The sequence below is a fragment of the Falco punctatus genome, assembly GCF_963210335.1.
Source record: "Falco punctatus genome assembly, chromosome: 3".
Taxonomy (NCBI): domain Eukaryota; kingdom Metazoa; phylum Chordata; class Aves; order Falconiformes; family Falconidae; genus Falco; species Falco punctatus.
Window position 1 is genome coordinate 20989618 of NC_137582.1, and position 72089 is coordinate 21061706.

General features: G+C 41.1%; 1 protein-coding gene across 1 annotated transcript; it reads right to left on the reverse strand.

Moving 5' to 3' along the window:
* Positions 1–14656: 14656 nt before the first annotated feature.
* MED30 (mediator complex subunit 30) lies at positions 14657–32158 on the reverse strand. Its single transcript, XM_080380260.1, has 5 exons — positions 31238–32158; positions 30313–30518; positions 29100–29258; positions 25907–26017; positions 14657–15565 (listed from the first exon to the last, which is right to left on the reverse strand). Exons 2-5 carry the CDS (start codon positions 30484–30486, stop codon positions 15470–15472), a joined length of 540 nt encoding a protein of 179 aa, XP_080236386.1. The 5' UTR covers positions 30487–30518; positions 31238–32158; the 3' UTR covers positions 14657–15469.
* Between the last annotated feature and the right edge of the window lie 39931 nt (positions 32159–72089).

Here is a 72089-nt window from a genome sequence, read left to right on the forward strand (position 1 = left end):
GGATGGAGGCTGGCTGCAAAGACCTTCAGCAAAGCTACTTTTGGGTAAGTAGCCTGAGAGGTTCTTTCTGCTTGTCCCTGCCAGCCCAGAAATCTTCCTCCATGTGTTTTAGCACACTGTCCAGCCACCATGAAATATGATGGTTTCACAACCTCTTTTCCCCGACAGCAACCAGCCATGAAACCAAAATCTTGAGGAGGAAAGGAGACTAGGGAGTCAGGTTGCTGATCAGAGTAGGCATCAGAGGATAATGTTTCAGCTCCCATCACTACCTCATTCAGATCCAGACCTCGCACCCCAGCAACTGCCCGTTTGGAGGCGTGTGCCCTCCCCTTGCAGCTATTCTGCAGTAGATACCGGCCTTTCCTCATCATGTTTTTAACTAGGCTTAGGCTGCACCTACCTGCCTACAGGCATTTGCAACAGGGAACACACAACCTGGCCAGTGGCATGGTGTGGACTACAGCCCAACAGCTCAGGTCTTGTCCTGCAGGCATCTGGCAATCCATAAGTCTAGCATACAGCCTCAGTTTCCCCCAGGCTCCCCGTGGAGTATCTAATGCATAATGGTTTTTGGTGGGTTTCGTCCCAAACATTTTGAACTGATGTGAGACCGTTTTTCACAGTGCTGTTTTGGTATGGTGTGGTCTGTGGCTTGAGGAGAAGGGAAGCTTCAAGGCTTTCTGGGACAGTGGTAATGAATGGATGATGGACAGATCTAAACTTCAGGGAATCTTGTCCATACTGCCTGCAGAAAAGTGTCTCTGAATGAACTATCCTTAGATAGCTATTTAGTAGTGCACATACATCTGTGGGAAGCTGACTGGAAAGGGATCTGCGGGTCACACTTCCAGCAGAATGTGCATCCTGGGTACCTAACCTCTTACTCCATAATTTACACAGGCTCTTGAGGTATCTCATCCTTCCAGGACTGGGGAAGCAGGTCCCAAAGCAGGCTAAAGGTGTCAGTCTCAATTTTTGTGCTTCAGAAATAGCCCTGGCATTAACCTTGTAGTTAGCATAATGGCCCATGATGCTGTATTCACAGTGATATGCTCACAAGACTACCCTTTTCCATGAGCTTTCCAGCTCCCCTAGGGGAAAACAAGTAGAACAAAAGTGAGAAAACTCATGAGTTGAAATAAAGATAGTTTAACAGGTGAGGGAAAGAGAGAAAAAACCAAGTGGGACAAAGGAGATCACTCACACTCTCCCACAGGCAGAGCAGCTGAGCAATGGCCGCCTTGGAAGCTGAAACTCCACTGTCTTCTTCCTCTACCCAGCTGTTATTCCTGAGCATGGCATGCATTATACAGTGAGCAATATCCCTTTCCCCAGAGCTGAGCCTGCTTCACCTAAAGCCAGCCAGCTCTGAGCACTGGAGTTCAGCTCATGGATGCGGGACTTCAGCGATCAACACCCCGTGTGTGAAAGAGAAGGGCAAACCAACTAATGGTCAAACTACCTCTGCCTGGGGGCTGGCTACAGTGTCTTATTCATGGCTTCATATTTCATAGGATAGTTTTTTCTTTTATGTTTGAGCTGTTCAACCTACAACAGTGACTCAGGGCCATGATACTGGGGCCAAAGACCTTCAGGAAGTGTTTGTGTTTACGGTCCAGCTTCTGTGCACATTCTTTCTTTCAGCAGCTGACATCTAAGTGGGAAAGAGAAATGGGTGGCCTGTCGTGAGGCTGGCACTAATTATTGCAATTAGGAAGCTTCATAAGAATACACCCAACATTCAAATAGAGCATCCAGTGTTTTGTAGCTTTACTAAGGAATTTTGAGTGTTAATTTAACTAAAAATGCTTGACCTGTCTTTTATCACAAACATCCAGTTTGTTTAGGACTTTGTGGATTTTCAAGAGCTCATGAACAACAAAAAAAACCAAAAAAAAAAAGTGCATTGGATCTATCATGTTCATTATTTCTTCTAATCCACCGATTTTAAGTTTCTTCAAGAAAACAGAACATCATTTGAGCCCATTGCATGCATCACACCAGTGAGAAAACACAGCTGCATTCTGCCATTGTGCCTCTGCCTGTTTGTGCAAACTGCCTCCCTCTTTATTGACATTCAAAGCATCAACAGGAATCAGCCCACCTTGCCTCAGCTGTGCCCACTAGTTCATAAACTTCATTCTTTAGTATCTCTTCTAGTGCCTGCTGCTTATTTTCCATGCTCCTTGCATCCATGTATAGACATTTCAGTACATTAATATTCTTCATCTTCTCTTGCTGAACTACTCCAGCTTCAGTCTTATTTGTAGGCTGGCAGTACATGTCAGATTATTTGAGTTAGGTGAAAATTTCTCCTCTTTCCTTCACACTGAGTTTTATAGCTATCCAATAAACTTGCCTGGTTCTGAAACTGGGAGTTTGGTACCCTGTTTTGGCAGAGAAACATTAACCACAAATTGCTTGCATCTAAAAATAATCCACGATAATTTTGTTCTCTTTCAGAAACTGGCGCACTGCATTCTCTAAAGGGAGATAATGAATATGTGAAAACATTTCTGGAACAGTTGGTTGTCTATAGCAAGTCAATATGAAATCAAGATAGAATTTATATTTTATCTCTTCATAAAGGTTTATTGAGCTATGTTTCAGACATCATTCAGAGCAAACCCTCTGGAGGCCCAAGAAACAAGGACTTGATCTTTCTAGAGCTTTCTATCCATAGGGAGACAACAGATCTGAATATTCATCACCTGGACAGCAAGCACAGATTACCACTCTTGCAGAATTTCTTTTTGAAATCAGGGAATCGTGATCATCATTCATTTTGCTTTCTATTTCTTGAGAAACTTCTGGGCATAGCAACACTTAGCAATTTCCTACAGGGAGTCCTGCATGTTAATTAAACCTCCTGAGACTCATCTCTCCCAGTCTGACAGAAGAGCCAAAGATTTGCCAAATTACCCCATTTCACCATGTGCAACTTCTCTAAAGGTCACCCTTGTCAGCCATGCAACAAAAATTGTGGTCATGCCCTGATCATTTCTCCTCAAGACTACTAGAGCCTCCTCTTCATTTTCATCTTTTTCCTTTGCAATGTACTTCAAATGCTTCAGTAAATCATCTGCCTCAACAGCAGCACCTCTGAATTCTTCCATCATCTTCCTTTGGCCTCCTGCATTAAATTTCAGCTACTTGTGCTTCCTTTCAAGGCTCCCCAGAACACTGCTCCCACCTACAGCATCAGCTGCAATATTTTCTGCTCCTGTTCCCACTCATCCAGTACATCACACCTTGGTGATGCCTTTTTCATCTCCTCCATGCTCCAGACCACCCTCAACAACTGAAAGCTTCTTTTATGCAATTTAGATAGGAATGCACCTCTGTTTTCATACATCATTTCTCAAGGCACACCTTCCTCTGATGATCAGTGCTCCTACAGCCCTCCCTGCTCCAATACAACATTGCCATTCAGACAAGGCCAATCATTGCCAATGTTATGGAGGTTATCACACTTCGGCCACTGATGAGCTCCAGGCTTGTGTTTATAACCCATTGGTTAAAAGCCCCTGGAGGCAGTAGCATTTGTCATGCCTTGCACAGTGCCAACCTTCTTCTAGACATCAATAACTAAGAAAGCTCAGAGGCCTGCAACTAAGTTTTATTACCCTAGTCATTTTACCGGTAGAGAGGAGTTACATTTTTCAAATTACAGCCCCTTCGCAGGTACAAAAAAAGTCAGAGTGAAGATCCGGGTTTCCTGAGAACTCCTCTATCCTTAACTGGCTGGCTGAGGCTAAGCCCAGGACACTTCTGTTCTCCTGCCATAAAGTGCCTTCTCATATTCAGTCCTAACTATCATCCTCCTTACTTAGAGAAGACCTAGAAGTAGCACTGCAGGCTCACCGTTCCAAAGAGTGGTGTGGGATCTCACCTGGCTACTGGAGTGCTGTCAGGCGAGAAGCTTTTCAGATCTAGTGGCTTAGCCAAGAAATCTTATTGCCATCAGAAAAGGAATTTATTTCCATAAAAATGGGAATAATGGGAGCTTAGGTTTGCAATTTTATGTGTGCAGCTGGTGGTTTACAGGTGTGTTTGTAGTGAGAAGAATTACAGGACTCTTTCTTATGTACCATTTACAAGTGCGTGAAGAGAGCATAAGGAAGAGGGTGTATTATGCATTTTCTCTAATGGAGTATTACCTTGCAATTTTGCAAAGATCTGGTGAGAAGGTATTGCAACCGTGTCTCACATTCAAGCCCATAACTGCAAATACACTGTTATCACAGAAGCAGCATTAGAGGATTAAATGCAATGCTAATGGATTTCCAAAGACTGCAGGAAAAGCCCCTGCTGCTGCTTGAGCTGTAACGTATGTTTAAGGGCCAACACATCTGAACCATTCCTTGAGCAGGGAAGCAGTTTGCTGTAGCTGGAGACATAACCTGATGGCAACAATACCACGTGCACCTTGCTTCAGTGGGCCTCCTTACACAATACTGCCACGCTCTTCATCCTTCGTCCTTTGTTGCTGTAGCTAAGGGGAGTCTGTGCTTGGTTCTCATTGTGTGACTGTGGTGGGCTGACCCCGGCTGGGTGCCAGGCGCCCACCAAGGCCGCTCCGTCCCTGCCCTCCTCAGCTGGGCAGGGGGAGAGAATGTATAACGGGAGGCGCGTGGGTCGGGGTGAGGGCAGGGGGAGATCACTCACCAGCTGCTGCCGTGGGCAGAACAGACTGGCTTGGGGAAAACAGTTTAATTTATTTCCGATCGAATCAGAGTAGGATAATGAGAAATAAAGCTAAATCTTGCAACCCCCTTCCCCCCACCTCTCCCTTCTTCCCGCGCACAACGTCACTCCCCATTTTCTCTCCCCGCTCCCGCCAGTGGCACAGGGGACAGGAACGGGGCTGGGCCAGTCCCTCACGCTGCCTCTGCCGCCCCTGCCCCTCAGGGGGAGGCTCCTCACACCCTGCCCCGCTCCCGCCTGGGGTCCCTCCCGCGGGACACAGTCCCCCGTGGGCTTCTCCAACGGGAGCCCTGCCCAGGGGCTGCAGCTCTTCACCGACTGCCCCGGCGTGGGGCCCTGCCCGGGCTGCAGGTGGGGATCTGCTCCCCCGCCACCCTCCATGGGCTGAGGGGCACAGCCTGCCTCACCGGGGGCTGCACCACGGGCTGGGGGGGAACCTCTGCTCCGGCGCCTGGGGCACCTCCTGCCTCCTGCGCTGGCCCGGGGTCGGCAGGGCTGTTCTCTCACACAGCCTCACTCCTCTCTCCAGCTGCAGTTGTGCGGGGCTTTTCCCCCCTTCTTAAATATGTTACCACAAAGGTGCTACCGCCGTCACTGACGGGCTTGGCCTTGGCCAGTGGTGGGTCTGGCCTGGAGCCGGCTGGCATTGGCTCCGTTGGAATCAGGGAAGCTTCTAGCAGCTTCTCACAGAAACCACCCCTGTACTGCCCACCGATACCAAAATCTTGCCACAAACCCAATACAGTAATATTTTTCACTCATCCCTTTTCTGAACGCAGCTGTTTGATTTGTACTCAGGAGCTCCATCTTCCAACAAATATAAGTTATGTACGTACTCTGTGTCATCTCTGTTTCCATGAAATACGTTTGCTTTCTCTTTCTGCAGTGAGGCTTCTATGTATGCAACAAAAGACTTGCATACGAGAGAGCACCTTGTTGCAACAGAGAGTTGCATACGAGAGAGACATAAAGTTGGCTCCTTTCAGGCCCGACTCATGGTGCTGAGTCTGATGTTCTACCAAAGGTTGAAGACCTGAATTTGGGACTTTCAAGGAAGTGCTTTAATCACCAGTGGGATGGGTGTTGCATCTCCTTGTGTAGTCCCTTGTGTCTCACTTACAAAATGCCTACTAGCCCCAGCCCTCAAGAGTGAGAAGTGATGAAAGGGTCAGTATGGGAGTTTTGCCAACACTTAGATGCTATCTAGGGATCACAGCAGCTGAGATGCATCAAGGCTTAAAAAGCCTGTGATTTCCTGTAAGCAAAACCTAGGCTTCGTTACAGTAATACAGACCTCTACAGGTTGAGATGGGATTTGAACACAAGATTTGCAACAAGTACCAGTGTCACCTTAGTTACGGGACACAGCACTCAGAGCAGCAATAGCTCTTTGAGTACTCAGGGTTCCAAGTACCCAACAGTTTAATAACTAAGTAACTGCACGTGTAAATAGCCAGAATTACCCAGGCTTCATTACTTGCTGTGTTATGTACTGATGCAGCACAACATCACATCACAGTTACTGTATTTAACAAACTGGTCCCTTTACAGTTTCTCCAGTGAGATGCAGATTAATGAAGCAACTTTCTTTCATGGACCCAAGAGGCAGAGACTTCTCTGTAGCTAGTAAAGAAGGCTCTTCCATGAAGGATTAATGTTTATAGAGTAAAATGAAGATCAGAACATGCCCTCTAGTCAAGGAACTCTTCCTATCACAGCTATCCTTTATAAATCATATATATGCTCCCTAAGCTGTGCCCTTCTAGAAATTTTGAGGAAATTTATGGGCCTTAAAAGTCGATGTTCTTAGACATTGTTAGACCCAGGAGGGAGGCAAAATCTGGAACAGAAGACTATTTCAATTAAACACTTAAAATGTTCTAGTAACAAACTCCCCCATATTAAACTAGAAGGCAACTAACCAGGGCATTCCTGATGCTCTCAGGTGCTTTGGTGCCACAAGCAGATCATGTCTAAAATGTACAAGATTCAGCTTACAAAGGCCACTTTGCACAGCCTCTCTGAAACAATTCTTCATAGTAAATATTTGGTAATTAAGTTCTACTGCATTTTCCATCAGCTTCAGTGGAACCAGCCTTTCACCCATTTCCTATCAGCTTTAGGGTTTCTTTTCTGGTTTCCCATTTCTGGCATAATCCAGTCCAGAGAGCAGCTGCAATCTGTCATATGGTAGTAGACACTGAAGGGGGTTGGGTGGGGTGGCGAGGAGCGGGCAGGGAAGACAAAAAACAGCTTGCCAAGTCTTGCAGCCTTAAACCTTTGGTGCAGTACAAGGTTTACAAGATGATTTAAAATCTGCACGTGTAGGAAATAAGGAAGACGGGCTGACTTTACACAGAAAATGGGTTTGGGACAGACTGAATTGATGGCTTTGTGACAATGACAGTAAAGTTAATAGCTGATATAGGCAGACAAGAGACTCCATTTTAAATTTAAAATTGAAGTGTGTGTCACTGACAGCATCATACTGACCATTCATTGCTAGACCTAATTTCTCTCTGGTAATGACTATAAGAAGCTGAACAGATAATTATGTACATTGCAGAACATTTGGGAAATGGGATTTACCGCTTTGCAATTTTTTTTTTTTTTGTTTTAAAAACAACTATTTAATGATTAGTAGAGGTGGCTATCCTTGAACACTCCTGAAGGGTAAAGATTAGTCACTCCTATGGGAACATCTCTGTTGCCTCTATTTCTTTTCCTCTTAGGAGACAGAAGGGGTGTAAATTGTGCTTGCAACAGACTGAGAAGGCTGACACTGTTAAAATATAAGACCTCGACAAAACCTCTGGAGATGATGTATCACCAGTCGCCTGGGCAGTTGCACTCCACATTCACATTTGCACACTGCAGATAATTCCTGCCTTTCAACAGCCTGAACCCAAACTTGAAATGCAAATGGTCTTGGAGCTGGAAATGGAAACCTGCATGCACTGAAAGGAGACAGTTTTTCACATATTCAATAAAAAACTGACAAACAAAAAAAATGTGAAACAAAGGGAAAACAAAGTTTTCAGTCCTTGGGGAAGGAACCCTTTGCTCTCTATTTCTGTCATTACTCCCTCCTGTTTATCTATCCAGCACTTCAGGCACAGAGATACCCATCGGTTTTGTACATCTTCACCCATACAAACAGAGATCTTTATTGGCGTATCCATATAGGGTTGATCACCAGAGACTCGACTTCACTATGTGTCAGTGAAAGGCATTTAAAAGTACACAAGCCGTAACACAAAGGGCTTCAGAAATATTACACACATGGCACACAGAAGTAATCAATTTCAGGAATAAATAAACACTTGTGCCTCAAAGCTGAACGCAGCCAGCGCACGTGGGTGAGGGTGAATGTTGCTGGCCTTATGCCATCAGTTTGGGCACCCCCTTTTTTTGGTAGGTGTCATACTAAAGTATAGCAAAATGGTAGTAGCACATTCCATAATCTGCTCCATAACTGTAATGCAGAATATCAGCGGGCTGAAATTTCCTCCTGTTTTCCTTACTCCTGCCTGTGACAAGGGTTTGCACAACTGAAGGATTTATTGTTTCTCTGCTTGGTTTTGTGTCCAGCAGGAAAACTAGCTGAATTTGTTCAAGTTCAAAAGCTCAAATCTGAAGGCCATATACTCTTTGCATGAATTAATTCCAACTCCACCCTGGCTTTGTAAAGCTAATTTAAATTACAGTGGTCTGCAACTTCACAAAGCTGTAAAATAAATAAATCTAATTGTATTTGGCTTAACTACCGTGAATCTGCTTATTACTTTCAAAGTGGTACAGGGAGGCTCATAGTTTTTATAAAATCTAAGCTACCAAATGATTATGATGAGAAATTGGGACTGTGGCGATAGTAATTAAACACACGTAAAAACCTATTTTCTTCTCTGTGAGAAAATGCAATGTCTATGTTCTATTTCCATTCCTTCCTTCTGTGATTGCTGGAGGGCATTTTAGATGTGGTTGCTCAGACTATTCAAGACCTTTAAAAAAGTTCACATTCCCTAGAAAGTAATTAAAAACTCCCACACTGAACAAAAATATATGTAATATATGCAAATGCAATAAAAGTAGCGTGGAGTTTACATAATAATTTTTAATGCTACTTTATATCTGAGGCAAAATACTACCAAGTTTTCCATACTTAGATCATCCCTCTGTGTCTATGCTGGAACAAACATGCTCCCTCAGTGCAGACTGTGACATGAGCTCATGCTGCAAGGCATGCAAGCACTGCAGTTGGTTTTAGTATCAGCTGGGGAAGGATGGATAAATAGCATCACGTTTCCCATTAGTAAAAGGCTTCCTAAATTCTACTGAGTCAACAGACAGTAATCAGGTATCAGCCAGTAGTTCAGCTTTGCAGCAAGATCACAGAGCAAGATCACAGAGCAGCTCTTCACCAGGAAATGAACCAAAACTAAGGGTAGGAGGCTGGGGACTGTGGAGTGGGGAGGCAGGGAGGGAGAAAAAACAAACTGCTTCATTTCCTTTTCTGCTCCGATTCCTCTGATAGAAATTCCATGAAGGCATATTAACCTGAAAAGGAATTTCAGCAGCAAATAATCAGAAACCATGAAACCTGCTTAATACTTGCAGGTGGCATCTAGTCCAGGTGCTCTCAGGAGCTCATTATCTGACAAATAGTCATCTGATAAACAGATGCTTTACAACCATAAAATCTAAAGGTGGAAAACGGTCAAGGCAGTTTAGTCCACCTCTTGGTCCACTAATGCAAGATAGGATTAATTCTTGCCTTTTCCCAATGCAGTCGCCTAGCCTTTTCATGCTGTTTAGTTTTAAATTTTCCAAGTAACCCAAGAGACATCTAAACCGCTAGGGAAGTTAGCATTTCATATCTTAACATTAAGAGGTTTCCTCTACCCGCACCCCTCTTCATTGCTGTTCTGTGAAATAAGTTCTTGCTTACCTTCTTTCGCGGTCCTGTACTACAGCCACTTCAAATCACTCTAGTTACCTTCCTGGTGCATCTGCCCAAGAATTTCTACATTTAAGACTCATCTTTGCTTTCACAAGTTATCCTAATGATTATTCATATGGTAGCACATCAGTATTCTTCTCTTTCACTGTGTTAGCAACATGCTGCAGCCAAAACTAATGCAGTATTTCATGCAGAATTACTGTATCAGAATTACTGCTCTCGGAGCAAGAGCTCTCACACTTGTACTCCCTACTAGGCAGTATTCGGTTGTGCACCCCAAAACTGCAGTGCCTTTTTTTCCTTCACTGCATCCCAATTATCTCTTTAATGCATGTTTAAAATGTGTTTTCCCAAATCCTCTTTCCTTGCCTCTATCTTATGGCCAGTTCATGCTCAATGAAGTTTTGATTGTTGCTGTTGTATTTCTTTGTATTTTCCCCTTACTGTTTGAAAGTCTTCCCACTTCAACAATGTATTTCAGTAATGGACTGTCTTCGTGACCGTCTTGCTCCCTCTCCAGGACTGTAAATACCACTAAAATATCTACATGGCTATAAAAACAACTGCATTGCTGTCGATTGCTACTCAGACAACTTTAAAATCACATATCTTTCTTCCTATTTAGGCAAATCTGGATTTATTTTTCAAGCAAGACTTCATGAGAAAGCACATGCAGACCTAGGAAAGGATTTTATCACAGATGTGTATTTAGTTAATTCCTTCCAGACACTCATTTTCAATTCTATTCCAGAACATTGCTCCACAGCTTTGTAGCAGGGGCAGTCAGCTAAGAAGGGAAAGTGAGAACACAAGAGGCCAAAGAGGGCATAGCAGCTCAGGCCTTATATAGGACTTGGACAGAAAAATCACAGAGTTTATACCTCAGCAGTGATTATCAGATACCATCAGCTGCTGGGAACATGTGCAGAAGCAGAACTCTAAGTAATTAGGTAGCTTACAAGTTGAACATGAACAAATACGAGCTGAGATGCTTCCAGATTAAGTGCATGCTTGAAAATGTGCCTCTGCTTATTCGCCTCGAATACGCCTATGGTCTTTACTGGGCATAGTCCAGTACTAAGTGCTGTAAACCATGTATTCTGCAGCTGTATATTAAAACATGGTCTGAATATCAGAATCCAGATCGTTATCTCCAGCTTTTCTTCATATCTACTCTTCTGCCTATGGCCATTACTTCAATCATTTGTTTATTCCTATTAAACACCACTTATTTTGAGTCCCTGTAGCAACTTGAAAGATGACTTACCTACATTTTTCATTTAAGTTTATTAGAGTATGTCCAGAGGAGGGCAACCAAGATGGTGAAAGGTCTCCAGGGCAAGACTTACGAGGAGGGGCTGAGGTCACTCAGTTTGTTCAGCCTGGAGAACAGAAGGCTGAGAGGTGCCCTCATCATAGTCCACAGCTTCTTCAAGGGGAGCAGCAGAGCCAGAGGTGCTGATCTCCTCTGCCTGGTGACCAGCAATAGGACACGTAGAAATGGAATGAAGTTGTGTGAGGGGAAGTTCACATTAGACATTAGGAAAAGGTTCTTTGCTGAGAGGGTGGTCAGTCACTGGAACAGGCTCCCCTGGGCAGTAGTCACAGCACCAACCCTGTCAGAGTACAAGGACCGTCTGGACAACGCTCTTAGTCACATAATTTCATTTTAGGCTCTCCTGAGAAGCAGGGAGTTGGAATCAATGGTTCTTATGGGTCCCTTCCAACTTGAAATGACTTGAAAAGAACTCCTATGATTCTATGACTACATTCACATCTACACAAACACTATTCCTGGCTTTTAGTAGTGTTATTTGTTGTGTAGTGTAACAGATGCTAGAATGCATCCCTTGTGCAATGCCAGTAAGAAAAATCCTTAAAATATACACAGAAGTTAGATTTAACAAGCCAAAAGTTTCACTATATTGCATTTATTTACCTCTTATGTTCCAGTTACCCATTTACATTTTCTTACGCAAAACCTGGCATTGGTACATATTTTTTGTCACTTTCATTAGTAACCTGCAATACATATCAGCCAGCTTGTTATTTTATGTATACAGTAACCTTCCATCTCAGCAAAAAATGTCCTCTTTTAAAGCCCTGATGCTCCACCATATCAGTCTTCTTTACTATTAAATAAGGGAAGTGAGCAAACTACTCATCTTCTTCCCCAAATATTTTTTTTCTGCACTGATGTATTTGTAATTCCTTTATAATTCCCCATGTCCTTTGTTAGCAAGAAGTAATTAAACTAATCCATCCTCTCTAAACCTCAGTTGACTCACAGCGTCCTTGGGTGTCATTGCATCTTGTTTTTGATTTCAGACCTTCAGATCTACATCTGCAGTTTACTGTTTTCCACAGCAGTTGTCAGTCATTCTTCAGCTGTGGTCTTTCTGGCTTGTGCAGCCATCTTGCACACCAATGAAATCTTGCTTCCTATGAGACCAGAATCCTTGTCCGACTGCACCTAAATCCATTCTTTACAGTGATTAATTTAAGTAGCACTTGTGCACAAGTTCCAGTTTCTCCAACAGTAAGAAATACTATAATTGGAGCAGGTTTTTTTCTTCAGGACAACAGAAACGGTCACGGTTTATTACAGCACTCATGATGTAGCCTTGCTGCCTCTATGGGTGACAAGAGGAAAGGTAAACTCCTTGCGTCTTTCCTGAACATGGCATAAATCTGCTCCCCGCTCTTGTCAATATAAAAAACCTTGGACCTTTGCATACTGAGTAACAGGCATCTCCAGCGTTGTGACACTGCAGTGAACATTCAGCATCTGTTACATTGTCCACAAAGGTGTTGGATTAATTGTTTCATTTTGAGAACGGGTGTTAACTTAGGGTGCCCCCACAAGCATGCTACAAAGTATTCAGTATCCCAGCTCCACTGCCTCAAGTCCTTTCCAGGCAAAATAGAGCCCTGAGAACCCAAACCCCCTCAAATATTTTTATATTCCAAAAATGGAACCATCCTAGGTTTTGGTATCAGCTGCTGGGAATGTCTGTATTTTTATCCAGCTTCTGCCTATAATAAATACAGAAATAGTCAATGATATATAAACGAAACATTTAAACATCTCTGTTGGTACTGCTTTGCATATTTGTAAATACTTAATTTGGTGCCATTGCACTAACCAGCAGTTAAAGTTCTGTTAGCATTAACTAAAATACTAAATTTCAGCACATGCTGATGCCCAGTAATTCCTCTAAAAGTGTTTCACAGCTGAGGAATTGCCGCTTTTCTTAAAACTGTCATCTTCTCGGCTAAATCCTATACTTATTCATGGATCTCATAGCATATGAATTATGTTCACTACCCCTGCTTTCATCTGTGTAAGTCAAAGTGTATGGTTTTGGTCCAACATCTTGCAAAGTTCCTGTTTTGACAGTATTTACTGTGATAATTTACAATTCTGTCAGTTTCTGCACTTTGCAATTTAGCTACTGCGCCATCTACTCTGGTAGTGGTTTGAAGCGTTTTCTCCTCTCTCCCAGATGAAAAATTGTAGAATAAACCTTGGCTACTGCTAGCAGCTGCACAGAGTAAGCTGAATATTGTATCAGTCAGTTATCTACTTGCAATATTTGCACTCTTATTCACATTTCAGGTTACTTTTGTACTGTTTATATGCAATTAAAAAGTCAAAATACTTTGAAGACATTTAGTAAGATTACATAGATAATATACAGGCAGTATATTATATACTATTACATATTACATAGATAATATACAGTCACACAAAGTCTAGACTAATCTCCATGTTCTATAATTGTTCCAAAAATAAAACAAAATAGTAAGTACCGAGAATTTTACGCTCACAATTAAGATGTTGGTGCCATTTCAAAATCCACTTAAAATACTTCTTGGTTAGATCCATGCTTATACATACACTAAACAGAAAGCTGCCACTACACCTTGCAAATACAAAAATGCACCTGCGTTTCAAACAAACAACAAAAGAAAACCCCTACTTGTAGTCTTCATCTCCTTTTTCAAAAGCTTTGCAAATAAAAGTTATCTCTCTCACAGCTGCAGAAACAGACCATTATTTCTGACTAACAAGTCTGCCATAGTGGTCAATCTAAATGGGAAACAACCAGTTCTGCTGCTGGCTTTACCACTGAGTAAACCAGCCATTTGTAACATGGCAGAAAAGAGTCCAACTTCATTTGTAAGGTGTTTTGACATCTACTCATATTGAGGTATTGTCATAGTTCCATATGACTTTCAACACTGTGTAAACTAATAAAAATTAATGTTTTCTGTTTATTTGCTATTATAAGATTGGGCATCCCTTCATCTGTTAAGGTTTAAAACCTTCAAAAGGAGTAATACAAGACCATTATATTGTACCTAACTCAGGGGAAAGTCATACATTGTTAACCAGGTGTGATCAGATCTATTACATACCAGTGATTTTTGCCTCAAGGAGTAGACAAATGGATTGAAATTATTAAAAACCAAAATAAAACAGACTGACAGAACAACAAAACCAGTGTAACATTTTTTAAACCATGTATCTCAAACCCACAAGCATTGAGTATCAAACCCCTATATTGTAAAAAAGGTATCTTTTAAAAGGATACCATTTAACTGGACTCTTCAGAAGGTTCTGAGCAAATCTTTCACACAGAACTGTTAAGGAATCTGACTGGGCATGGGACGAAAGTTAAAAGTAATACCCAAGAAGCAGATCGTGAGCATGGTCAGTTTTCAACTTGACAAATATTAACAGTAGAGTGCCCTACGGATTTGTACTGAAACAGTGTTATTTTACATATTCTTTCATCTGGAAAAAGGTACACATAGTCAACTGGCAGCATCTGTGGATAACAGAAATTATTAAGACTACTTTCAGAGCTAATAAAAATTGCGAGGAATACCAGAAGTAGAACAAAGAAAGATTAAGGTCGATGATTAACTCAAAATAATGAACTGCTTGCATACTCTGAAGTTTTCTAGGACTGACAGTCATAGGGAAAAAATTAATGAGGCATTTATTCAGTGCATTCTGGCAAACAAAACCAAAGTATTCCAACCACACACAATGCTACAGCAATACTACACCATACAATAGCTGCAGCAGTACTCAAGAAATTATAACGCATAGTTACAGGACAAGGTTATGTTGAGGATAAATGTATGCAGTCTTCACTTAAAAAATACTTAACTATGTCCATAGGGATATAGGAGTAATTTAACGCACATTTTGAATTTTGCTCCAATTTATCTAATATAACACATATCCAGAGGTACAATATGGAATAAGATGAACTTATATGGCACAGTAGCCTGTAGTATATATTCCCACAATGGGCAAACACTGCATTGTAATAAGTGATCACTTATTTCAGTCCTGCAGCTTACTAGAGTGACTTTTCCTTATTGCAACTTTTCCAGCCTGTAGAGGTGTTTTGCACTGCAGAATCAGATAAAAATACTTATTTCTAACATGGTGTTAACTGTATTATAAAAAAATAATAATCCAGAAAGACTTCACTTATAAAAACCCCCATTTGCATAGCAAAGCAAATTATTACTGTAAGATACTTAGCGTGTATTATATTTAGGCTAAGCAAGTCACTCAGGTAAAACCTGTAGGATGAATCTTCTATAAGAACACAGCCAACACCATTTACATTATTACAAAAAACCTAACATTTTAATCTTGAAGAGTTTTAAAACATTATTACAATGGGGTTGTGGGAAAGCATGTTATTTCTTAGAAATTAAGTATATCCAAACAATTTTGTGTCTTTTCCAGCTACAAGGTTTGATTTTCCTTGTTCAGTTCCGCATTGCCAACATGGCATTTATGTCCCAGATAAGATTCCGTAACTGATCCATGATCTGCTTCAGCTGCTGATTCTTCTGTTTCAGTTTCTGTGGGAAGAGTTTATTGTAAGATTTTTTTAAAAAATTGGTTCAAATAGTGCACTCAGAAATTCAACTAAAGTTACAGTGTTATCAAATGCTAGATCAATCTTTTTCTCAGTTATCTGTAAGCAGTATTAGGAGGATAATACATCCTCTTTAAAGCACACTCTAAAAATACAAGAAAGCCTCAAAAATTATGGACCATTGCTCTGTGTGTGTGTTTCTTTTCACAGCAGTCTTTCTATCAAAAAAGTGATCCCCTCAAAAAACAGAGGCTTGTGAGGATTGGTCCTCTCTTTCCCAAGTCCAAAATATAGCACTCTAAGTAGGAAGAAAGAATTCAGGGAACAGGTAAATTTATGTGAATACATGTTGTATAACTTGGAGGCACAGAAAAATGAGGGATTAACAGCAGAAATTTGAACAAAGCACAAGGTACAGGTGAAGCCAATCCAGCCCTTCAGGTCAACCCTGATGTGCTAAGGGGTCCCATCTTGAAACAGATAATCCCAAGCACGCTGTATTCTTTGCAATTATGTATTTGTTTTTGTGAACTGCAGAAGCATTTGAAGGAACAGAATAGCAAGCTCACTTTCATTTGGGTGCATAACCAGAAGAAGACTATGTCTTTAGAGAAGAAAGTTCAGCGTGTTAAGACAGGGGTCCTCAAACTACAGCCCGTGGGCCGGATATGGCACCCCAGGGTCCTCAATCCGGCCCCCAGTATTTACAGACACACACACACCTGGCTGGGGTTGGGGGGGAGAAACCAAGCAGCCGCAGATGACTGCCTGCCACTGCATCCACGCGCTGGCCCCCTGGTTAAAAAGTTTGAGGACCCCTGTGTTAAGACGTTACACAATCTTCCTAATCTTCCATGTTTCAGAATAATACATGTACTTATTGTCTAATTAATTAATTTTCCTGCTCAAATCAAAGCTGTCAAAAACTAAAGTTACTGTGTATTGTTAGCAGCAACCTATGTCCTTCCGATTTGATAAGATGTCCATCTTCTCACATTAAGAGATCAAACTACTTATTCGTTAGGCAAGTCCAGAGTTCTAAGTAAGGTGAAAGCACAGGGAAGACTTACTACCATCAAAAGAGGACAAATTATTCAAAATGTTTCAGGTTTGACATAACTTTGTTATTTGCACTACACAAATGGCAATACATTAAAAAAGTGACTCAGATCAGTAACATGACCGAAGTAACTGGAACAGTGATAAAAGCAAGCAACAAAAGCAGCAACATCCTAAAAATCAGTCTTCTGAGTTTTGATGCCAACAACACACCAACATTTTTGTCTAGCTGGTCAGCGGGGAAAGGAGTCCAGAGGAAAGCCTGTTCACTTCAGACCCGAAAAAATGGTCTGAAGTAATATGGTAATTAGGCTTACATTACATGGGAGCATAGTATTTTGAGTAAGGGAAATACTCCTGAACACAGACTTTGGTGGACACATTCCCCGAAGCAGAGACAACACTCAATTCCAGACTCCTGAGAAGGATGGAAAAACAGATGTAGGACGGTTCACATGCACTAACTCAGAATTTCTAATCAAGCCGTTGACAGACTAAAAAGTATTTTAAAGATAACCGTGTGCATTTAGGTAATGCTTCTTTCTTTTCCATTTGCTAACCCAAGACTTCACAATATACAGCAGAAATTCAGCTCCTCAAGACACAAGAAAAAACTGAAAAGCACGTAGTTACCACAGCATCCAGATGACAGAATTGCAAGTGTCTCCCTAAAAAAGCTCATAATGTAAGATCATGATGGTTGAGACAGCACAAGAGGGATAAGATAAACAAGCATATTCATACCTTTGGCATTTTCAAATACATTTGTTTGCCATCCTCAACATTCAATCTTAGAGAAATCAGTGAATGTTACATCAAAGCTACTAGTTTAATGCAAGCTGCCAGTCACTGGTATTGAGGGCATGCCTTTTCATAATTTTTTTTAAGCCTTCATCAATAGAAATGAAGGCTGAACAGTCAGTGATGGTTATTCAAGTTACAGATAAAAAGAACCATTAACCTCTGATATGCAGATTGTGTTTTCTCTCCACCCATGTCTAATATTACTGTTAAATACTGTTATGTAGGTATGCTCACGTGAACTTTACATAAGTTACGCTCAGAAGTCTCTTTCTGTAAGACCGTTTTCATTTCTTGTGCAAGTGTTACGAAACTGTAAATTGCTTGATTTTTACTTGATGCTAGACAGGGGAACCTTCAAATTGGATTTCATTTGTTTTCAAAGCATCTGTAAAGACAAGTAGTATATGATTGTTACTTTATCTGAAGAAAATTTTAGATCCTTGTCTTCAGTGAAGAGCTATTTTCTTAGCTCTTCTATTCTACTTTTTCTAGAGACAGAAAAAACATCTAAGTACTATCTCTGGATTGCTAGGCTGAAAAAAGAATAAAGAGAGGGGGAAAATACCCACTTCAGAGAGCATGGTCTCCTAATTGAAATGCATATAGTGATCTTTGTTACCAATCTTTGACAGGCAGTGGTCCACACCACAAAGTACTACATAATTAATATGTTCTGCACCACTGGCAGTGCTGGCCTCTCCTTAAGACTTTGCTGAGCCAGTAAGAACATCTCAACTCAGGTCTAACCTTGGAAAGGTAAGTGAAATGGTCTTCTTGGGAAACTGGCAAGTTCTGTAAGCAGCTTCTGCAGCAACAACAAATTTTCATTTGAACAGATTGCTTGCAAGTTGTCTCCCACTCTTTCCTCCTTTTACTGAAATGACTTGGTTGAACTCTGGACTGCTTCTCAGGATTAACAGTTGTATGAAACAAGAAAAGGTACTTCAACCTACATATATGCTACAGTTTCTGACTATCTGTTTTATGACAGCACAGGAAAATTATCTTATATGAGGCAGTTTATAATGAATTTAAGAGACCTAAATTCACCTTAGATGTGACAGGCATGTTTCTGTTAGTCCCTCTTTGTCAGAAAAATGTTCTGACTGAAAACCAATCCTAAGGGGTCTTTGGTGATATTAATTTTCAATGTGATTAACTATCCATTTTGCCTGACACTGCAAGTACTATGACCAACATGACGGAGTCAGCAAAGACTGCACCTTCCAGTAACAGAGACCTTAGCAGGCTTAGGTCAGGTAGGACATTTATAAAAACATGTACAGAAGTACAAAACCTGCATAAATGAAACAGAGTGGGAGAACCATAACGTATATCCAGAAAACAGCTGTGTTCCAAGGAACGTCCCATAAAGAACTTGACATGTTTCATACAGATTTGGGTTCAGTAGGACACAGTAACTTCAACTTTGACTGAAAGCAATTTTTTACCTAAACTCATTTTTGGTTCACTTTCATTTCATTTGAAGTCAGTGCTGTCTAGACCAATCCACAACTTTCTATCAGAAACGTGTAAGAACTTTACTTTGCATGCTGCTCCCATCTCTCTCCTCATCTTAAGCCCATCTATCTTTCACATTTTAAAATCGAAACATGACTATGAGTCATTATCCTGCATTCAATCCATTTGTTAAAAGTCCCTTCTTCAGGCAAAGGTAATAGTGTAAATCCTGTGGAAGAGTAAGATTACATTCCAACCGATGCCTGTAAAACCATCCAGAGTACTTGCCTATGTTGACACTCAAGACATTTCTACAGAAACACAATGCTTGTGATAGGCAAGAAAAATTCAAGCCTGCCCCGGCAATTTATACCGTTCTTTTTTAAAGTAAGTCCTTCATAACGAAATCTCTGAAGTAAGAAGGTAGAAAATCCCTTTTTCCTCCTTCAGTTTTACAGTCAAAGGACTTACAACATTACATGCACACAGCAGGAAAAAAAAATTTAGGAAAAATGCCAGGTGATGTTCTAACTTATGGCTACTCAATTGATACCAATGCACAACTTTTATCATAGTAAATTCACACATCCATCTATTTATAATATATTTACAAATTGATAAAAAGTATTCATCACTAATACATTAACTGCTGTGCAATTGAACTTTAGGTTCAGACTTACTGTTCAGTAACTACAGGTTTTCCTGATGTCCTTCACATGCATAACTGTTGTACCCCTTACTCTGAGATTTTCTGAGTTTTCTGCCTCCCTCCTCACCTGACAGCTGAAAGAAAACCCGCTCCTTCTGCGTACGTAACTGTTTGTTCCTGAAACAAGCAGAGGCACCAGCGACAGCCTGTGCTCCACTGCACGCTCAATACTTTTCACACACTGAACCAGACAGCAATTGCACGTATCCACTGCTCTTTTGTTCAAAGAGAATAAGCACGTTCATTAAAATAGATGGATGTTTGCTTCATACCACTTACATACCATTCAACAATGAAGTCTGAGGTCTTATTTACTGCGCATCCTCTATGCTATGTAGCTTGTAATGGCATTATCCTTTCCTCAAGGTGCTTCTCCACCAGACTCCTCACTGTTACATCCCCATTCTTAACATGAAAATCACACATGTATGATCCTCAGTTACAGATGGCAAACTAAGTCACAGGAACACTAGGGATAAAACCAGAGTGCCTACCAACTTTCTTCAGAGATATCTAAGATTCAAGCCCACCACTAAACTTCGCAAATTAATAGCTGCCCACATATTGAAATGACAGCTATCACAAGCCATAAGGGGAAGAATAAACAACCACCACAGACATTTGGTGGCAAAGACAAGCATAAAAATCCAGTTCTCAAGAGCAGCTTTCAGTTACTTTCTCCCTACTCACATTAAATCCCTCCTTCTCATTCCCAAATTCTGTTCTTATTCAATACCCTCATGCAAGTTACGCAACACATAAACCAGGATTCTTATAATTTTACTTATCGTAATACTGATTCAACCTAAAGAGTGCTTATCTGCAACAAAAGCAGAATAGCTCAAGGACTCTTCCAGAAAAGAAAGGAGGAGGAGATGGGAGGAAGAGGAACCAAATGTGAATGTGATAATGTAATAAAGGTTGTATAATATGCATTTATACAAGGACAAAAGGGGACAATTGGGGTAGCATGGACAGCTTTAAGTCAGTGTTCCCTAACATTTCTCAACTTTGTAACCATGATACTGTTCTGATACAGGAAGCAACATGAAAACTTTGCATGCAACATGTTATATGAAACTGAAAGGAATTATTTCATTATATAGAATAAAATGCATCTGAGTGCTGAGAGAGCTGGCTAATGACATTACAAGACCACTCTACATAATTTTCTATTGAAGACGGGAAGAGGCTCCTGATGAAAAAAGAAACATCTCAACTGATCTTCAAGAAAGGCAAGGAGCAGGATCCAGAAAGATATAGGAATTACAGGCTGGTCAGCCTAACCCCTGACCCCAGAAAGACTATATACCAAATCCTTCTGCAAGTCATGTCCAGACACACGAATGATAAGGTGACTGGGAACAGTCATCTCTGATTTATCAAAGATGTGTTGTGCTTGACCAACATGACAGCCTTCTATCGAGAAATGACTGGCTCTGTGGCCAAGGGGAGAGCAGGGCATTTTCTTTACTTTCATGTTAGTCAGGCTTTTGACACAGGCTTTTGACACAGACATCAGGGTTGATGGAAAGCTGACCAGACTATTGGGTTCTAAATGTTGTGATCATCAGCATCAAGACCAAGTGGCAGCTGGTCACTCTTGATGTTTCTCAGCTCAATATTCTTAATATCCTCATTAATGACTTATCCATACTTAATGACCTATTCACTGTATCGAAGTATCAAATTTGTTGACATTATCAAATGGGGGGAAGTGGTCAATATACTCAGTGATAGGATGTCCAACTCAGAGGGGCCTCAACAGGTGGGAAAGGCAGGCCAAAACCTATCCCAGGAACTTCAATTAAAGCAACATCCTACAACTGAAACCAGAATAAACTCACACAACAGCACAAGCAGAGGGCTGACTGAACAGAAAGCAGATTTGCAGAAAAGGACCTGAGATCCTTTTTGAAACTTTCTGATAAGTTGAATGTGAGTCAGCAGTGGACCTTTTTCCAACAATGAAGACAAACTGCACATTGTGCTATATTAGTAAGAGCATGCCTATCAGGTCAAGTGAAATTATTATTCTCCTCTATTTGGCTCTGGAGAACGATTGTCCAATTTGAGGCTCAATAGAAAACACTAACATACTAGAGAACGTCTAGTGGAAGGCCACCAAGATGATTAAAGCTGTATTTGTTCGGTCTCAGGCAGAGAAGGCTAAGGCAGGATCATGATGCTGTCTTCAGTTACCTGATGAAGATCATAGAAAAGACAAAGCTGGACTTCCCTTGAATGTACACAGCAAAAGGATGAGGGGCAGCTGACGTGAGTTACAACAAAGAAAATTCCAATGTAACATAAGGAAAACTTTCATAATGAAAGCTGACATTTAAGAAGGGCTCAGAAAGGGTGACATTTCCATCCTTACAGTTAATTCAAAAAGCTACTGGATATAGGCCTGAGCAACTGGATCTAACTTTGCTCATTGGCCCTGCTTTGAGCTGGGGGTTGAATCAGATAATCTCCAGACCTGCCACTGAGCCTAAATTCCTCTATGATTCTATCATTGCAGACACCCAGTTTTGGTACCCAAAACAGGATAGAACTGCTCCCAGTGCAGATTAATTTGCTTAGAATGTGTCCAAATCAAAAACTCTTCCCCTCTTGTTAAAGTGTTCCTTGGTGCAAATTCATAGTTTAGGTGAAAAAGGACTCTACAAATAGAAAACAAATTAAAAATACCTGCAAATAGTTTGAAAAACAGTTTAAAAGGAATTTAGGTTTTCAGCATTGTCAAAAGTAGTTTTCAGGTGAATTTCCCTAAAGAGAAAGACTAATTGCAAATTGCTGTCATTTTAAGGACTACTTCACTAAACAACACCAGCTGCAGTGCACAATGCTTTTGCTATCAAAAAAGCCCAGAGCTAAACTCTTAAAACTAAACAGCTTAACTTAAAAGCCTGTCATGTAGATTGCCTTTTCCTCTCTTAGCAAGATGACTGTTAACCAGTTAGCAAAGATTAATTAAGAATATCAAACATGATTTTTTTCTAAAGAGTCACCTGGAACGTCCTAATGCTATTTCACATCGTTTCATTTTCACCCAAATGACTTGAGGTGGCTAATTATGTGATGATTTTCCTAAGTGCCTCATTTGAAATGAGACCTAGAGCAACTGAAAAACCAAAGCTGTACTTGCTCCATTTCTAAAAACAAGTGGTAAAGAAAACTGCTGATATGGCAGCAACACAAGATTAAAGTGTTCTCAGTTTGTGATTTTATATGTTCTGTTGTAAGTTCTGTCACCATGGGCCCAAGGTGAGCCTGACATCTTGAAAATACTACAGATGATGCTATATTTAGAGGGTAAAAAGCCTGTAGACAGAATATTAAAAGACTCAAAAAACATGAAGACAAGCGAGTAAATTTTGGTAATGGCTTCCAAGTGTTGCAAATAGTAATTATGTTCAGTGGAAACTGTATCGGAACTTGTATTAGTAGACTAATGCAAATGCTAAACTGATTCTGGAACAGTAAATTATTTAGCCCAGAGAAAGAGTTACCACCTCAACAATTTACCACCCCAGAAAACAAATAGAGATAAAAGCAATAAGCAACATTTTTTGGAACTGCAGGAGAGGATTGTTTGGTATGGAAGGTAGAAGTAGACAGTGCTCAATAAATGGTTTGTTTGGTTATGTCGTAGTAAGAGTGCACTCTTCTTAGTGCTGGCAAAAATCCCTTTTGTTTTTAAGCTTGATAGGTTTCACTTAAACTTACAATTGCTAAACATTACTGAATTGCTAGAACATAAATTCATTACCTCATGAACTGATCTGTGTTTTAAATTAATGGGTAAGTACTTCTTAACCAAGGTGAGCACATTAAACTTTCTGACCTAGAAGATAAGTGCAATATAGCAGAATAAATAAATAAATAAGACCAGAAGATGTCACTGTAGTGTAAACCGACATCAAAGCCTACTGGTATTTGGGAACTCTGCTACATCAACAGGTTCTCCTGCCCCATGAGTGACATGGTGAGTATCGGAAGTACGTGATGTGACACTCCTCCACTGAGGATGCTCCCTTCCCAGACAACTGTGGTAGCAAAGCAGAGTTGCTATGTATTGAAATCAGCGGCTTCTGGAAGGAGGGATGCTTTTCTGTGAGAATATATGATCCACAAGGTTTATATGATCTACTAGCTTCGGCTGTGCTCCACATGGCAGGGCAGTTAGTGTTTTTCACATACATTCAGAGCCACCGAAGAGGTCAGACTGGCTGGGTATCACAGCAAGAAGGGCAAAATTAAGAGACCCATGAAAGGTCTAAGAATTCAAATGTCTCAACAGCGTCAAAGTATTGGGTTATCGCAATACTGCTTTTTTGGTACCAGTAACATGCAAGACTGAAAAAATACTGCCTATCACAGCGGAAAGGACTAGGTGAGAGAAGCACAATCAGCTGAAGGAAGAAAAGATAGTGGGTCAAGAATCTTAATCTGTCATGTTGGTTTCACTGTCACAGCATTTTTGTCAACATTTTGTATTACTGAAATTTTGCTAAACTAAATTAAGCAAAACCGAGTTGGGAGGCGGACATTACATACTACAGAGGATTGAAAAGCTGTAGAACCATAGAGGGCTATTTGAGCCCAGCAGCCACTGTCAGAAATTAGACCAATTCACCTCTGTTTTTTTTCTTTGCAAAAATAAGGATTTACTTATTTCTAGTCATAAAACCCAAAGCATTTCCTATTCTGCAATGTATTAAAATTTGCACTCTGAAAGTGGTAGTGGGTGTGCTTATACAGCTGGAGGGAAACAAAAGAAAAAAAATTTTTCAGATACAAGAAGTTTATATTTCTTTTGCAGCAGTTACTAAGTATTTGTCCACAGAATACTAGAGAAAGTTCAACTACCTTGTGAAGATTTACTGTGGAAAATCTGGAAATTTGCTCTAGGCATTTAAGTGTAAATACAGGATTTCAGACCAGATTTAAGTGAAGGTTTTAACACATTCTTAATTACCAGTTTGCTACCAATGTTCCTGTAACACCATCAACCTTTTTAAGGTTCAGAACTCATCATAAACATTTATGAAATTCTTCTCACAAGATCACACCAAGGATGTTTAAAAACATATTAGCATACTAGTACAACAACAAGGGCAAAAACATGTCATAGAACTATTAAAAACACAGCAAATATGGACAGTTAAGCTTATTAACACTTAAAGACTGGTAATAAATGTGCATAAATTCACAGTATAGCATTACATATAATATATACAACCGTGCCACATCAGCACTGAACAGAAAGAACATAACAGGAAAGCTGGCAAGTGCTTTTTTCTAAATTCACAGAGTCCTAATTTTCTCCTGTAAAATATGCATGCATTTTTCTAAATAAATGGGTTACGAAAAATTCAGTACACCTGATTGTTGAAGACAAACTAAAATATCGCAAATATTTAAAAGCTGAAAAGCCACCAATTATTCTCTCCATTAAGAAATATTTTACTCATTTATTTCCTTTGTTCAGTTATTTTTGTAGATCGTGCCTCCTTTTTGCTAAGCACTTACAGAAATTACAGCAACAGAAATATTTAATTAATCCTATCTTTGCACTTTACAGATTGAAGAAACAATATTCAAAACTGTGGTCTGGTAAAACTACATATTTTTAATCTCATATTAGCATTTACTACAGCACATTTATTTTAAAATTTGAATCCATCTTTAGTAATTGTACTCAATTGCATACTGCCACTCAAACTGAAAATTTAACAGCACCTTTATCATACATAGTATATTTTTTCTGAATGTGTCAAGATTCGCTAAATGCTACACTTAACAAATGGAACGGTCTTCCTCAAACTGTCAAAATACAGAAGGTAGCTCTGAAAATCCCTTACCAACTCACATTACTGCAATAATATTTACAAATTTGATGTTGAATATCCATTTTTTTAACACCCTGAAGGTAAGTTTTGAAGAGAAGTAAGCTCCAACAGGCACCTTGCCTCAACCTGTGCTGCCAATATCTAGTGGGTTAAGCATAAACATAATACACCATATTCAGAAGAATATGTGTTGGTTTAAAAAGAGGTGCAAGTTTAAATTGTCAGGAAACCTAAACTCTACTGTACCAGAGGTACAGCTAAAAAGACCCTGCTTACTAAAACTCTGAAATAGTTACATGCGAGAAGTATTTATTACCAAGTTTGATGGTAGTCATCACACATACTGCATTTTGTACAGCAATCTAGAAATTTAAGCTTTGTAATGACAAAGTGACATTCTCAGTTTTAGGCAAATAAATTTCAACTTTGTTACCTTATTTACTTCCATGATTTCCCTTCTCTCTTCACTAGCAAAACGGAGCTGACTTGCAGCACCACGATCATCATGCTTGGAGCTGTCCTCTTCAACATATGGAATAAGTTGCTGTGAAGACAAGAAACATTAGCTTGGGGCAGGGAATAAAAGGGGGGAAAAAAAAAAAAAGAAAACAAAACGAGGAGATACGTAAGGTGCTACCATTTTCTCCAAAGGTTCAAACTTCCCAAGAGGAAGTGGAGACAAGATTACTTTGTCACCTCAACCCAAAGACCTTGGAATGATCTCAGTCAGTTCTCCAGGAAAACGGTGTGCTTCAAAAAGACACAACCCCACATATTACCATGCCCAGACCTAAGCAATTTCACAACTGTGGGCAGAACCCGGTCTTTACATTATAAGATGTTTATCATAGATAATCCTTGTATTCTTGAATTCTGCAGATTGTGATTTTAAAATTTACTATTCCACACTGTGAAATACCACAAACATGAAGTTATTATTATAAAGTATTTCAGTGATATGTGAAACACAATTATGACTGGCTTTATATAGCTACTTGGTTAATACCCTAATTATGACCATGGTAGTGAGCCTCTGATTGGCTCTTCTTACGATCAGGCCCACAGTTACCTAATAGGAGTTTTTCTGTAAGAATTTCTGTGTCCCTGAGGAGATCACAGTGGGAATCATAGACTTGTTTTTGTTGGAAAAGATCATAGGGTACTCCTTCCCTGTAAGCTTCTACAAAACCAAAAATCTTTGATAAAGAATTTCTAAATGAATACTAATGCATGTTCCCTTCCTAAAAAAAAAATAATTAAAAAGCTTCAGTAATACTACATACAAAACAAATATATGCTTCTGTGTCAGCATATTCCCAAGCTACTAGCATCTTATTAAAAAATAATTATAAGCTGTAGCATTTTATACATAACGTGTATCCAGAAAGTCTACAATAGTCTGTTGTAGATTTTTCTGTCCGAACTGAGAAAAGCTAAAGCTGACAGCAAAATTACATACTTGTTCACATACACGTTACAGACAAATGAGCATATAGTAATTGATGTAATTGAGCGAGAAGACATTAAAAGTCTTGGAGCAAGTTGTTCATCGAATGCATGTTAACTTGTTACTTAGCTTGGGGTATGATCTTATAAAGCATGCAGCAGCATTCTTCAGCATTTTGATGGAAAACTTACTTCGGTTTAACCCCCTGAAAATTTAATTTCCTTCTATACGAAAACTTCCATAGGTCATTCTTATTAAGCTTATCAAAATGGACAAAACCTACCACACTAAACTCTGCCATGAAAACACAGTAAAGGTTAACAACTTACTACATTTGCATACCATAAAGACGCAGTAGTGTGGCTGCTAAATACTCTTGGAAAGAACTCCTCTCTGATGGAAAAATCAAGTACCACTCAAAGCAGAACATTTCCTTTTAAAACCTCCCATCTTTCAGAAAAGCTAGTAGAAAAAAAAAAAAAAAAAAGCAAAGAACTAAACCTAACACATAAATGAAGTAGGAAATTCAATCAGTTAGAAAACTCTGTAGCCAGATCTGCTTCACAATTATCTCATGCCTTGATACGTTGCTTAACAGAAAATTGGTAAGAATACCTATTACATTGCTAGTACACATTAACGAAAAAATATGAAAACATTTGTATCAATAATGATAGGCTAGGGAATTTTAGTAGATACTGACTTCTCTTGACTGTGTAAAAATAATAATTGATATTCATTAAAGATATGGTTAGAATGTTCAGTCATTAAATGTCTGAGAATATTCCTGAAAAGCTGAAATAAGAATTTAAGATAACTGATCCAAAAGGAATGGTGTGCCACTCTCATTCACTCTAACCAATAAAACATGAGAAGGCAGGCATTCTATTAACTTCAGAGAAGAAAAGACTAAGTAAATGAAAGAAAAATAATTCCAACTATCGATACAAAATTATGCTGTCCTTTAGGTATCAGTGAGACACTGAGTTAAAAAAAAAAAAGATTAAAGTGACTACTCCTTTCTCTATGGAAATTCTTTTTTCATCCTGATAACAGGAAAAAAACTGTGAAAAGAGAAAAAAGAAAAAAAAAAAACTACCAACGCTACCTCATCCCAACCCTATGGGAAAACAAGACACATCAAAAGCTTTTAAAAGGGACACAAGTATTCAACTACTGCATACAACTCAACAAACCATGCAAAAAGTTTTATTTTTTTTAAAGGGAAAGTTCTCTTACTCCCTTGCTTGCTGTAAGGTTTCCAGGTACCTTTCTCTGAAATACACGGCAGTGACTGCTGTCAGAAGTAGATTAGTAGTTTAGAACGGACTATACAGAATGGACTTCTTAATTTCTTTATTTTCAACTACTCAGTGAAGAGACTCAAATACAAAAGATAATGCTTATATTATTAAAACTCAATGGACAATTAGAAGTTCATTAATGGAGTTGCCTCGGAGGCAGTATTTAAAGAACTTCATAGTTCTGGTTAATATAGAACAGTAATAACTCAAATCATAACACAAAACAGGCTTTAAGGGTATTACTAGGAATTAGAAACAGCTTATGTGGGGGCAAAATGAACTTTTGACTTTACTAGGAATAGCATTTTTATTAGGCAAAAACTTTGGACGATCCTCCCTCCTGGAAGTCTTACACCGCTAACTTTTCCATCACCACTGCATGTTCAGGTTTGGTTCATCCTGGCTAAGCAGGTTAAGAGTAGCTGACTGAGGGAACCATGGAGGCACAGACTGGTGGCCAGAGCAACAGAATAATGCTTATTACTCAGGGAGCCAGGCTGGAAGGTGAGAGCTTAAAGCAGACTTTTACCCACTGTAACTGCTTTTAAAAAAAAAAACTTGCCCTGACCCTTTTTTCCCTAGGGGAAACAAATCGGTGAATGTGCCAAGAAGCCTCAGGAAAAAGGCTAAAATTTTAGATGAAGTTTGATTTCAAAACTGGATCCCTCCCAGCTGGTAAGAATTGTTGATATTAGTGCGAAAATTTCAAAATCTTTCAACCAGCTCCACATAATAAACAGAATGAAGTTCACCAAATAATTCTAGTTTCATTTAAAACTTGTTATCAGTCTCTGACAACTCAGGAGAGTGGATGATATGCTAAGGAGAGTTCAGTTATTCTGATTTGTAATTTATATATGAATAAAGATACTTACTTCTATGGGAACAGGATCAAGCCCAGCACAGTTTTCATTGCATTTGTCATAAACTAATCTCAGTTTTCTGAAGAGTATTGATAGCTGACGGAGATGTTCCTGCAGCTTTCCCAGTCTGTCTTGATACGTTCCAGTATGGTAAGTAACACCATTCGGTAACTTAAGAGAACCAAAACCCCAAAACATTAAGAATATTATGTTCAAGTTTCTGTCACACAAAATAAATTAACTAAAATAAATCAGAGGGGGTGTGTGTACATTTAAAAATAAGACAATCACACTATCCCCAGAGAAATCACTGAAACTTCTATCTTTTTTATCAGCAAAATTCTGTATTTTATCTGCTCATCTGATGTGCCAAATCACTTCTGTCAAACAGCTTCATGTATTCTACGCTTTAGTCATTCTCAATCCTTCTGTAACTCTTTTCAGTGAATGTCTTCAAAGTGCTTAAGCATGGTTCTGTTGTTATCTGAGTATTATACTTCCAGACTTTGTGTCTCAACCGCAGGTCACACTTCAGACACAAAGTGAATTCTCTCAGCGTGAAAACACTTAAGAGTTGGCAAACTCTAACTACATATATAAATATATATATGTGTATATATATATGTGTGTGTGTATATATATATATGTATATGTACACACACCTAAGATAACTACAGAAGGAAACTGTCAGAGCCATGAAAACACAGAGGAAATGGAAGTGATGATTTATTTTCTGCTCTCAACAGAGAAACACAACAAAAGTTTGTATGTTTTCCCAGTAAGTAGACACAAATAAGGATTATGTCTGCTTTATTAACAAAAACAAATGTCAAAAAGTCCTAGACTGAAAATATATAAGGAAAAGATCAATGAAAATTTCTCTGAAATTATGACCCAGATGTTATCAAAACCAGAGAAACACAACCAGCATTTAAACAGACCTCACTATTCATAAAGGAAAACACAGATACTAAGTGTATTTAGAGTATATTTATTGTGGGGGCAATAACAAATCAGCATTCTTTAATTTTTCCCATCTTCGCTTAATATACAGGAGTAATCAAACATATTGAGTAGTATTCACTTCTCCAGTCAATCCCTCTTTTCAAAGCCGTTTGATCAAGTTATGTATTTAAATGTCCTAAGCTCCTACATCTCCCGTGCCCATATATATATTGGCAAAAACATGGCAAGTTGAGGACCATAAAAAGAAGTTATTTCTCACCTGCATGTTCCTCAGTAACTGGAAGATTTCCATCGTTCGAAACACAATATCCTGCACAGTCTCTTGGCCAATACGACAGAGTGAAGCTGTATTTACCTCCCGAGCTGCTTGAGCCTGTGCCCCTGAGAAGGCACCAGGCGGCATTCCTGCCCCAGCGAGAGGGGGAGTTGACATCCCTTGACATTAACTGGTCCCACTGAGTCAAGCTGCACAAAGAAGTTAAGATGAATGATTAAGTACTTGTTTGAGTGTATCGTAACAACTTCCATACAGTGGTTATAACATCCCTTTTCCCCCTACGTGGCCCTATCCAAGATAAAACTGTTCGACTGATGAGAAGACTGCTCAGTGCATCACCCTTCGGTTTGGACACCAGTCCCGGGCAGCTGAACAGGGGGTGCTTCTCGCACCCCTCCCCTCACAGCGCCCACCAGGAGGGCCCCTGCCCCGACATGTCGTAAGGGGACACGAGAAGCTCTTTTGCCCGGCTCCAGCACGGAAAATCGCGTCCCCGCTCCCGAGCTCCGGGCCCAGCACCTGCCCAGCGCTCCTCCCTCCGCCGCCGGGCACGGCCCGAGGCGCCGCTCACCCGCCCCGCAGGCCGGGAGGGGACAGGGCACAGGCGGTGTCCCGGGACCCCGCAGGCCGGCCCCCACGGCCCCGCCGGCCCGCTCCGGGGCTGCGGGCCCCCCAGACGAGCAGGCCCCCCGCTCCCTCCCCACTTAGCACGGCCGCCCGAGGAGCCGCGCCGCGCTGCCGGGACGGGTCGCGCCCCGTCCTTCGCCTGCCGGGGGCCGCCCCGCGCTCCGCAGCCCCTCCCCGGGGACGCGCGGTTGGTAACGGGAGCACGGGAGGCAGCGAGACCCCCCGGGGCGGAGGGCGAAGCACCCCCAGGCCTCCCCCGCGGGCGGCAGCCGGTACTCACGGGCACCGGGGCGCCGCGTCGCCCTGGAAACGCGCAGGCGGAAGCACTCGGGCTTCCCGGGCGGAAGGCGGGCGCCCCGGCGGCGGAAGGGACGTCACGGGAGGCGCCGGGAGCGGCGGCGGCGGTGGGGGGTAGCGCCGCGGGCCGCATGTGCATGTGTAGGTTGAGCAGTCAGGTCAGAGTCGCAGCAGGTGTCTGCGAAGTGACACCCCCCCGTAATGAAGGTGGGGATTGAGACATACCATTTTTTTTATTATTTTTTTTTTTTTAGATCATGCTGATAAATTGCTGAGTATCTGTTTTCGGGTGTGCGTGTACACATGCACGCCTATATTAATTTTATAGCTTTATAGGTGTACTACTACTACGGCTACTGATTGCATAGATGCATTTTTGCCAGTATAGACGAGCCTTCCACTTTGGCCTTCCGATATCACTGGACTTGCGTGGGTGTGAAGCGCTTTGGTGTTCCCCACCCCGAGTGCTTGTGCTAACACCATTCAGCTGGTGCTGTTCCGAAGTACAGAGAAGGCCTCCTGTGTGATGGAGAAGGAATATCCTCAGAAAGAAACCACACAGCGTCTGTGAGGGCCGATGGATAACAGACTGTACAGTAGTTTGTGCTTACTGGCTGGCTGTATAAAGAAAAAAATATTCATATGCAAAAACTAAAAAAAATTTTTCCAGTTGGTGTTTTACTGTGAGTGATTTTATCAATTAAGTACCTGAAAATACAGAAGAGGACGTTTATATACTTGCAGCTTCTTACGCATTCTTAGGAAGTATGGTCTTCAGGTAGTTGTGCTGTATTAAAACTCATCTTTTGTACAAAATGCATCGCGTTTGTAATGCTGTAAAAATAAGTCAGAAGTTTGACACATAGTATACAGCCTTTATTAAAGAAGAAAGCAGTCAAGGAACATTCAGGGACAGAACCATACAAACTTGCTGTCAGAGGCATCATGCTGTAGAAAACATTTTTTACTTGAGATTAATGAGGGGAAACACCACCCCTTTCCCTAAACTGAAGCTTTTTGCTAACTGGCTGAATTCTCTCTAGCAGGCTGCTTTTGCCAAGGCGCAGTGTAAATAATTACATTTTAACAAAGACCTTAGAAACCACTTTTGTATCTTTTATACTTAAACAGATAGAAAAAAGTGTTTATGAAAGCAAGAGAGGGATATTTTCAGACTGTAAAAGAACATCCCATGGTGTCTGGCTAGAGAAAGCTTGGGAATAAAAGCTCCCAAAGATTTTCTAAGGGCTTTTTTGAAGGCTTACATCTCGGTTCACTGTTCATTAAGGAAATGATGCAACTGTTCAAGAGTTGAACACAAAGGATAACGTTTTCTTTTTCTGATTGCGTGCCCATGAGCTGTGTTCACATTGCTTGACTCGCTGCCCCAAATCTGATGACTTGAGAGTAATGAGTGATTCAGACCACATACTGTGCAGGGCTGCCAGACACGGACTCCATATACAGTCATATCCTGAAGTATATGACTGCCACATACAGTAGGCAGTTGAAATACAGAGCCAAGTCTGCATGTGAAGGGTGCTGAAGAATGTTGCTAGGAGGCCTGACGTTATTCATTGCCAATCTGTGGAACCATCTAAATCTGATTTTTTGCTCCTAGACAAAGGAATCTCCTCTTTTTAGATAAGGAATGTTTTCTTGGTTGAATGGGAAAACGATGAATATAGGCTTTGCTTTTTAAAAGCAATCCGTTAAGCAGCCATCGTCTGACTTCAGTTTGGGCCAAGTGCTTTCATCTGGAAGGTGTCCAAATCAGAGTTCATCTCTCACATCCATTTCAATTTCTGTGGCATCAGTTCAAGCAGTGTGATAGGATGCTGCAGCCTTTGTTGCTGGGTTGTAGAGAAGCTACCAAAAAACTAACAAAGCCTGTGTCTACACGTAGTATTCTAGTCCAATCAACTGTAACCCAGATTGGAAATCGGGACTGAGTAGCTACTTCAATGATTATAATTTTCACAGTAATAATGATTATTGTGATTTTTATATGATTTATTTTGTATTTCGAGAAGTTCTCACTCATATATGCTGAGCAGCTCCAAAGATGGTATGGCTATCCTCTATCAGGAAAGCAAAAATCCTCAGAAGTGAGGCAAGAGAATAATTGTTACCTTTGTTTAAACAATTTTCTGTAAATCGGTTGATATGCTTGCAAGGCAATATGAATCATTGTATTTAAAAATAAACAACTGGTGGAATTCCTGAATCACCCTCTGTTTTCCTTGAATAGAAGAGCGTACTCCCTCCCAAGCCTCCTCAGGCTATTCCTTAGCAGCGATGCTTTGATACTGCTCGGAGGGTAACAGATGGGCTTAGGGGAAATGCGTTAACCGGGAAAGGACTTTCATTCTCAGTCCTGTCCCATTCAGTGTTTATGTGTGGATTCAAGGAGAAATAGTGGGACTTCGTGGAACCTCTGCCAACAATAAACAGACAAGGCACAATTTTACTGCTACCAAGCTGTGATAGATAACAGCACAGCAGGTAACTTTTTTAGTATGTGGCCAACACAGACAGTTAAGCTGGGTGGAGTTTAATTCAGCAGAGATTACATTTATAGGCCAGAGGAAACAGTTAATGACTGTGTTTAGGTGAGGCAGATTGTGGGTTTGGGTTTTTTTCTGCGGTGTGGTTTTTTTGTGAGTGTTTTCCCCATCCAGACAGGTATTTTCACGAACTATGAAGGCAGCCATATAAAGGCAAGCAGGATCATCCATAGTAATGCTAGATAAAATGTTATAAATTAGATAGGATTGGAGCCCAAAGCATCAGAGCAAAGGGCAGTACTCCATGCCTTTGCTTGGCTAAGGATGGATACAGCTGTTTTCTGGACCAAGAGGAAGCTGGGGTTGAGCAATTATAACCTCTCTGTCATTACATGATTGTGTTGCACAGCCCTTTGGTGCTGCAGGTAGAAGGACAGCAAGAGAGCAAGACAGAAGAGGTTCAGCTTTCCACCTTGCTGCTTTTCTCCTTCATCCTCTGTATACCCATAAGCAAACTTGTCTGTACTTGCTGTGTGTTACTGACGGCTTCTGCTGGGGCACAGAGGAGCAGGCTAAGCAGGTAGTAACCAGCTGCCGTGGTTTACCATAGCCCAGCCTCCGAATGTTCACAGAGTAGTCAGAAAAAATAATCTGTACAACTAATTTCAGAAAGGCCTTATCTGGTGGGGTGGCTGCCAGGTGCCCACCAGGTCACTCCCTCACCCCCCCTCCTCAGCAGGACAGGGGGAGAAAATACGATGGAAAACTCATGGGTTGAGATAAAAGCAGTTTAATGAAAGAAAGCAAAGGCTGCCTGTGGAAGCACAGTCCTGCCATAGACTGATCCAAACGGCACTGGAACAAGTGTCTTCTTACAGTATAGGTACTGTTGGGACCTGCGTTGCCTGCCTAACGTGGAGGCATGTTATTCATGCTGAGTCACATCCATTTCCCATAATATGAAAACAAGCATTAACAGATGATAGGGAGGTAGCTCAGTGTACATTTGGGGGGCTTAAAGCGTGTTGTAGCTTTTCATTTCTTGTTTTGAAGTGGGTTCTATGTACCCATTTCTTGATCTTGACAGCTATGTTACATCATCAGTTCTCTACTTCTCTAAAGTTTGCTTCTTGACCTTCAGCTCAGAAATGTTGTACTTGGCCCATTTTGTGTTCCTTTAAATGCCAAAGAACTAGTTTCACTGCTTTCTGACATAAAGATTGTTTGAAATGTCCTTCCTCGCGTTTTGCATGATGGGCCATTATGCCCAGCAGTTGGTGCTCTCACTGTAACTGTTACAGAAGAAAAAGGAAGAAATAACGAGTCCCCAGACTTCTACTAGGGTGTCCAAATGCAGAAGTCTTATCCTTATAATCTTTCTGCTTTTGCAGTCATTCAGTTTCTTGTCTCCAAAGAGACATCTGGGAGTCCCAACATAATCTCAACACTGTGACATTAGACCCAAGCCCACAAGCAGAGGTATCGTGTTTCCTTTTGGTCTCTCGCTATCCAGTCCCTCTCCTGCAGCGTCCCACTGCACTGTGTTCCAAATGCTGACACTGAAAATTATTCAAACACAACAGCACCAAGATTTTCTTCTTACCCCAAAATAGCTGTGGGCAGTCTGTGACTTGTTGTACTGGACATTCAGATATTTCCCCAGGTCCTGTTTTGCCTGAGCAAATGGTATCTTGTGGGACTAGCTCTTTGGAAGAGGAGGCATTCCACATTGCAGTTTACATGAACTATATGTCTTCATCAGACAGATGTGCGTTAATGATGCCTGTGGATAAATTTTCAGCGTGCTTGTCTGATGGCTTCTCCTGGGGCTTGCACAAAAATGGCTTGGAAATGGAACATTTGCAAGGAAGCGGATGCTGGCAAAAGAAAACATTACAATGAGATGTAAAATATGTGCACTGTAATTTATACAGGCAACTAGCTTCTGGAAAACTTGACCTCTGGCCAGTAGAGGACAGAAGCATATCCAAAGAGACCACCGAAGCAGCGACTGCTACCCGGTGGGACAGAGATGGAGGGACTAATTATATTTTTGCAGCTGTTATACCAGTGCTGGAAGTATGTTGGTGATAAATGACTTTATGGTGGACAGCACAGTAGTTAATACTGGAGAAAAGCTAGTCTGCCCTGTGGTTTGCCTGTTTATGTGCTATTAGCATTATAAGCAAGAGTGCAAGGGTGGGTTTTCCCTTCAGGGGTCAATGCTGGTATGCAGTTTCTCACTGTTGATCCACAGTTGGAGACACAGTTCTCATTAAGGTGTTGACAGATGATATTCCTGTGACTCACTCTATAGTAGGGGAGAGAGAGAGATATCCCGTGCTCTTTTCCAAAACATGTCGTAGTTGTGTGAGGGGATCCATGCTGTGCTCTGTAGTAATGTGGGGTTTTGTCCTAGATCCTGATCCTGAAAGGCACTGGGTTTCTCTCTTCATCTGCCTCTATTAATGTTTTATTTCTCTCTCTAACTATAAATCCCAAGTAGCAGATGAAAACTTTGACTTTAAAGGAAGAATCCCACTGCTCTCATTGGAGGGGCACTGGCCAGCTGTCAGCTGACTGCAAATATCTGTATTCTTGAAGTATTGTAAGCCTCATTGTTGTTTCTTGTATCTGTGGCAAGAGATGTTTTCTTTCACTTTACCTTCATTATTAGGAGCAAAATTAATTGTGATTTATTCAGTGTCAATCAATTTACATTCTCTAGTCTCCTTTCTTATTTACATGTTCCACAACCCTTCCTGCATTTGAATCAGATATTGCATGCAAACATGGATGGCATGTAAAACAGGTATCAGCAAGGTGGTAAGATCAGCCCTTCTGGTGCTACAGATCTGGTCCTGGGAATTTTTTGCATTCTGGTCAGTATCTCCCCTATGCGTGTAGCTATTCATTGACTCATTCTGCCTCCTTCACTCCCTCATTTGGACATTCATTCACATAATCTATTCATCCCAAGGTGCATTTTGCTCGTCTTATTTTCTTGTTGATAGCTTTAGAATGATTTAACAAAACTGGACATACATATTTTAGTAGTGTCAGATACATTATGGTAGCAGCAGAAGACTCCAGGCAAGAGTATAACCTCATTCTGCAGTGTGAATGCAGAGGAAAACAGTCCTTGCCCTGGATGGTTTACAATTCAGAGATTGTATGTTTCACAGCAAAGAAGAAGATAGATTAAAAAGGGACCTAATAGTTTCTGGGTAAGGAGTTTGTAGTGTCCTAATTTACCATGAAAGTCATCAGCAGTATAGATGGTAATGCAGGAAAAGTTATAAGGGCATGAAAGATATATAGTGTAGATCCTGTCCACAAAAGCCATCATCTCTCGACGCGAGTCAAATGCCACTTGTGTCTTCCCAATGATATAAGACTGTGAACTAGGGAATGGAATAATAGACAGGAAAGAAGCATAGCTGGAGGCAGCTGTTTGAACACAAATCATCCCTCTAGGCTGAAGCATTATTGCGGGGTTCCTAGATTGACTCATTGACATTATTTATGCAAAACTTCTGGCCACATTCCCTCTGTGCAATATTATAAGCAATACATTACAGGATAGAGGATGTCCTCTATTTCCCCAGAGTTTTCCATCCTGTTCATATATAACCTTCTAGATGTATATCACAATTACTCAAAGCAGTATAGTTCTCATTATAACCTGGAATCTATATACAACATCTGGTCATTTTTACTGGCCACATTCCCATTAGTGCAGGCTTGGATGATGGCAAAATTCATCATCTTGCCTAATCTGCACTAATTGCACGTTAGATTTTAGGCTTTATTTCTTAAACATCGTGTATCCTGATTTTGTTATGGAGCGTTGGAAAGTGTTTTGTAACTTGTAGGGTACGCTGTGTATGAAACAGATGTTCAGTAGACTTTGTATGGCTGCAACTGTGCTAATAAATTAAATGTTCATCAGGCTGTTTTTCGGGTGCAAGGCCAGTTGGCGTGGAACAGCCCACATGCATACTATTTGACTCTTCTAAACTTTGAAAAAGGGTAGCAACACACATGCTGCCTAGTGGAAATGGTTTCTGCCTCATGTTAACTCCCAGACTGTTGGTGGCAGAGTGCTAGCTGACCAAGGGTAGCCTACTCTACTTTTTGCAATGCAGTCTTACCAGTGAGAACTTCCATAATAACTGCATTTTTTAATTTGTTCTTATGACCAGTGTCTTTGAAATCCCCCCAAATGGGATGGAAAGAAAGAGAGCTACTAAAGGAGAAACCTCATAATCTTGTAAGCCATGTCATTTTTAAGAGGATAATGGAATTCGGTGGAGTAGTTAGGTTTTTTAAATTGTTATAAGGGCTTTTTTAACATGAAATGTGGCATGAGCAAGTGCTGTCTTCATGAGCTGTGTGAAGTGAGTGAGAAGTCTGGTGTTATTTCAGTTTCACAAGTTTGTCAGTATCTGGAACAAGGCTTTTCCTGGAGTGAAGATGATAATTAGTGATCTGAGATCTAAGCATGTTCTGAGGTTACAACTCAAAAAGGCTTATTAGCAGAGTGAGCATACTGTCGGATGTGGTGTGACAGCACAACGGTCTCTGAACATGGTAATGCTTGGAGAAGTCGAAGAATTCCTGATTGAGATGGGAAAAGTATACTTCCAGTCATCTGTGACTAGAGATTTGACCACAGTTAGTAGCAAAAAAACCAATGACAACAAAAGGAAGAAAGGAACGTTAGCCACAAAGAACTCAAATATCAATCTCTGCTGCTGTATCAGGCTGTTACAGATGAGAAGTACAACGATGTTCCTTTGAAAGGGGCTGCCATAGGCTTGCTGTTGGTGGTGCTTTAACAGGGACAGCAGAGGAGCTCTCTCAACCCTAAGAAAACTCTCATGGCTGCCTCTGTCTTTACAGGTATGTGAAGAGCAAGGGTGCAGGCAGACAAATTGTAAGGGTAGAGAGGCAGAATACTTCAAAATTACATTACCGTAATTACTACAAACCGTAGCAAAGGATTCTGAGATAATGCAACTGTTTTAAGCCAATGCAGTGAATTCTCAAAGAAACAGAAAACCAGCAAAGTACAAGTTCTCGTTCATCTAAAGCCTTACTTACCAAGTCCTTCAAGTGGGTCTTCGGCTCCTCTGCAGAACTAGCTGAAATCTTGCTGCATTACTGGGTGGCATGATACTGGTTTTATTTGCACTGGAGGTGCTGACTAATCACCTTGGCTCCATCACTGAATACTGTGACTGTTGCAGCAGTGTGTTACCGTGGTGTACCTCCATTCTCGAGCTCAAAGCAACCATTGTGGGGCTCTTCAGCTGCAATTGCCTGCTTTCTGTAGTGCAGGAAGGTTTGAACTGGATTTTAAAAGACCTCATTAAAAAGTAATTTTAAAAGGCCGTAAGTTTAGGTCTTAAAAACCCAAACTTTATGCTGAAAGTCAATGAGGATGTTTCCACCACATATTTTCAGTATTCAGAGAGAACTGCACATGTGGTGATACCAAACAGAATTGGTTAAAAAACATATTCTCCTCATTCCCACCTCCTTCCACCTCATCTCTAGTGACTCAAAAAAAGTGATGAACAAGATTTTTGTTTGCTTTTCATTGATTTTTTACACCTGAAATGTGCAGGGGGCAGTTTTCTTTTTGAAAGTGCTCGTCTTTTGATATACAATGTGCAGAGTAGCTACAGATGTTTTCATTTAACTGAATAGAAGCTTTTCATTAAATGAAAGGTTTTGATGGAAAATTTCTGGCCAGCGCTATCTGAATGACATGTGACATAGCTTTGTGATAATAATAAGAGGAAAAACCTGAAATGAAACAGACCAGAAAGTGGCAGTGTGAAAAGAAGGTGACTAATCAGTTTGATTGCTCAAGCAAAAAAAAAACCAGCAAAGCAAGATAACTGAGCCCCTTCAAGCTTATTATTTATTGTTCAACTAAACATTTGAAAACTCTTCCATTTTAATGCTAAAAGGGCATTGTTGGCACATGAGACAAGTATTGTAGCTTTGGGGGTAGGAAGTGGGACTTCTAAAAAGTGTTATTTTAACCAGTATTAACCCTTTAAAAGACTCCTTTAAAAAGCATTAGCAAATACCATCCACGTTGTTATCAACAAAAGGAAGACTCGGATATGAAAGCAGGTGTGCTCTCTTGGTATGATGCTGGTAACAACAATAATCCATGCGTCACTGTAAAACAGAGAATATGAAAGAAATGTACACCTAAAAGAGCAGAAGATACTCTGCAAAGAGCAGTACTTTATTGTCAACTTCTTTTTCTGTTTTTAATTTCTGGAGGTATTATCTTTAGCTCTCATTTCTTGAGCTGAGGATCTTCAGGCCCATATGTCTTTATTTCTCACGTGCAGGTGCCAAATTACTGTACAGAAAAAAGGCATATATAAATAATACAGAAAAGGATTATATTTTTTTAATTCAGAAAAATCTGTGAAATCCTTTTTGCAGCCTTTACAGAACAAAAGTCTGGATCTAGAAAGAGTGCTTATAGATAAAATCTGCGCCCTGTTGCTACTTCTGCAGCTGAGGTTAAATAAGTTCTTAGTCTGATTTAGAAAGATTATGATTTACTAGCATGTGTTCCACACACCATAGAAAGGTCCTTCTCTTGGACCAGTAAATACGTGTCTTTCAAATATTCCTTTTTGTTCTGTCAGCCTGTGCACATCTTCCCACCAGAGATGCAACACTGCCATCCCATCTTTCTTCTTAATATTTGATGATGGAAATGTATTTAGTGATGCTCCTTCCATTAGTGCCAAAAGTGATAGAGCAAACACGGTATTAAGAGGGCGTGAGAAGAGCTCCTTCAGCAGCTGATATCTGCTGAGTAATAGCTGCAGGCATGAGGAGAATTAAAAGCTTATCCTCAAGCATGAAAAGAAGAAAACTACAGTGCAAAGGTCAAGTCAGTGTTTCATCATTTGTCATTTAAGTTGAACTGGTTTTTCAAATCCATATCCTCTGATAGCATGAAATACGAAGTTTTCTAAGTGACACCTTTTGACTATATGGCACTATATGACAGCAATGGCAGCATCTAGTGATTCATGTCTTTGGGAAAGTGGGTAACAGGAGGATAAAAACGTGTATGGGGTCGACGGAAGTTGTCATGGTTCCACTGATGTCAAAGATCCAGCTATCAAGTGGCAGGGCAAAATTACGTGAGTTGAGGATCTGTGCCATTCTGTATTTTGTTAATGGACAATCCTGACTGAAAACTAGTGAGGACAAAATGTAAAAAAAAATTATTCATACAAATTAAAAATGTGAACTGCAGAATCTAAGTCTTGATTTGGGAGACTTCAGAATGTGGGATTGATGAACTTGGTCCAGTTCTCAGTAAATAAAGGGCCATTTGCAATACGCATATCTTTTCTGGAATAACTATTTGAAACCTGGACGGAGAGCACATTCTTCCTGTATGATCTAGCTAACACAAGTTTTGTGGGAGAATTGTGGCTTCTGCTGGGACTGGTGAGATCCTAATTAAGTATGATAGAGAAAAGTCTCTAATTTAAATATTTTTGTTTATGGTTAAAATTCTGCAGAATGAATTAACCCTATAGTTCAGCCTTCCATGGCCAATAGGGTTTAAAAGTTGTAATATATTGGCTAAATTAATTAATACCAGCCCAAGTTGTATATTTCAGATGTTATTCCCATCAAATCCGCAGGCTAAATGGGAAAAAATTACATTAGGGACAGGACTACAGCTACTGAAGTAAAGGAAAGGGCTGTATTGAATCATTAATGGCCTAAACATCAGGTCTGAAATAACAGTGCTTCTCAGACTCATAATCCCAGAGGGACCAGCAATCTTTCATCCTTCTAGAGTAAATATATTAGGAGTCTGTAGTTTGCTGTGCCTCAGTCTTGAGCATTAGAATTTAAGTATCAAGAACCTGTGTTGTATATGAACAGCACAGATCTTATGGGAAGAGCACAGTTTAGTTCATCCGTTTTGCCGTTTTCACCGGTTTTTAATCTACATATCCTTCATCCAACTTTGGATTTTTCAGTGGCGCAGTAAATTTACAACAGGAAGGACATGGGAACTCTTAAGCACGAAGCAGGAATTCAGGCTAAGGGCAGTGTTAGCAACTATTGTACTGAAAACACTGAAATACTGCTGCATACAAACAGAGGTTTAAATCTGTTAAACCACCTTAGAGAACATGCTGATATTTTTAAACTGTGCATATACAAAATCCTTTATATTGATTAATAGGTGATACTGTTGCATCACTCCAGCTGCACATCCGCAGCATGTTTTTGTTTTTTGAGGAAACTCCAAACCCTGTTTCCATCAACATGCAAATGTTTTGCAGTCCCTTATTATGGACATAAATGATGGATGCAAACCCATATGCAGTCTCCAATACCCAGGACTGCACCTGAATCTCCTGGCTTGGCACCTTTCCCTGTTGTTTAGGGCCATATTAAGGTCAGTGGAAAGCTGCAGCAGTCTTTTACACATGGTCCAAGGGAACAGAGTCAGGTTCTTCCTGGGATGCTTTTGGCAGATCCTTCTCCTGACTGCAGCTCGCTGCCATGTCCAACAGAGACAGTTATTAGTGTCTCTTCCGTTCTCTTTGTTTGTATCCAGACTCTTTACTTAATCTACTTAAAAAGGTTCAGTGACCGTTCCCATGCTAATGATTTGTAAGTCTACCTTTAATGAATCCCTCATCTCAGTTGGTTTTATTGGCTCTGATCCAGGGAAGTACTTAAGCATGTGCTTAGCTTTGAGTTTATTGACATTCCAAACTCAGGCCAACATCACACTTTGGAGAGCTGTCAAAATAGCAACTAATTTTATTATTGAAGTTGCTGTGCTTTGTGTGTAAAGTTGACACAAAAATCGGATTAGTATTGACCCTTCTAAACAAGGGATGTTAGAAAGTCATTCAGCACATAAGTGATTTCTGAAAAATTGAAGAAACAGACAATGTAAATAAATTTAAAATTAGTTATATGCAGCAGAATGTCACATCTTAATAATATGTCCAATACACAAATCTACATTTAGGAGAGTATGTTTAAATATATGAACCCTATAAGCTGACATTATATATTCTGTATTGCATGTTAAATGTGCACGTGTATGTATACCTGTATCTGTTTGTATGTAACTGTGTATCCATATGAAACGTATACATCTACCCAGTCATCTTTGTGTTGTGAACCATAATATTAAAAATGTAGATGAAGAAAATAATTCTTTCTGACCCCGTATGTATTTTAACTGCTTGACTAAAATTCTGAGAATTGTCTGAACAAGACTGTTTGCCCATCTGTCTTCACACCAGGAGAACGATAGCAGCTCATGTCTTATCTTGTCGGTTGGTTATTTAGTAAATGTCAGCAGTATAATTGATCTATAGGAATTGTGTTACTGCTGGTAATGTTCCGTGCACTGATATGTATGCCACGAGAAGATGCCAGCGTATGCAGGTGTGTTTATAACGAGCAGAACATTTTCAGAATGAACTTAACTGAAGTGTTCCTTAGCTAAAGGAGAAAGGAAAAGTAGAAAATAACTTCAGACGAAATGTTCCTTAGGCACAGATATACCATATAAGGCAAGACCTAAATTTGAACACAGCCTTCATATGAGTGTGAGAGCCAGGAACAGATTGGCTTCCTGGCGAAAAGTGAGTGAAGCAGCCTCTCCTCATTATGTTGTTCCTGATGCCATAAACTTCGTTATAGTGATAATTGCTGCTTCTGGATTTGTAAGTCTTCTCAACACTGGATCAAGGATGGAGATCAGCTCAGGCTGAGCTGCCTGGGGCTTCTGGTCCTTGGAATATTAACAGGTCACAAGATTTGCACCAGAGTACCTTCTTCCTTACCATCTGATTCCAAGGGAGAACCAAAACCTAGTGAGGAGTTCTAAGCTATGGTGGATAAATCCAAACCATTTTGGATCTGTTCCTAGGAACTAACACTTGACTAACTTAATAATGTGTTATATGGGTGTTTCTGAAATCTGGGTATTCTCAACCAGATACTTGGTGTGGATGTGAATTTCATATTTAACCTTAGTTTTCATAATCCTTGGAATCAACAAACTCAATTCCAGATGCCTCTGAACATTCAGAGCTTTGTGGTTTTCTTCTGCTCAAAATCTTAATATGTCAAGATGAGGAAGTACGAGGTTGGAAGGTGAAAATGATCAGAGCGACAGCTGAACATAGCAGGCCAAACAACTGAATGTATTTGAATGCTGAATCTATACTGTGGTACTAACAAATTCATCAAATATGAAGTATTTGCAGAGTATAAGCTGAATATAGGCCAAACTGAAAGGATATTGAAAATCATTCTTAAGTAATCTTCCTACCAGCTAACAGAAGAAAGCTGGATGGATATGGTCTTCTGCTGGCAGAGCTCTCCACCTGCCCTTGGAGGATGGTTGTGTCTTCCTCTGTTTGGCCTGATGTTTAACAGCGGCTGGAGTGGTGCTGCAACCTTTCAGCCATGGAGGCACATGTAGTCCCTCTTGTATCTAACTGGCTACTCTTCAAACACAGAATATGAGTGTTATAACATTTTATATACTGGTAGCAGATGGAAGAAGGTTGTGATTGTTATTACCATATTAGAGACCTAGGATGGAGAGTAGGTAGTGATAGAATTTTCTTGTAAATATTGGTCATCTGAAAGCTATGGTGTGGAGACTAACCCTGTTGTCCAGACTTTCCCGTTAGTCAAAGGAGAGTAAAAGATACCTACAGAGAATGATGTTCCCAGAACTGCTGGGGATGCCTCTCTCTCGGCTGTAGAGAACAGCTTAGACTGGACAGCTGAGTCAGGGAAGGCAAGACGGATTCCCAGTGACAGTGGCAAACCTCGTGGTGAAGTCTGCGGCATAGTTAAAAATTGGGAGCAGGTGTCCAGAATTCAGTGTCTTGAGTGCAATGCTGTTCTTTATTGTTAAAGATGAATGACTGGTGGCAAAGAAGGATGGAAGAAAGGAAACTTCCTGGTGAGCCAAAACTGAGGGTCATCAGTGTAGATCTGAGATTATTCCTGAGAAATCATATCCATTTCATAGATCTGAAATTAATCTGAAGGCTGTATGGAAAGTGAAGAGGTGAAAATGTGGCTGTGAGGCAGATGAAATGTGATTAGTTAGCAGACAAGCAGGTTCTAATTGCGGGAGAGAGCTGAATGTGACAAAACAAACTGTCCCACTCATCTTGCAAAGATGACCTACTGTGCTGTATGACAATGACAGATGAGGGAGTATCATTTAAAATAATAATAAAGTGAGAAACAGTAACTTTGGGGGTCTGACTGATGAAGCCACCCAGAAAGGAAGACCTCCTCCAAAGCGGATTTGTGATTTAAACACAAGACTTGGTGTCCTCCAAAGGATCACAAAGGTGAAAGGCCATCATACCAAAGGAAGAATGGCACTTTGCTACTTAGTCTCTGTTCTCAGGACAAATTGCAGGCAAGGGAGTGGAGAGTAGAGATGTCAAAAAATAAAATGTCAGTAAAAGAGTAAGAAAATGAGAAGAATTGTCAAACCATGTTAAGTTCATTTGTGACAAAATAGAACCTGTTTACAGAAATGTCTACAGCAACCTTCTTTAATCTGAAAAAACCTTATACTCCTGCATCAGCTGAAGTTAACAGGATTCATATCTGAGTAAGATTTGATTTTTATATAGGAGCAGTTTCATTGATATAATTGTATTTGTTTTCTAGCACTGTCTGCCCTGCTATATACTTAGATTTGGTTTTGTTTTCTGTGAAACAACTTGTACTGCAGATATTTCCTTGTAGAAAAAATCTGACAGTCCCTATGCATGATACAGATATGTGCATGAGTACTCTGGTTCAGTCCAGTGAGGGTCCTTAAATGCAACATTCCCTTTACGGTGTGTCACTAGCAGTTCTTTTAAACTCTGCAGCTTATCACGGGAATGGGGACTTCACATCGAGCTGCCCACTGTGGTCTTCACAGCCACGGTAGGTCCTTCACATTTCTTGCAGCATAAGAAGAGGAGGGTGTGTAGGTAATTCTACATTACTGTGACCAAAAAGCTAGTATTTTCTGATAGGTGATCAAGGAGACAGTGGAATTCACACTAGAGTCCACATGCATACAAGAGGAAAGCAGTATGCCAACAAAGCTGCCTCAATACAACCATCTAGTGTAGATGAGATGCAGAGACTAGTGACCTGAATTACCTCATTCAGTGTGGGGACATGTCCAGCCTTTGTTTCACTTTTCCCCATCTCATCCCATAAAATGCTTAATCTGTCTCAAGGATATCTTAAGGGGACTGATGATATCGTTTGATTCACTTACAACACACCCAGCCTCAAATCTCTTTCAGGAGGTGCCAGGTGCTCCTCTCTAAATGTACCAGCTTTTTGTATGCCATACAAAAGTGGTTGGAGATCCTCAAATCCAGTAAATCTAAAAGCTGAGCCAACTCAGAGAGTTCTGGCCTTATTCTGACGGCTTTTGAAGTCTGAAACATGATCTCTGAGTTTAGTTCATCTGGTGCTAAACAAAGGACACAGTTTGTGTTGTTTAACATGTTTGCATTATTTAACAGATGCACCTGGCAAAATCCCGCACACCCCTTGCATCTCCTGCCCCTTTCCTCTCCCAGCAGTGCACTTTCAGTCCTGGTTAGGTAAGGGATTCAGTTTCCATTCCCATGCTCCTTGTATTGACAGATTATTTCAGATGAAAGAGACAAAGCAAAGGGAACAGGAATTCAGACAAGCAGCTTGGAATGACAAGAGATGCATATTGCCAAATGCCCAATCTATCACCATCAGCATCATTGAATCCAACATCTTTCTGCACTTTTGAATCATCACGGGTTTTATACATCCCCCCTCCCCCAGTTTCTAAATCTCTTTGTCAACCTGTATCATTTTTCTTTCTAGTGGATATTATTTTCTTGGGGTTTTCTTTGCTTCCACACGTATTTTTATGCAAGTCAGAAAAGATGTTTTGTCACCTGCAGCTAAGCTGCCAACTGAAACTGGCTGGCGTGTGCACGTTAGGCCAGGAATCTGCAAGCTTCGCTGGCTGCTAATAAAGTGGCAGATTGATGTTAAGATCATCTGACTTTTAAGTTCCTATACATAGAGTCAACCTTGTTAGCCTTATTATTTATATAGTACTAAAAGTATATGTGGCACTTTACTAACAAATGAGATGAAGTCCCTACACAGAGCCACTTGTTGTTTAGATTGCTGTGATGTATAAAAGATTAGCAGACGCATGCAGGAGTAGGGGCAAATAACACGTGAGAAGGAGCCGAGTCATGTAAGGCTCCATGAAAGCAGCAAAGATTTAACACCAATGGCTTTAAAAACATCCTTCATGGTGACTGCGGGTAAAGTCTTTAGACTGCAGCTCCAGAGAGCTGGATTTAACAGCTGAGTCTTCAACAGATCTCCTGTTCAAACCTTTGCATAGTGCGAACTGCTCTTGTATTTCAGAATAAGGTCTTAACTATGTGCTTAGTTTTAACTTTTGGCATCTTAACTTTAGGAGACCTGTGCCAGTTTACATCAGCTGAGGATCTGTCCCTAAAAATAGAAAACCACAAACTACCTCCCTTAGCTGAGTTCTGAAGAGACATCTACAAACATTTGTGCTGTTTTGTCTGAGATCACTAGGGTTTATTTGTAATTTATCTGGCAGTAGAAGGTGGAATACGCTTCTCATACCATTTCCAGGACAGGTATGTTAGAAAGCAAATCAGTGTTAACATGCTTTATTTTTTTCAGGCTTAATGTGCATTTTCTTCTGCTACTGTACAAGACACACAAACCATTTCAAGGTTTTGGTTTTTTTCTCTTGACTTGTTGACAAAGCAATGAGCCAGCTCTAACGCTGATCTCTAAGGTATGCAGACATTCTTTTCAGCAGGCAAAGGATTTGTTTATGACAACCTGTTATTCTTATCCCATTGTTCCACTTTCTGCCTTATCTGTTGATGCTTCTTTCTTCACGTTAGACATTTGTTGCTGGTGGGCTGCGTTATCAAGTGCTCTAGGACATCTTAGCTAAGGGATGCATCTCTCTTGAGTAGCTGTCAGAGGGATCTTCAAAGAAGTCTTAACAAAGGATGCATTTGAAGGCAAGAGAAGTCTGGCTATTTTAACTATTCTTCCTTTTGATCTTTGAAAGTAGATTGTGAATGTGACTGCTCTGTATTTTCCTGTCAGATCCCTTGACTCTTTTTATAAAAGGTTATGTTAGTTACTTTCTAGTCCAAAGGGACTTTTCCCTGTACTAAATGCATTTCTGAAAATGTCAGCTGAAACTCCTCCACCTTCTATTCTTGTTTGTTTTTAATATTCTCAGTTTCATATTGCCTGAATCTTAGAGCACCATCAATTTTCAGATCTTTTCAAACTTTTCAGAGAAGTTTGGTGCTATTGAATGTCTTGTTTATGCTTATCACTTTGCTGTCTGACAACAAAAGTGATTCACCTTTTCCATTTCAGGACACAGCTTATTATTTTATTAATACTGTTATTGTCTTCTCCTCTGCAGCCTCCCCTGCCCTTCTGCAACAAACAGGTTTGAAAATCTGTTTGCCAAGTGTTCATTCTCTTACTGATTCTTTGCTTTAATTGTCACTGCTTTAATTAAAAAGCAACAACAACCCATTGCTTTAACTCTGTCTCAAGGTAAACTGTAACAGAACTTAGTGTTTAAGACACATAAGCAGAATCAGCTTCCTTTCAGTTTTAGTGGGTTATGTCTATAAATTGCCTGCTGTTGTTCAATTGGCATAGGTAGAGCTGTACAGGAACTGAGTTACTGGGGCTTATAATTTTTCTTTCAAAAATGGAATAAAAATGGCAAATTAAGAAAAATTTCAATGAATAAAAGTATTTTGTTCTGGTCAGCTGACACATTTCTTTTCACTAAAATCAGAAATTTAATGTCAGTTTTGACAATCTTAATTCTCCAGAATTTGAAGAAAAAATGCATTTAAAGATCAACATAATTTGAAAAGTTAAACTAATGCATTTATTACTCCAAATGGGAGAAGTTCAATTTTTACATTGTATCCAGGCTTCTCTTTTTCCTTAATTGCACCATCTGGTCTAATAAAATATGTTACATCTCCTTGCAAACTGATTCAGTGATGGATATGGGTAACTTTTGCATATTTAAAGATCGTAACTGGTATGCTGCTTATAAAATTGTTATAGTTTTATCTGTGTGATAATCAGAATGACTATTCTTAAGAAAGGTGAGAGAGACAAATTTCTGAAAAGATGCAGGAGTGCTAGTGAGGGAGGCTGTACCAGAATGTGGGAACTTCAGAATTAAGACCAAAACCTGTAGACATACATGCAAATGTGTTTGCTTCTCTGAAATCTAAATACTAATGTGGATTTCTTGTCAAGTCTTTTTATTAACCATTTTCAAGATGGCTAGTTATAGCATCTGATGGGGAAAATCTCCTGATGGTGTAATCTGCCACTTTACTGTAGTGAAGTGCTTCCCTGGGACTGCTCAATTCCATTTCCTCCCGCTTCAGACATCAGAGACAAGATATCAGCAATCTATGTGGGTGACATGGTTAATCAATCCAGAAGAGAACTGAGAGAGAGAGGAGGAATTTTAATGGAAGATTTATTATTCATAATAAAAGCAAATGCTCTTCTCTCTCTCTTTTTTTTTTTTTTTTTTTTAATTTATTTATTACGGCTTTCCAGTCAACCTGGAGCTGATTCCTAGTCTAGTAAGCTATAACAGTGATCAGTTTATGCAGGTGAAATTAGAGATACACAAGCAAATCAATGTGTAAAACTGAAACATAGTATGAGACATGGCATCTTCAATAGGAGACAGTTCTACCTTGTGCTTCCTTGCATACATATGCTCATACGGAAAGAAATGATGAAGAGGAACAGAGATTGTTCCCCTTCACCATGGAGAGTCTGACATACTCCCAAAATGACAGCAGAGATGAAAGGTGGACAGATACAGGCACGATTTCTAGTACTCACTGTAGCTCTACATAGTGTAACCAGAGCACATAGAGCCTGGAGTGACTGTTTTAATCCAGGTAGCCTTGGGCTTACAACTTGTAAATCACAGTCCCTACTGTGTCACGTACTTTGCTGTGAATTAGTTAATATCTTGAAGGCATTTTCAAGTACCAGCATTCCCAGTGCCTTAAATTAGGCATTATTTTGCTTCTTGCAGCTTCACATTATAACATTTGGTCTCATTCCTGTTCAGTCATTTCAAAAGAGAAGATGGTCCCAAACAGAAATACTCAACAGCAGGTTCATTCCTGCGTGTGTGTGGCAGCAATTTCATGTACCACAGAGCAGTGACACAGAGAAGGGTATCACAGGAACTGGAAGTTTCTGCATGAGGAAGACCCACACACTGAAAGGTCACTGTGCTAAAAGAGAGAAGACTCTCTGCTGAAAGCAAATTTAGGCTATTACTTAACAAAAGGTACCAAGAGTGTGAAAAAGCTAGCGAGGATCTCAATTTGAAGGGCTCTGCCACGTTTCAAGAGGATACACACACACACACACCCCCTTGTAAAATAAGGTCAAAAATAAGTAGTCCTGAATTTCTATCCAATCCAGAAACATCATGTTCGTCTAGAACAACGAAGATATGTTTACCTCATCCATCTCAGAAAATGATTTTACTATTTCCATGTTTGTTATTCTATGAAATACGTTCACATATGTGATATGTAGGAATGTTAGAATACATTGTTCATGAAATACGATTCTTTTCTTTTTTAATTCAAGTGTGAGTTTTATCCTTATGGCCCACAGCGTGGGAAACCGCTACACACATACACAACAAAGTCTGTTTCCAAGCTTGAAGGGCTTGAAGAAACAAACCAAGCCAACCAGGCAAGCGTCTTTTCAAATATTAAAAAGAAATGTCCCCCAAGGGAAAGGTAACTGTTCTGTAAAGGAGGAGGAAGGTGATGCTTCCTCATCCCTGATCTCTCCTTTGAACGTCAGATCTAAGGGATGCAGTCCAAAGGGGCGGGGTGTACCCCACTCAGTCAGCTTTCAAGTGGCTTGTTGGGATCGGAAGAGCTCAGTCACCACGTGTTTACAGACAATTTTATCTGACTTTGTGCAGCCTGTACCTTTGGGCAAGGTGCTGCTCAGGTACCTGAGTACAGCCTTTTTATCTCACCTGACTAGAAAACAACCCTAGAAGGGACTCTGAGGGGTCGGTCCTGTGGCCCTTGGATGCTCTTCATCTTAAACCCATCTCGCTCGTTCCTGAGAACCGGGGTGGTGTGCACTCCAGAGCCACCCTATGCAATCGCTGCCAGCGCTGCGCGCCCTTAGTCACAGCCTGTTACCTATTGTCTAACATAAATATGTCCTTTATGTCGGTCTGAGCCCGTCCCTTTCTGTCCCGTGCACAGCAAATGCAAAGGGCACCGTCTCCCTGCCGCTCCTAGTAGGAATTTCTGGCAGACCTGAGGGCTGTTGGCGTGTCCCTTCTCCCGCCCGCAGAGCCGAGGCTCCAACAGCCGCACCGAGAGCAGCGGCCCCGCGGGCAGCGCCCTGCGAGCGGGCACGGCTGCCCCGGCCGCCCGCACCCCCCCGGCAGCGCCCGCCGGCGGCGCGTGGGCCGCGAGCGCCACCTGCTGGTGAGCGGCTGCGGCTGCCGGTGCTGCGGGAGGGCGCGGCCGGACCCCGCCGCTGCGCGTCGCCGGCCGGGCCGAGAAGAATCGGTTCGGAAAACAGCGCCTAAGGAAAAATCTCGTTGCTGTCAGGAAGTCCAAACCCTCCGAGTTCGGGATTTTTTCCCCCTTTTGTTGTCTTTTTTTCCTCCTCCCCTTCCCCCCCCCCCCCCCCCCCCCCCAGTAGCAGCAGCTACTGCTTCTTCATGACCCAAGCCACAAAAGGCTTTTCAGAGCCAAACATTTTCCTAATTCATCTAAAGTCAGTATGAGACACAGCCATGCAAGCCTTGAAACAAAGCAAATCTGCGGGTATCATCTCTGCCTCCCGCTCTCTGATGGCAAGATCTTATTTTAAACAAAGCTGACTCAACAGCAATTAAGTAAACAAACAGCTGAGGGAAATAAGGTTTGTTCGGAACCTTTGTCATCTGCCCCAAGTAGAGCAGAAAACTTCTGAGAGGTTTGATTTGGCCTGGAAAATTACAGAACGTCCATGTTTTCCACCTTCACCTGGTGGGTCATGGCATGTCAGGCTTCACACCTGGCGTTCAGGTTCCAGTCAGTTACTAAAAGAAGATAAATGACTGTTGGTATTGACCACACTCCAACGGGGGAATAATAAACATAACTAGAACCGGCCAATAACATCTATTAGAAAATGCTGATGTGAGGAAATAAAAATGCTAATTGGATGTATTGGTTGCTCAAAGTTTTAATGACAAAATACTGAAATGTCGTGTTCTGGCAGAGGCAAATTATAAATAAATATGTTTATTTTATATATAGTTATATATTAGAAAAGGTTAAGAAGAAGGAGAGAAGACTACTTCAGAATATTGAAACAATTGGCTGAAAAATCTTCTTAGTGATTTTCTTTCAATATTTCTAAATATTGCATGGCCGTACTGGCATTTCCTTGCAGTGCGAGCAAGAAATGTATTCCCAGTTTTTTTAATATTTTCATCTATCTATGGAAAATCCACATTCTATATGGCAGAAAACTGAGGCAGTGGGAACAGTAATTACTGAAGTTAACAGGAAGAACTGGGAATAGAATTGTGTAAAGGCAAAAGGGAAGACCACAAGAAATTAAAATGCTGGTTCAGAGGGATAAATAACTGAACTGGCAAAGGAAGGAAGAATGAACAAGATCATCTTTAAAAGGCCATGGACGTTACTATTGTATTACAGGGTAACTCAAACCTTTTCATGTATTACAATGTATACATTTCACATTAGATTTACTCAAGTACGCCTCTTTTTTTTTCTTTTTTTCTTTTTTTCTTTTCTTTTTTTTTTTTTTTTTTTCTGACAGACTCACCCTGCACAGCAGCAATCAATTGTATTCTTGCTATGAATAAATATATGTATTTTTGCTAGGTGTATGGAGCAACAGGCTGGGAGGGGAGGTGAGCCTTAAAGGTTTCATATCCAGCTGTTCATGTCATCTATGTTCTGTCCCCCAGAAACTACACAGTACCCCCTTGCCTTAGCACTGGCCATCTACAGCATCCCTGACACAGTGAGACTAGCATACAAGAATCTAGGGAACAACAGGGTTTTAGTCATGAGCAAGAAAATACCAGATTAGCTGCATCAGGAAAATTAACTGGAACATCAGCTTAGACTTGATGTGCCAGGTCATTGTCGCTGCTGTGCTTGCTGTTTACTTTCACAACTATGAAGAATGAGCAACAGCTGGACATGGCTTCATAGAAGAAACTGATGTTGCTCATCCTGCTGTCAGCAATTAAGTAAGATTCATTAGTAGGTACTGCCACAGAAAGTGATTTTTGTTATGGAGTGTGCAGAGATGCACCTGTGTGAAGGGGGTTCCATGAAGATAAATGGAACTAGTGGAAGTTTGATTGGCTTTGGGTAAGATAGATTTTGTCATGTATTGAAATAACTTGTGACATTTTAGGAGTATCAGAAAGTAAATTACCTGAAGATAAAGTTATGAAGTAACCCATGAGTTTAAGACATGACATGTTTGACAAAGGATGATCCATTGCTGTCCGACATTGCTGACAGTACCAATCATTCAGATTGTCTGACTTGAGGCAGGTGCAGTAGGTAGCAAGCTCACCCTCTCACTGAAGAACCTTTTCCTAATGTCCAGTCTGAACTTCCCCTGACACAGCTTCGTTCCATTTCCTTGTGCCCTATCTCTGGTCACCAGGCAGAGGAGATCAGCACCTCCTGCTCCGCTGCCCCCCTTGGAAGAAGCTGTGTATAGCAATGAGGGCACCTCAGCCTTCTCCAGGTTGAACAAACCAAGTCACCTCAGCCTCTCCTCATAGTCTTGCCCTTAAGGCCTTTCAGAATCTTGGTTGCCCTCCTCTGGACACACTCGAATAGCTTGACATCCTTCTTATACTGAGGTGCCCAGAACTGCACACAGTACTTGAGGTGAGGCTGCACCAGTGCAGTGTAGGGTGGGACAATCACCTCCCTTGACCAGCTAGCTGTGTTGTGCTCGATGCACCCCAGGACATGGTTGGCCCTTTTGTCTGCCAGGACACACTGTTGACTCATATTCAACTTGCCATCAACCCAAACACCCAGATCTCTTTCTGCGGGACCGCCCTGCAGCCTCTTGTCCCTTACTCTGTATGTATAACCAGGATTACTCTGTCCCAAGTGTCTGGCACTTGGTCATGTTAAATTCCATATGGTTGGGGATCGCCCGGCTCTCTAGTCTATCCAGATTTCTCTGTAAGGCCTCCACCCTCGAGGGAGTCCACAGCTGTGTCATGGGCAAACTCACTTAATATACATTTGAGTCCTGCATACAGATAATTTATAAGAATACTAAAGAGAACTGGCCCTAAAATTCTGCCCTGGGGCACCCCACTGGTGACTGGCCACCAGCCTTATATAAATCAAACTACTCTAACCCTTTGAGCCTGATCTATCAGCCAATGTTCCCCCAATGTATTATGGATGTGTCTAGCTATGTGATGGACAGTTTATCCAGAAGGATACTGTGAGAAACAGTATCAAAAGCTTTGCTAAAATCCCAAAACATCACATCTACCAGCTTCCCTTAGTCAACTAGATGGGTGACCTTGTCATAAAAGGAAATTTAGTTAAGCGGGACTTTTCCCTCCTGAATACATGCTGACTCTCACCAATGACTGAGTTGTGTCCCAAGTGTTTTTCAATAACTCCCAGGGTAACCTTCTCCATAATTTCACCAGGCACTGAAGTGAGACCCACAGGCCTGTAATTACCAGGGCCTTCCTTTTTACCCTTCTTGAAAACTGGGACATTTGCCAGCTTCCAGTTGCCTGGGACCTCTCTAAACTCCCAAGACGGCTGAAAAATAATGGAGAGAGGTTCTGTGATGACATCGGCCAGCTCTTTCAATTCCCTGGGATGAATCCCATTGGGCCCCATGGATTTATGTGCATCCAGATGGAGCAGCAAGTCTTGAACAAGTTCAGAGTTGGCTAGGAGTTTATCATCCCTCCAGTTATGGTCTTCCAACACAGGGCTCCGGGGATCCCAGGGCCCATCAGCGGTGTTGAAGACAGAGGTGAAGGTGGCATTAATATCATGTAGGAAGTTCTTAACACTCAGTCTTGAGATATTTGCTTAAGTCTGCTTTGCCTTACCTACATTAGCTACCTAAAAGATAGGTAGCTACTCTGTGCTACTCATTCAGCTTCCCTCTGTAGCAAAAGAGGCACTTGAAGAGGCAAATCAGAGCATCTGTGGTGGGTTTCTGCTGAATCCCTCAGGACAACTCCATCTCCATTAGCTACATGACAGAACTGGAGATTAGTCCTCCAGTCGCCACTGGCACCTGCACTTAAGCAGTGAGAACTCTCACATGTGCTTTTATGACATTATTTCTATGATAGAAACTGTTAGACCAGAATTTTTGAATTTTATATGCAAATGGCTGGGACATCTCAGATAAGAACTCTGAGGGATATCCAGCCCAGGTGCCCTCCAAACAATAACTACTTCAAACTGCCTCCAACAAGCACCCCTGTGTGAACTCCTCATTGTGGGGAATCCCCTGACACTAATGATGCCATTTCAGATCTGTTTCTTTCTCCAACCTCCATGACTTCCCATTTCTCCAGGTTAACCTCCTCTTAAAATTCCAAACCCATAGTGTTATGTCCAAAATTAATTCCTCCTTTCCAATGTAAACCCTATCCTAGCTGCTGATCCTTATTTCATCTCTTACTTTTAAAGTATTTTCTGTGGTATCATGTTACCAAAGCCTTGTCTCATGCAAAGTTCATTTGCCCAAGGAATGTAGTACAAAGGACACTCCTACTTAATTATCAGCTGGCTTCTCTTCCCCAGTCTCTGCTTCTCCATTTCAATGCCTGTGGCAAAACCAGGGATGGGATGGAAAAAAATGGTCTCATCACAGGGCAGGGGCTGTTTTCAGTTGAACTCCTCCTTCCACACCATCTCACCAAGTGCACCCATTCCTACCCAAGCATACAGGGAGTGAAGCACCCTCAGCCCTGTGTATCTTCCTTCCTCGGTTCTTACTGCACCATGCCATTGTCGGCAATGTCACTAGCTATTCTGGTTCTGAACATGAACATTCAAGTGCTTTACTTGTACGAGTAATTGCAGCAAACAGATTTCTTTCATCTTCCTCCCCCTCTTGACTTTTTCTGGCCCTTGGTATCTCATTCAGTGTTTGGCTGTGCTTTTGGCAGCTGGTAACCCCTGAGTCCCAGTGGCTGAGAAGGTGAAACCTGCAGGACTGGAAGGAAGATGTTGTGTTTTTAATTGATCCTTGAAGCAATGTGCAGGAATCCAGAGGAGGATATTCTGGTGATTACACAGCTTAAATATTTGATACCCACGGTAGGTTTTGGAAGATTCTTTGATTTTGTTTGTTTTAAATGATAAGCAGAGAAGTCTGCAAAGTGAAGTTTGGCTCTGAGAGGTGACTGAGCTGTTATCCCTTATTCCACGTTTTTGTATCTCTGTGGCGCTTCCTTATTGAATTTGCACCTGCTTACAAGTGTTTATCCACCCACAGTGTTATACTTGAAATCTGGGGCTTTCCTGCTTTCTCAGCAACAAAGTTTATAGGAATCAGTTATTTATGGCTTGGTTTCTCTTTGCTGGACATATATGTATGGTTGCAGATGGTTCACAGCTAGTTTTGACCCATAGCAGCCGTCAGCTGGAAAGTCTTTTCCTTTCTTAGGTATGTCCTTGGGCACACACGCAGAGCTGATTTCTAAATAAATGTGCTTGCCCAGGTTTTTAATTTTGTGCTTAATTTTTATGGGTCCTTTTTTTTTCTTGCACTCCCAGTTTTACTACATTAACTTTGAAAGTGTGTTTCTTGATGTGAGAATGGTCAAGCTATGTGTTTCTAATGACCTTAATATTAAAGAAAAGATGCTACTGAGCCTATGACATAAAGATGTCAAATAGGTATTAAACGTAGTCAGTAACGTTTTATTGTCTGCGTTATTCAGCTGGAACAGAAAGTTACTTGCTTCTTTGTAATTAATCAAAATTCATGGAATAAGCTTTCAGGTCTTTTAAAAGCCCTAACAGATCACATGTGAGCCTAGGAATTAAAAAAGCAACAAAATGTGATAGTTTTAAGTCTTAGGCAATGTGCTGCACAGTAAGAGCACTCCTGGAAGCATTTAAGATTAAATAATATTTATTCTGAAGTGACAGATTACATATCCCATACACATGGTAGCTCATATTGTTTGAAATTAATTATTCTTTCAAAAAATAGAAAAATATTTTCTAAATTATTTAATATTTTTTATTTCATCTTCCCTGTATTCCACACATCTTCCCAGCCTCTTGGAGAGTCTCAAAGCAGTTTGCAGAATACTGTGAAGTTTAAGCCAAGGCAGCAGCAAAACTACACTGACAACAGTCTGAGGAGTTAGTGTCCCTGAAATATTAGTAATGGATTAAAAACAGTCATAACGAAATAAAAATATTAATGAAATCTGAAAATTCTGTACATAATTTTTCATGAAACAGAAATATTCATTTCATATCAAAAGAAGGAGAGACGAATAAATTTGGAGTCTGAATGCTTTTTATCCCATTTGATTCAGAAACTGGAATAAAAATTTAAATATTCTTTTAAATAAGTAAATACATTATTAATAATCTGTAATTACTTTGTTATTGCATTTTATAATTCAATGTTACATTTATGTTAATTTATATTAATTTAAATTTTCATACCAATATTGTCCCAAATAAAAGACATTTTATAAAATAAATATTTACTAGATGCAAACAGAGAGTTCTATATATCTATATGGCACGTAAAACTATATAAAAATCTACTAGTTGCAGGTATATGTGTATATATTTTTAAATTTTCCTGAGCAAACAAAGAGAGAGCATTTTAGCAGCAACACGCACACATCCCTCGAAAGTCCTTTGAATGAAAAAGTAAGCTCCGTGGTGGAGGTGAGCCTTTGCTAGGTGAATCATTACTGCTCCACCTCGTCTGCTCTTGCTTGTGCTTACAGATGCAGGCTGTGAGCTGGGGCATGCAGATTTCAGTTACTATGGTAATGGATTTGTGGCAGGCAGAGCAGTCGTTGTCGCTCAAGGCTCATGATTTCCCATTGTGGAGCCAGAAGGATGAGCCAGCAATGGGACACCAGTCCGGGAATGGTAGCATAGAAGTTACCCCTGGCCGCCTCCCCCATGGCAGTGTGCAAGTGTGCAGAGCTGTGCTTCCTCCCCAGTGACACCCCTGGCCACCTGCGGGGGTCCCATGGCATTCAGCATCTTGTCATGGGTATTTGACATGGCAGCTGGAGGCTTTAGGTCCATGCAGTGCCAGTTCATTTGCCATCCACCGAAGGCTCTGAGCTCGTTGTCCATCGTGACAGTCGCTGAAGAGTTAAATTCTGCAACAGTGGTATAGAAATAGTAATTCCAATTAAGGTAATCACCAGGGAGCAATTGAAGGAGAAATAAAAACGTGGTGTTCTCATTTCCATAAGCAAATGAAAATAATTTAGATGACTTGTATCTAGATGAAGGAGAACGCCTATGTAAAAACTAATTACCCTCCGTGCTAATTACGACAAAGAGGATAAAGGACAAACCTTTTGAAAAATATCCAAGGATATTAAATGGAGTTTTATTAATAGATGAAATAAGCTGAAAATGAGAGTTGTGATATATGGTGTTTGGGCCTAGATTCAATAAAAACTCTCTCTGGCTTCCGCTTCACAGCAGCCCCATAAAACCAATTTATTATATGAAGCCAGATGGGTCTTTTATTGAACCTGGACCTTATTCATTAAATAAAAGTAATTATCATCAGACTTAAAAGAAACAATACCTACTGCTTCATGAATCAGTCAGGATCCCATACATTTAAGTGACAATGAGAAAGAAAAATATATTTCTAAATCAATAGATATATAGTTCATCAAATACAAGAGCAGGGCCTGTAATATATTTTCTGGTGTAATTTGTTCCTAAGCACAGGGTTCATTTAAATCATAATATCTGTTTTGGCTGTTGAACTTGGATCAACCAGTGGCACTGGCCACATGGAGTGTGATGCTCTTGATCTTTTCCCTGGACCTCCAGTTTCAAACATGGGAGGAAGAACTGGGTCAGAGATAAGCAATGTGAAAAACAACCCGCAGTACCAAACACTGTTGACCTTTCTTTGCACCGCTCTGTTTGACATGAGCTTTGTTCTAACTCCTGTGCTGGCAGTGCTTTACCTCAAAGACCAGCCTCCCTTGAATTTTCAAATCATCCTGATACCTCTAACATTGCACCAGGCAGGGCCTAGCATGAGATGGAAAGAGATTGTATTGCGTTAGTGTGGCAAGGTTTTGGCAGTGGAAGGGCTACAGGGGTGGCTTCTGTGAGAAGATCCTGGAAGCTTCTCCTGTGTCCAACGGAGCCAATGCCAGCCGGCTCCAGGCAGGACCCACCACTGGCCAAGGCCAAGCCCGTCAGTGACGGCGGTAGCACCTTTGTGGTAACATATTTAAGAAGGGGGGAAAAGCCCCGCACAACTGCAGCTGGAGAGAGGAGTGAGGCTGTGTGAGAGAACAGCCCTGCCGAGTGCCGGGCCAGCGCAGGAGGCAGGAGGTGCCCCAGGCGCCGGAGCAGAGGTTCCCCCCCAGCCCGTGGTGCAGCCCCCGGTGAGGCAGGCTGTGCCCCTCAGCCCATGGAGGGTGGCGGGGGAGCAGATCCCCACCTGCAGCCCGGGCAGGGCCCCACGCCGGGGCAGTCGGTGAAGAGCTGCAGCCCCTGGGCAGGGCTCCCGTTGGAGAAGCCCACGGGGGACTGTGTCCCGCGGGAGGGACCCCAGGCGGGAGCGGGGCAGGGTGTGAGGAGCCTCCCCCTGAGGGGCAGGGGCGGCAGAGGCAGCGTGAGGGACTGGCCCAGCCCCGTTCCTGTCCCCTGTGCCACTGGCGGGAGCGGGGAGAGAAAATGGGGAGTGACGTTGTGCGCGGGAAGAAGGGAGAGGTGGGGGGAAGGGGGTGTAAGATTTGGTTTTATATTGTCATTACCTTACTCTGGTTTGATTGGTAATAAATTAATTTCCCCAAGCCAGGTCTGTTCTGCCCACGGCAGCAGCTGCTGAGTGATCTCTCCCTGCCCTCACCCCGACCCACGCGCCTCCCGTTATACATTCTCTCCCCCTGCCCAGCTGAGGAGGGCAGGGACGGAGCGGCCTTGGTGGGCGCCTGGCACCCAGCCGGGGTCAGCCCACCACAGGGATGCAAAAGTAGGCATCTAATTTATCTCAGGCGAGATCTCAGGTAGGACATTAGTAGATGCCAAGGCTTAATAGCAGAAGGGCTGTAGGATGAACGTAGAGGCATCTTATACTACCTAACCTAAGGTAGCATTTTGATAGTGAATGAGAAATGGCCACACGTGGTAGGACTTTTCCTTCATTTAACTAGAAATGGCACAGTATGGAGGGAATCAGAGGAAGGCACAGGGAAGAGTGACCCATCCCAAGGGACTGACTAGGAACATAATGTTTCAATAGGACTGGGAACGCAATTAAAACTGCACTGAAGTCAGACAAGGAAGAGCCTTCAGCAGGGTTTTGTCAGTGGTGTTTGCACAGGCGTCATGAACAGATTTTTATACAGGTAACCAAATGGAGTCGGTAGACCCAGATTTCAGTATTTTTTAATATTTGGTATTTGTAATACTACCATATTGAATTATGTCATTATCACCAATCAATCACTTTCATGAAAGCTGTCAATTCAAATCAATACTAGCAACAACAGCATAATTCTATATATTAATACCTAAAAACCAGAACTTAGAACTTGAAATACAATTCATTGTCTTCAACTGCTGTTTCTAGTACAGTGCCTTTCTCCTGCTCCCCTGGAGATGTTTGTATTTGGGTTATATCTATCTATTCACATCTTGCTGTGTATTTTATAACACACAGAGGATTAAAAGTTCCCTCAGTTAAATCACAACACACTCGAGTGCAGCTTCTGGTTTAAATGCTGACCTGGAAAGTATGCTTTGCTTTTCAATTTTGTTTCTTTAGGTATTTTTCCCTCCATCTTTCAAGATGATAATGATGATTTGTGTTGCTGCTATCCCACTGTGTTAGCCGCTCTGTAAGCACTGAACAAAAAGGTTTCTCTGCAGGATGTTTCTACTGCTTGTTTATGGCCTTTATTCCTGGGACACCAGTAGTGGGATCCCTGCTTGGCAGAAGAGCAGAAGTGTTTACCTAGTCGAGATGCAAGTTGATTTTTCCTAAAACTTTAAAGCACTTGGTGGGGTCAGACCCTGAGTACTGGGAGGTATCCCCATACCACAGAGAATCCTTTAAAGGCTGATGAAGTAGATGAGTTTAACCACTCAGTGGAGGAGTCCCCGGTGTCTTCAAAAGAGGAAAATCTCAGGGACTCCAGTTCCTCATGGCTGCTGGAACAGATGCGCTATGTGCTGGTAAACCTTTCCTAGACTGCACTATCACACAAAAACTGGCAGGGTCTTTCTCTGGAACTTGTGCTTCGTCCCTGACATGAGCTAGCTTGGGGCTAAGGCACAGGGATAGCAGAGCTGCAGGAGCAGCCTGGTGATTTGGACTCTGCTACCCTCATGCTTCTCTTCTCTCTCCCATGTTTTCCTCAGCTCTTTCCAGTGTTAGGGCACTGCTTATGCCTGATGGCTATATCTGGTTTTTGGGTGGCAGAAATAACTGAAAGGCTCAGAGTAATCTTTCAGGCCACCAAGACTTCATCTGGATCAACAGGTCCTGGATAGCAGGTGGTTATTTGGGACGTATGTAGCCTTTGGAGTTGAAGCCAATGTTCAGTATTAAGGAATATAAATCCTGTTTGTCCAGTTATTGAAAATTTATTGAAAGGGACATATGCAGAGCAGGGAGGAATACAGAAAAAAGCCAGCAGGAACCGGTAATACAGGGACATCCCTGAAATCTGCCCCTTTGGAGGCATGTTAGGAGGCATGCTGATGTCCAGGTCCTAGAATTCACTCTTGACAGCAAACACAGGCTTTGTTTCATTCAAAAGCAGAACAGAGCTTTCAAAGTGCAGGTGCTGAGGGGTTTTGTTCTTCAGTGCTCAGAGCATGCCCCTGGAAAGATGTGCAATGAGCTGACATGGCTTCCCGAGCCTTCTCCCCACACCATGCAGTTTACGTTAAACCAATACCACGTTAAAAATGCCACAATCTCCTCCACTCATTGTATTAAGAAAAAATTCTGCAACCATATGTTGCTCGCAGGCTGATCCTGTTGTTGTGCATTAGGTACCTGCCAAACACAGCTGTTGGCTGTGGTTGCTGAGGGGACTTGGACCCTGCTCTACACCAGCTTCAAGGTTCAAGCAGGGCTTCAGGAGGAGTAGGAGGTTTGCAAACAGAGAGCTGCAGGCAGATCCAGACCTTCCTAGTGAACTTTCAGGCTTTAAGTGAGTGGCAGCTGTTGAACATGAATTTTGGGGTTGTATTTTAAGCTGAGGCAGATGAAATTTTAATGAGTATACTGCATTGCATTTGATGGGTGGATGGGTTTGATGGATGCACAAGAGCAACTATGAGCATATTGGCTCATGATCCACCTGCCTTCAGACCACAGAGCTATCTTGCACATAGCCTGAACACGAGCTCTCTGAGTGTGCTTGACAACATCCCGCCAGATGTACTTGGCACACATACACTATACAGGACAGCTCTTAGCTGTCCCCGCAGCTCAGCTTTCCTATTTTCCATTAAAGCAGTGGAGAGTGGTGTTAAAGGCAACCTTGAGGCAGCCCTCACATTGCAGTGCAAACATACATCCTAAATCTTGATTTGCATCCCACCTTGGGCCTTTCACCTTGCCATGCTCACCTCTCCTGGTCTGTTTTCTCCCACATACCCTCTCTCCTGATGGAGCAGTGGGTAGTTCCTTACCAAGAGAGTAAGAAGAGACTCTGGCTTTTAAATACAAAGGCTGAGTATAGCAGGGACGTTTAAAGCTTACAGGGAAGTATGTAGCTGAGGTAAGGGGACTGTTTTTCCTCTTTCAATACATCTAAGACTCACATCAAGAGCTGAGGATGTTGAAAGATGTTCTAAGTATGTCTTGGGGGTCAGAGTTAGCCACGTGGGGTGGACTGCTGTGTGAGGAGTGGGTGGAGGGATTCGTTATGTAACCCCCCCTTACTTTTATGTCCTTAAGGATAACTGCAGTGCTCCAGCAATGCAGCTTGTATTGATCACAGAACCAATCTTCATTATAAGTTAAATTATTTTATGGGTAATAAACATAAAGATTGTTCTTTTCCAGTCTCAGAGAACATTAAAAATATCAGTGACTTGCACTGGGGTTTTTAGAATGGTTTATCTTAGATATTGATTCATGTCTTCTGTAATACCCCCCTTGCTCCAAAATGTTTTATTTCAGAGAGATTATCATGAAATATAATTGTGTGAAAAAATCTGCAGTCTGCCAAAACGATGATCCGCAATAAAGCTCTTTCTTATTTCCAACTTACTCTTAATTCTAGTTCAGAAGTAAGTGATATCACTCAGCCTTGCCATCCTTTAATCACAGGTTTGATACCTGATTAGGAATGTTTGGGGTATAAAAGGGGAAAAATTCCTCCTGGTAGAGGAGATTTTTAGAAGGGTAAGAAAGCCTCTAGATGGCAGAAGTGCACTACAGAAAACTCCAAAACTTAATTAAGCAACAAGCTGCAGAAGGGTTGTGTGCCAGCTGTGGGGAAAAGGTGCACTGATTATTGACTGGTCCACTGACCTCTTCCTCCTCCTCCAACTTTAATTGCTGCTGCAGATGATCTGTGCTTTACAGCCACACAGACATGATGCCAAACTGGGTCTGAACAAGTTTGCTCATGGATGTAGTTTTTGCCTTTCTGCAAAATGACACTGCGGCTGGTTTTTTTTAAAGGTGAAGTGAAAGGCTTCTGGCAGCTGGCAGTATCTGGAGTTTGGGATGTCGTTTTTTAGCAGTTAATGCCATCCCTGAAACTTCAGAAGGAGCTGCATCCCTTATGAGGCTTTGTGACTGTCCCTTGGGACGTGATCAGCAGTCTGCAGTCCTTTCAACAATAAAAAACTCATCCTCTATGGAGGTGGGCAGTACATATTTTAAGATCTTTTTGACCTTAGAAATAGTGCAGAAAAGTTTCAAGTGCCCTTATCTGTCTGACAGAGCTGTCAGCAACTCCTGTTTAATCAGTTACACAAGAAGAACCCAGTGAATTTTGGCACCAAAGCACAGAGAAGAAAATCCTTCTGTAAATCTGAGGTTTAAGCAGTATTAATGGCTGACACATCGCTAACTTCTGTGCCTGTGAATACTGTTACAGCTTGGTCAGGATCCCTCTGCACAGTCACCTTGAGATAAAACCCAGATGCTTAGGCTTGTGTGATGCCAGAGTAACTGAATCTAGAAAAAAGTCCACTTTCTAGCTCTGCAGTATTACACCTTGGTCTGGGTATGATTTGAGATTTCAGAGCTTTCTGTTTCAAAAGAAGGCCTTTTGATGTTGCCTTTTGGTTGCTGATTAAAATCAATTAGATAGTACTTAAAATATTTGGATGGGTCTTCAGTCTGCCATATGGCAGGCATGTCCTAACCTCGAGGCAGCTGCAGGGATAAAACACAGCCTTTCCCGAGATTTCACTCAATATTAAATACATAAACCAAGGGCTTGAACCTTTGTCTCCCATACCTAGCGGGACCACGTGCAACATGTGTCCAACAAGCAAGATTGAGACCCAGCCCCACAGTTGTATGGGAGTGCAGGGCGCTCATGAAAGTGGAAGATCCTGGTGTTAGTCCCTGGTCCAAAGCAGGAACCACTGCCCAAGGCAACATCTGGCCAGTTTTGCTTTGGCACTGACAGATACTCCTGCCTCGGGCCCTGGAATGGGTACCCCAGACTGCAGGAGCCCCAGAGTGTTCACATTATGCCTCCAGACATTTGTGATAGCCATGAGTCAGTCATCTGGGCTTCAGCTTATCTGCAACAGGGTGGCAAGAAAACAAGCACAGGAATATCTTTGATGCTTTCAGACCATTTGCTTTTGAAAATACCTAAAAATTATAGGCATTTTATGACAGATTTTGCCCACCAGGTCTTCCTTCCTTCCTTCCTTCCATGGACTCCCCGTATGGGCCAGAAACCAGGCTACAGTCAATAATACTAATTGTAGATCACAGCCTCAGTGGTGTCTCAATGGAAATCTTGTAGTAAGCTATCAAGTGCTGTTTAGCTGTCTAAAAAGCAGTATATGTTGTCCCAGGATATTCTGGAATTGTATTATTTCTTGTAGCAAAAATGGGAGTTAGTAATTTCAGAGATACACGCCAGATCCAGTAAAGGGGGGTTCTTGGGCAGTCTCATGCAGTCAGTGGGACTGAAGCCAGTGGAACCTCCTGTATATCATCTTCATAACAGTGCTGGTAAACTTTTATGGGTTTGTCTGTATTTTTCCAGGAATGCTGGCCAATCGTTTACTTGGCCATCGCTTTTTAAGGTGCCATTTGTACTTCAAGCAGCAGATTTCACCTTTTGAGCAAAGGACCTCAGTACTTGATTTGGAGATTCCCAAAAGTATTGTAACAAGATGCGTGACACAGCAAAGACAGATATATCCAATGTAGCTGGCTAGGCAGCAGTGGAGATGTGGCAGCACAATTTTCAGTCGGTGACTCGCAAGTAGCTACTCAAGCTCCCCCATGGGTCTGTCTAGCACACACAGCAATCTGGGAGACTGCAACTTCACTGCTGTTAATAGCGTTACTGTCTAGATAGAAGTTACTGTCACTATTTCTGCCGGCTTCTGCAGCATTTGTCCTTGTTCTCAAGATACCAATGCTAATGACAGGAGACAGAATTGTTTTATCTATTGCATCTCATATTTTTTCATCCACAGTAGGCACTAAATCAATGCTTCATCATGAGGTTTGAGGGCTGCTAGCCAGTTCTTCAAGTAAGAAATAGAATCAAGATCTTTGCCATATTTTAGCAAAAAAAATAGATCCTTACATATTTTTAAACTGATCCAGACTTTAGGCCTGATTTGGCTAGAACTTGGTAATTGCAAGGCATATACCCAGTTTCAGATAGACTTGTTTTCATGGTTGGGTATCCATGATATTTTCTCCAGCCTTGCATTCCAAAACAACTGCATTTCAGGCAAAAGCGAGCTTTTTTTTCCAGCCATGCTATGTGGGGCACAAATACTTTAGTTCCTTCCATAGATTCTCCATATTTTACTTAGATTCTCACAAAGCTGAAGGTAGACCCAGGAGTTTGTACTGTGTGTTCTGCTTCTGCTGGGGAAAGTTTTGCACTGCAGACAGCTTGGGCAATGTTTAATAAAATGCCTAGTGCTCTGTAGTGATAAAAATGAAATCCTCAATCCCATTCACATTTAGAGGACACTTGAATAGCTGTTACTGGAGACTTGAATTAATCTGAGAGTTTGTGAAAAGAAACAGAGACTGTATTTTTGGCAGCATTTGATAGTTTTAGAGTACTCTTCCCTTTGAGAGACTGTCAAAGCACATAACCACCTCAGTGAGCAAAACCCTTGAGGGGCTGGAGGGAGAGTTACCTCTCATTCCCCTGCTGTGAAAGTGAGCCACAGCACTCATGGCGAGAGCAAAGCTGGGAATGGAAACACAGGGAGGATGCCCCCTTTGATCTGATTCTCTGCTCTGAGGTCATCCTGGCCACCTGATGCCTTTCAAAAGGTTGTTCAGATCTATTGGTTTCAGTTGGGTATTTAGCCTCTGTGACTCCTCAAACTCACTCCTGTTAGGATTACAGTCTTCTAATATCATGCTTAAATATGTTGATTGTGTTGTTCTTACACTGTCTTTTGTCTTGTTCTCACACTGTCTTTGTTTGCTAACTTCAGCAGCTCTTCCCTGGTTGAGCCTCCCAAGGCGTATGTACCCAGGCAAACCCCACATCTCTAAGACTTCATTTTCTGGATTTGAACAAACCAATAAATTTGAACAAACAAAATAAATCCATTATTGTAATTTCCACAGAAGCAGCATTCCTTCTGAATCAGCACATCCCAGCACATTAGGGATTGGAGGGAGGGAGTCTGAGGCTGGAGACAGTCACAAAAGTCTTTGGAAGCTACAGTCAGGTTCTGCATTTTCTGATGGGTGTCCTGGGGCTTTTGTGAAGCCACACAGAATGGCAGGTTTGCTGATGTAATGGCCTCTATAGAAACCTAGCCTGAGAAAAGAAATCTGAATAAAACTGTATTGTACTTCCAGGATTTCATCTCAGAGTCCAGAGACCAGTCAGTCTGAGCTTCCTGTTTTCTCACTGAGATCCTGCTGAGGAATTAGCTCTGGGTATCAGCAGATTGCTTCTGTGAACATGACCTGCAGTGCTGCTGCTCATCGTAGCAGCAGCAGGATGACAGCTTTCCTGGAGCTGGAGCAACGCAATGGTACTGAGCCCTGAAAGTGCATGCATATACATAGATAGAGGCATCTCCTCAGCTCCCCAAAATCCAGCCCCCCAAACAGATGTATGAAATAAACAATTTGTTTATACATGGAGGAATTAATATTTTCTACTCTCTTAAAATTAAACTTTTGTATTAATTCACAGGTAAGCAAACACATCTCAGGAACAATATCATTCCACTGGTATGTTGTATTAGCAGAGGGATATTTAGACAGACAGAAGGATAGATGTCTTACATTATAAAAGCTGCATTACCTTCTTTAAGGTTGCAAATCTAAGTATTTCACAATTACAATAAAGTTAGCTTAGCTTTGGTCTCCTTGTGCATATAACTTATTATATATTATTTCCTATAAAATTATATAGTATATACAGATATTACCGTCCTAAAGCCTATCATCATGTACTGGTTTTCTGTAGGCCCTAGTCTTTATCTCCATGAAAAAGAAATGATGCTTACTTAATAGAAAAACGAACAATACTTCATCTTTCCTTTATAATCCAGTAAGTGATCTTATTCACTACAGAATATTACTATAATATTTTTGTTAAACTTTCTTTTTTTGTCCTCAGCTCTATAGTATGTGAATACTTTATAAAAGTTCATTAATTTTTGCCACACTTCTGTGTGGATAGGAGATCCTGTATTTTTCATTTTCAAATGAGGAGAATCAAATCAGAGAGCTTCACACCAAATATATCAATGACTCTATATGCCAACTTGACCGACAGAATGATGTTTTTTCTTCATGGTGTGCAACAGCATGTTTTACTGAGTAGAGCTACTCACATGCCCACTGCTCTGCTGCAGAAAGACTTTTGACATTTTAAATTAATTTCTGATCTACACAGAGAGCTGAAAACTCTTTAAGTTTTACTGCAAATTTGAAGCAGTAAAAATATTTCTTGGTCAGACCAGAAGCTTGGTGTGTTGGAGACCCTGGGTACATACACAGTTATGTTTCAGTTTTGGTCAAAGGAAGTTCTAGTGACTCTTTATCATCCTCATTAAATTAATTACTTTTGGGTGAAACTTAGCTAAAGGATGTGCTTTGGAGGATACCTGATGCTTTCCATCGTTCTGATAGACATTCAGTCCAGCAAACCAGAGTAGTGCTGACCCTGGAAACACCTATAATTTGGGGTTTGGTCCCTCCGCACTAGCTGTTCTGCTCTACAGATTCATCCCCACCATGCTGCATCCCTTGTCGGTGTAGACATAGCCTCAGGCTGACGTCCCTGTTCAACTGCCTGCTTTAAAGCAAAGGTTTTCATGCATGTATGATTACCTTGAATCCGGCAGAGAGGGGACTTGACCTTCCTGTTACTGTGCTGTGCTTGTGCCCTTACCAACAGGTTCTATTATTCCTCAAAATAAAGATCTTTAAAGCCACCTGTGCTATAGTTTGACTTGGATAAAGTGTCTTCATGCCAAAACATTTTGAGCATCTCTAATTAATGTGCTCTGATCAGAGTTCCTGCTGATTTCAGCTAATGCGGCATGTACACAAATCAGTGCCCTGCTGCTGCAGGCTCAGCCAGCCAGAAAATGAAGAATACACCATTAGTGGCTCTGAAAGGTTTGGTCTGTGCAGTTTGCTTAGCAGGTGGCTGGAGCACCGTGTCTGGGTCAGCTGCTGATCTGGTTTCTCAGGGCAACAGTCTGCTGCTGTAGCTATGAGTCCATCCTCTTGTATTCGGTGCACTCCGTTTGCAGATGCTGGGAGGTACTGACATGACACTTAACAGTTTCTGCCATTGCACAGTGTTGATCCATGGTCTGAATACATCCACCCTGTGTACTCCGTAGCTGTGCTCAGCAGTCTGTATCTTTAGGTTGAAGGCTGACTGCACCCAAATCTTCTTGGCAATTATGTTCAAATTTCAAGCAACCTCCTTCCTGATCCTGTGAAAACTATAATTTCCCAAAGTCTTATATTCCTTGATCAACTTTGTGTAAATATTCCCTAAGACAGGAAAGAACACCATCTGGATTACCATCTCCACTCAGTTCTCTCCCTAGTTTTTCCTGGTCCTCCTTCCTAGATATGAAAGTCCAGAGGTTTTCAAAGGGAAAATTAACGGAATTTTTATTTATAGAGAAAAGAGTATGTGTTTCTTCCACTTAATGTTCAAAAGTGGTGTCACTGTTTCAGCTCACATTTTCCCTAAATATACAGGAATGTGTACTTTGGGGAGCTGATGTGGCTGGGTGCATTGGGAAGGTCCACAGTGAGTGGAAAGTGGTGGGCTCTTAAAGAAGGCAAAGATGCTCTTCAGAGCAGAAACCTGACAGAGGAACTCCAAATTAAGCTCTGGAGGTTTTTTTTTCTTATACTCCTCTTTTTTTTAAGGAATTCAAGTGGTGCATCTAAATTAGGAGTTGCCTTAGACTGTCTTTGTGCTCAGAGACGGCACCTGTATAGGGGATTCAGACAAACTTTGAGATTTTTTCCCCCTTGTGGATTAAAGTGTCAAAAATTACCTGGATGGGTTTATGTTGCTGGATTCAGTCCTGCTAAGCAAACTCTCCTCTATAATCTCAGCGAGTTTTGTAATATTCTAGCATAGTGGTGCATTGAAAAAAATTATTTTTTAATAAAGTTCCACTCCTATGATATTCTTTCCTTTTCTATCAGCTATAATAGGAATAAGCAGACGAATTAAAGTATACCTGTGCATCAATCTTTATGGTGGAACACAGGGAAAATCCTGTTCAAAGGGCACTTTTGATTTGAAATCACATTGTGGCCTTTAATAGACTGAATCTCTGGTACAACTTGTGAAACCCAGGAGCAGTAAATCACACTGACTGACTGATATTCATCCAAGGATTTGAAAACAAACAAAGCATTAAACAGGAGCAACATTGACAAGGATATATTACAGTCTTTACAGGAAGGAGGCCTGAAAACTTAAAACTCATTAGCATGATGCTTATCTCCAAAATGAGGCTCCGGGCCATCTGAGGCTTTACAGATCAGTGAACTTTATTATGATAGCAGGGAACCTGATTGAGGGTTCAATTAGGGATAGAATAGCACAATGCTTGGATAAGTATAGCTTCTCAGGATCAAAGCAGCACTGCTTCTCTAAGAAAAAAATGTGCTTCTCTGCCTTGTTAGAGCTCTTTTCAGTGTTAATGCAGGGGACCCGGTGGAAACAGCATACTTGGATTTTCAAAAGACTTTTTGATAAGAGCCCTCATAAGGGACTATTAAAGTATAATTGAGAACCGTCAGGTAATGCACATTAGTAAAAATAGGCTAAACTTCTGATAGGCTGATGTGCTCAGATTTTTCAAGGTCTCTCTGAGGAGAGAGACATAAAAGTCATCATGCAGAGCTCTGAGGAGCACTAAGCAGAGGTGTGCAGCAATAGTTGAAAAGTAAAGAGGGGGTTGGAGTTGTGATAAAAAAAAATCATACAAGGACACTGGGCTACATTTGGGAAACTGACACTGAATTTAGGTGGATCAGATGCTGTGTGCCCTCTTTCCTAATACACATAAATATGAGCCAAATCGATACAAGATCGAAAAAATGTTTTCCTGTTCTTTCTCTCCTGCCAGCTTCCAAGGATGTGAATTTATGGGTTAAGATGGGGATGTACACAGGGAAACAGGAGGAAGAACCACAGAGCAGCTTCTGGGCTTGCTCCCAGCAGAGATGCTGGCCATGCTGAATTTAGAGCAGCTCCAAGCAGAATTATACGTCAGAAAATTGTAGGTTAGCAACAGGCAATATGATTCCCATGAGTCTGTAAGCAGAAATGCTTCAAGATGTGCTTGCTGAGTAGACCAGAGTACTTTTTGGCATATTAGATCTCATGGTGGTCAACTCCACATTTTCAGCAGTATTATGCTTGTTGGCCAGTTCTTTTTAACAAGCTGTGTCTTGTGCAGTTTAAGCACAGATTTTCTTCAGTGTTTTTTTTTTTTAACAGTTTGGGATCATGGCCTGTATTTATTGTGGCTTGACCATATTAAACGATCATAATAATAACATATTGTTTATGTATGACATTATTAAGTAATTCTGTAGAGGCCTGATGTAATAAGCAAGAAATCCAAGTGGGGAGGTTGAGAAAATTCAAATTAATTCAGTGGCTTAATGATTTTCATTATTTTAAATAATAGTAACACCAAATATCACTATTTCTTAATCAGTGTAACCCCAGTAGATCTTAAAATGCTTTATAAAGGAGGAAGAGCTCATTATCCTGTCTTACTGGTGGGAAAACAGAGGCACGAAGTAGCAATTCCTACAACTAGAAATTAAGCCTTTGTGTCTTGGGTCCCAGGGCTGGGAGCTACCTGATAAGCTGTATCTCATAGATGCTTTTCCCAAAAAATGTCTGTGGATGCAAGATATATTGTTAATATAGTTCTTGTACAGCTATATTAATTTAGATTTAGTGATGTTATATTGTTTGAACTTAATGCTGAAGTCTATACTCAGGCAAAAATCCCAGCATCAATGGGAACTAAATGCAATTTCCTGATAATGATTTCTGGACAGGACCTCTGTTAAATGCACTGCAAAGTCAAAAGGTATTAGAGCTTGCCAAAAAACAGGGTTTCTGCATTGTAAGAAATTTCATTTTTTGAAAGTCTCAATTTGAAAAAAAAAACC

Bases quoted from the DNA above. Each gene is read 5' to 3' on its own strand.
- MED30 (XM_080380260.1), bottom strand. From the start codon at position 30,486: ATGTCAACTCCCCCTCTCGCTGGGGCAGGAATGCCGCCTGGTGCCTTC. The intron at 29,259-30,312 runs GTGAGAAATAAC...GGTTCTCTTAAG, and splicing joins AGTTACTGAGGAACATGCAG to TTACCGAATGGTGTTACTTA. The intron at 26,018-29,099 runs GTAAGTATCTTT...TTGTCTTCACAG, and splicing joins TTGATCCTGTTCCCATAGAA to CAACTTATTCCATATGTTGA.